Below are 67,368 nucleotides of genomic sequence, written 5' to 3'. Positions count from 1 at the left end.
AGTTAAAAATTAAAAAAACTAAGTTTCCATTGTAAGCAGTAAGTTAAAGAATGAGTAAACCCAAAGAAATGAAAAGAAAATAGATAATCAAAATAAGAGCAAAAATCAAGAGATTAGATAAGTTACTATAGGGAATTACATCAAAGCTAAGAAATTGATTCTTAAAATGATTAAAATATGGGCAAATTTCTGGTAGTGAGATCAAGAAAAAGAAAGCACAAATAAATATTGCAAAGAAGGGCACAATTACAAAGGAAGCAAAGATGAAAATGATAATAGGAACATTTTATCAACAACTCTATGGCAATACCTTTGAAAGCTTAGAAAAAGTAAACATATTCTTAGAAAAATATAATTTATTAGAACTGACTCAAAAAGAAATCAAAAGCCTAAAATAGTCCTGTTAAAGAAACAAAAACAGTGGTAAAACAAAACAAAAACTTCCCATAAGGAAAACACCAGTTCCAGATGGCATTACAGATGTTTACTAAGCTTACAAGTATCAAAGTATTCCAATCTTATACCAACTTTTACAGAGAAAGGAAAATGATAATACTTACCCAACTTATTCTATGAAGTAGAATAACTTAGATGCCAAATCCAGGAAAATACCAGGCTTGCTTTATTTATCAATATAGATGAAAAATCTAAAACAAAATATTAGCAGATTAAATCCAATGGTATCTGTAAAATAAATCATAAATCTCCTTGAGTGAGTTGGATTTATCTCAGGAAAGTAAAATTTTAACAAGAAACTCTCTCAATGTAATTGATCAAAACAGATTAAAAGAGAAAATCATATGATCATGTCAAAAGATGCACAAAAAGTCATTGATAAAATTCAACACACATTTGATTAAAACTTCTAGTTAGTGAGATATAAAATATAACTCTCTACAGCTGATCAAAACAGAGGTCTACAGAAATCTTGTAAGTATCATCCTAGAGAGGGAATGTCAGAGCATTAAAGTTATGAACAAGACAAACGTATCCATCCTCACCACTTCTATCTAACGTTCTTTTCTTGGACCTGGCCAGAGACCAGGATAATAAGCCAAAGGCAAAAGGATTATTTTATTTCTCTAACTGTGTGTGTGTGTGTGTGTGTGTGTGTGTTGTGTATATATACACACAGTTATATTATAGTACCTCATAATTCTAACAGTTGAATTCTTGCAGGTGTGTTTCTGCTATTTGTTGTTTTTGCCATTTTTTTCCTTGGTGCTATGTTTCCTTGTGCACTTGATGATATTTGACTATGTGTTGTTCATTATCTTTGGAACTTTATCTGTGGAAATTATTTGAGGCCTGAGATGAAAGTGAATTGTTCTAACAAAGATTTACATTTCCTTCTGCCAGGCATGTGGGGCACTATTAGCCTGGGACCACTTTATACTAAATTCTTGATTTGAGTTTTTTCATATCAGATAGAGTGAATTTGATTGCCTGTGGTGTGAAGTCTACCTTGTAGTTATGGATTCTCAGGGGGGAGTTGCTTCCTCCCTACACTCATTGCTATTGTCGAGGTTTAAAACAGGTAACTTTCTTTTTTTAAAAAAAATTTATTTTAATCATTGTTCAAATACAGTTTTCTCCTTTTTACTCCCAATCCCGCCCCCCTCCCAACCCTCCCCACTTCCCTCCCATTACCACCCTCCCCTTAGTTTTTGACCATGTGTCCTTTAAGTTTGTTCCCATGAACCCTTCCCAATGTCCCCTGAAATTCCCTCTACTCTCCCCTATGGGCACTGTCAGCCTGTCCTCTATTTCAGTGCCTTTGGTTATATTTTGCTTGTTTCTTTGTTTTGTTGTTTAGGTTCCTGTTAAAGGTGAGATCATATGGTATTTGTCTTTCACTGCCTGGCTTGTTTTGCTTAACATAATGTTTTCCAGCTCCATCCATGCTGTTGCAAAGGGTAGGAGCTCCTTCTTTCTTTCTGCTGCATAGAATTCCATTGTGTAAATGTACCATAGTTTTTTGATCCATTCATTTACTGATGGGCATCTTGGTTGCTTCCAGGATCTAGCTATTGTAAATTGTACTGCTATGAACATTGGGATGCATAGGTTCTTTTGGATTGGTGTTTTAGTATTCTTAGGATAGAGTCCCAGCAGTGGAATTGCTGGGTCAAAAGGCAGATCCATTTTTAGTTTTCTGAGGAAGTTCCATACTGCTTTCCATAGTGGTTGTACCAGTCTGCAGTCCCACCAACAGTGCACTAGGGTCCCCTTTTCTCCACAACCTCGCCAACACTTGTTGTTTGTTGCTTTGTTCATGATGGCCATTCTGACTGGTGTGAAGTGGTATCTCATTGTGGTTTTAATCTGCATCTCTCTGATAGCTAGCTATATTGAGCATCTTTTTATGTGTTTCTGGATCCTCTGTATTCCCCTCTTGGAGAAGTGTCTGTCCAAGTCCTTTGCCCATTTTTTAATTGGGTTGCTTGTCTTCTTAGAGTGGAGTCATGTAAGTTCTTTACATATTTTGGAGATTAAACCCTTGTCTGAGGTATCATTGGCAAATATGTTTTCTCATACAGTTGGTTCTCTTTTAATTTTGATACTGTTTTCTTTAGCTGTGCAGAAGCTTTTAATTTTGATGAGGTCCCATTTGTTTATTCTTTCCTTTATGTCCCTTGCTCTAGGGGACAAGTCAGTAAAAAAGTTTCTTCGTGAAATATCTGAGATTTTCCTGCCTACGTTCTCCTCTAGGACTTTAATGGTGTCACGTTTTATATTTAAGTCTTTCATCCACCTTGAATTTATTTTTGTATATGGTGTAAGTTGGTGCTCAAGTTTCATTTTTTTGCATATGGCTGTCCAGTTCTCCCAACACCATTTGTTGAAGAGGCTATTTTTACTCCATTTTATGTTGCTGCCTCCTTTGTCAAATATTAATTGACCATAGAGACTTGGGTTTATTTCTGGGCTCTCTGTTCTGTTCCATTGGTCTATGTGCCTGTTTTTATGCCAGTAACAGGCTGTTTTGATTACAGTGGTCTTGTAGTATAGTTTAGTGTCGGGTATTGTGATCCCTCCTACTTTACTCTTCTTTCTCAAAATTGCAGCAGTATTTGGGGTCGTTTGTGATTCCATATAAATTTTTGAAGTGTTTGTTCTATGTCTGTGAAATATGCCATTGGTACTTTAATAGGAATTGCATTGAATGTGTAAATTGCTTTGGGTAGTATGGACATTTTGATGATATTAATTCTTCCAATCCATGAACACGGTATATGTTTCCATTTGTTTGTGTCTTCCTTGATTTCTTTCCTGAGTGTTATGTAGTTTTCTAAATACAGGCCTTTTACCTCTTTGGTTAGGTTTATTCCTAGATATTTTATTTTTCTTTTTGCTATTTCAAATGGGATTTTTTTCCTTGATCTCTGCTTCTGCTGTTTATTGTTGGTGTACAGAAATGCCTTTGATTTCTGGATATTGACTTTGTATCCCGCTGTTTTGCCAAATTCATTTATTAGGTCAAGCAGTTTTTTGGTGGAGTCTATAGGATTTTCTATGTATACTATCATATCATCTGCAAACAGTGACAGTTTTGTTTCCTCCTTTCCGATTTGGATGCCTTTTATTTCTTTTTCTTGTCTAATTGCTGTGGCTAAAACTTCCAGTACTATATTGAATAGAAGTGGTGAAAGTGGACAGCCTTGTCTTGTTCCTGATCTTAGTGGAAAAGATTTTAATTTTTGCCCATTGAGTATGATGTTGGCTGTAAGTCTCTCATATATGGCCTTTATTATGTTGAGGAATGCTCCCTCTATTCCCACTTTGCTGAGTGTTTTTATCATGAATGGGTCCTGTGCCTTATCAAATGCTTTTTCTGCATCAATTGATATGATCATGTGGTTTTTGTCTTTGCTTTTGCTTATGTGATGTATTACATTTACTGATTTGCGAATATTGAACCATCCTTGCATCCCTGGAATGAATGCCACTTGGTCATGGTGTATGATCTTTTTAATGTATTGTTGGATGTGGTTTGCCAGTATTTTGTTGAGGATTTTAGCATCAATGTTCATCAGTGATATTGGCCTGAAGTTTTCTTTCTTTGTTGTGTCTTTATTTGGTTTTGGAATTAGGATGATTTTGGCCTCATAAAAAGAGTTTGGGAGACTCCCATCTTTTTTGGATTTTTTGGAATAGTCTGTGGAGGATAGGGGTTAGCTCTTCCTTAAATGCTTTGTAGAATTCTCCTGTGAAACCATCTGGTCCAGGGCTTTTGTGTGTTGGGAGTTTTTTGATTACTGCTTCAATTTCTTTTGTTGTTATTGGTCTGTTCAGGCTTCTGCTTCTTTTTTCATTGAGTTTGGAAGATTATGTTTTTCTAGAATTTGTCCATTTCACCTAGGTTTTCAAATTTCTTGGCATACAGTTCTTTGTAGTAATTTCTTACAATCCTTTGTATTTCTGTGGTATCTGTTGTAATCTCTCCTCTTTCATTTCTGATTGTGTTTATTTGGGTCTTCTCTCTTTTTTTCTTGATGAGTCTGCTTAAAGGCTTGTCGATTTTGTTTATCTTTTCAAAGAACCAGCTCTTGGATTCATTGATCCTTAGAATTGTGCTTTTAGTCTCTATGTCATTTAATTCTGCTCCGATCTTGGTTATTTCCTTCCTTCTGCTTGCTCTGGGCTGTCTTTATTGTTGTACCTCGAGTTCTTGTAGACATAGGGTTAGGTTGTTTGTTTGGAATGTTTCTAACTTTTTTAGGTGGGCCAAAACAGGTAATTTTCCTTGCAACTTTCTAGGTATGGGGATGGATGAGTTTTGTTTTTTTTTTTTTTTTGGTTTACCTGTACATTAGAGTACAGAGATCCTATTAGGCTTCTCAATTTTTGCAGGGAGTATTTTCTCAACTTGTGCAGACCCAGTGCTTTATCTTCTTTTCCACATGCCCTGAGAGATCATGAAAACCAAAGTTCAATTTCATCTGTTAGCAAATATACTTGTATCATTTACTTACATTGTGACACGACACACCATTCAAAAATTCAGTAGTTTAAGTTAATAAGCATTTATTATTGCTCAAGAGTCCTCAAATTTGCTGGATGGTTCTCATTCAGCTGGTCTTACTTAGGTGTCTATAGTCAGCCATGGTCAGGTAGACAAGGTCTGTCCAGAAAAAGTCCAATCATTGTTAATATAAGAGACTGGTTTGCGTGATTTAGATGCTTCCTGGCAGCCAAGGAGAGTGGACTGGAATGCGCATGTGTGAACAATGATGACTTCACTGTACCAGTCAGTGGGGGCAGTAGACACCATCGAATGAGCATGTATACTGTGTGGCTGTCTCATTAAAATGACTAAGTGAATAGAGTGACAAATCTGCATGAAATTTTGTGTTAAGCTTGAGCATTCCTCTATGGACACTATTTGGATGATTCAGAAGGCTGCAGCTATGGGCAACTGGTGATTGGCAGCTTCATCACAACAACTTGCCTGCTCATGTATCACATCCTGTGTTGTTTTTTGGTGAAATATCAAATCACCCAGGTGACTCAGTGCCCCTACAGCCCAGATTTGGTGCCCTCTGACTTCTGGCTTTTCCCAAAACTAAAATCTCCTTTGAAAGGGAAGAGATTTCAGATCGTTGATGAGATTCAGGAAAATATGACAGGGCAGCTGATGGCAATTGGGAGAACTGTGTGAGGTCCCAAGGTGCCCACTTTGAAGGGGACTGAGGTGTCATTATCCTATGTACAATGTTTCTTATATATTGTATCTTTAATAAATGTCTCTATTTTTCATATTACATAGCTGGATACCTACTGGACAGACCTGCTATATCTCTGTTGCTCTTGGCTGGGCTCTATTACATGTTTGGGGGTCAGATATAGGATGGTCTAAGATGGTCTTGGGAATAGCATGACTCTCTTGCACCTTGTCTCTCATCCTCTAGCAAGCTATTCCAGGCTTGTTCCCACAGTGGAAGTGGAAGACCAAGAGAAGGAATGGAAGTATACAAGCCTCTTACAGTTTAGGCTTAGGACTGGCACACCATGACTTCTTCCATATTCTATTGGCCAAAGCAAGTCACAGTTCATTCAGATTCAAGCGGAGGAGGATATAGAGTCTACCTTTTGATAAAAGGAGTCGCACAGCCCGGGCTGGTGTACCTCAGTGTATTGAGCGTGGGCCTGCGAACCAAAGCATCACCAGTTCATTTCCCAATCAGGGCACATATCTGGGTTGTGGGCCAGGTCCTGAGTAGGGGGGCATGAGAGGCAACCACACATTGATGTTTCATTCCCTCTCTTTCTCCTTCCCTCCCCCCCTCTCTAAAAACAAATAAAACCTTTAAATAAATAAATAAGTAAATAAATAAAAGACTATTAAAAAAGGAGTTGCAAAGTCATGTGATAAAGGACATGGGTTCAAGGAGAAGTCAATTGGTGCCATTTTTGCAATCAATGTACCACGGCCCCCAGGCTACATACAGTTGGTTTCAGTGCTCTGCTTACCTCTCTAGTTCTGCCTTCACTTAAATTTTGGCTGGAATAATTTTTTTCCAGCTCATTGATGCATTTAAGAAGATTTTAAAATATATTTTATCATTTAAAAATTATTTATCGTGTTTTCAGTGAGAGGATCAACCAAGCACCTAGTCTGCTATACTGCTTGATTGACATTTTGATGAGTTTCTGTATCTGCACATGTATGGCTCTCCACTCTTAATTCTCTCTCCAATCTTTGAGGCTCTAGTCAAATGTCTCTTTAATGCTTCTTTACCTCTTTGATTTCCCCTCTTCATCTAGACAGAGCTGTTGTTGACTGTAGACTCTAAAAGTATTTTGTGCTCATCTCTATTAAGTCATAGAATTCCTAATATAGCTATCATAGTTTGTGGAGAGTAGGGATCTTTGCTAAAAAAATTATTAGGAACTTCAAGACAGTGACAGCAGAGCGTTAAACTGAGAGTGAGGACCTTTTCAAGTGTGGGCTCTGTGTGACTGCACAGCACACACTCCCATGAAGCCAGCTCTGATAGTGATTATTGTTTTGCGTCTCCATCTCCCTTATACATCCCTAGGTGGGTGTGAGACAACACTTTCCGAGGTAAACCTGTCTGTTGAATGGTTATGCCCCAACACACTAGCAGAGTGCCAGGTACAATCAGTGAATGACTGTTGAATGAACAAATAAAAACTACACTATGATCTCAAACACATCAACTCTTTGATAACAGCTTTATGAAAAAAGTAGGAAATCATATTAAATGTCCCTCTCCAGTTTAAGATGCTTCCCAATTTCAGTTAACAAAATTTACATCTTAGAACAGAGAAAGCATGGGGGTGACTTTAGCACCCTTTATGATAGCTGTTCTTATGCTTCGTGGAAGTGAGATGCTTCTTTCAGCTCTCAAGTGGGGTCCTGGGACCAACTTTTTGTCTTATTTTCTCCTATTTCTGCTCTTGGCTGATCCCTGGGTTGGGAATTATCTGTGACCTTAGCTCATGATCGAAAAGTCTTGGTTGAACTGGTCTGGTAGGCAGCGAGATAGGTGGATGACCAGTTTGCCAGACTCGCACCAGACTGCTAGGTTTCCTTGGGTAAGGGCTCTGCAAACTCCATTATGTCATTTATGGCATGTGTGATCTTTAAACATCTCCCGGGGGGGAAAGAAGAGAGGGCTTGGCACCCAGTTTTAACTCTTTTGGGCCTGCAACTTCTACTTTCTGTGCCTCGATCTCCCCCTTTAATACCAGGAGGAGAGCCAGTGACCACAAAGTGGTACACGGAGAAAGGAACTGCTGGGTGAATGTTAAATCAGAACTACTTCAAGGTCTGTTTCTGGAGAGGAAGACAGTCTCCCAAACCCACACTTCACCACCCCAAAGCTTTCAAGATCAGAAAAGGTGAAGGAAAGGAGAGAGGAACCGGGCTTCAAGGACGCACGCTATTCTCCACCCCAACTTTGGGTGCATGAGGTAGTGTTCCCTCACACCCACCGTGGGAAATCAGAATCCGGAACCAAACCCTTCCTCACATCTTCAGCCCCTCCCCCTGCGGCTTCCCCAGTGCGGCCCCCTCCCCCCCATTACAGCATCGCTCTGGGCGCCAAGACGGATTCCAGCCAGGGACTGCTGCAGTCAGCTTTCCTCCTCCTCTCCTGGCTCCCGCAGCCTGTGTCCAGGCTCTGCAGCCTCCGCCTGTGCTTCGGACAGTCCCCTTTCCCTCGTCCACCCCGCCCCCGCCTTGACACAACCCCTGGCTCAGGGCCTAGAGGTGGGTGGACACCGTGGGCACAGGTGGGGGCCCCAGCAAACTCGGCAGGTATAGCGGGTTCTCCCTCCACACCCGGGATGCCTCGGCGGTGCGGGCTGTGGGTGGGGGGACGCCCATCCGCGGCGCGGAGGCCAGGCACAGCGCCCCACACTGGCAGGGGCTGGGGCAGAGGAAGGGGCTCCTTGAACCGAGGCCAGCAACTGGAGTCGGGCGGCTGACCGGGAAACGCTGAGGGAGAGACTCCTAGGGGATGTGCGTGGGGGGCTGTGCGTGACATTCAGGGTGTGACTGCCTCCATGGGGCGCGAGACCGTGTCTGTGAGACTGGGCGACCGTCTCCTCGGCAGCCCTGCCACTGGGCTTCAGTCCCTGAGCCTAGGTCGACGGTGCATGGCCGTGGCACTGTGCACCTGGTCCTGGGCCCCCGGCAGACACAAACCCGGCGGCGCCCCGGCTGGGCCTCCCAGTGCTGTCGCTGAGCGAGGCGTGCACTCCGCGGAGACCTCGGCGGCCACCGGCTGCGACCTCGTCCCTCCTGGGTCCGGTGCGGGGGCGGGGAGCTCGGTACCCCTCCTTCTCCCGGCTCCGGGCTCCGGGCTCCGCTGCCCTGCGTGGGGGCGGGGCGGGGGCGGAGGCGCGCGGGCGGATCCCCCCGCCTCCCCTTCCTGGTCCCCGGGAAATCCAGCCTCCGTGGCTTTGGCCGCCTCCCGCTCCCGCGCCCGCTGCCGCTCGGCGCTCGCTCGGGGCTCCGCAGTGCCGGGCCCCGTCCCTGACCGCCTGCCCACCGCCGCAGCGCCCCCAGCCCGGGCCGCCGGCACCATGTAACCCGGCCGGAGCCCGAGCCGGGCCAGGTAAGCCGCGGGGAGGGGTGGGGACCGGCCGCGCTCGCCGCGCCCTCTGCAGCGCCCCCCATCCTTGGCCTGGCTGCCGCCCCGGCACCGCCCACGCCCCGGGCTCCGTCGGCCTCAGTTCGCAGCCCAGAGAGGGGCGCGGGCTGGGCCTCCTCCGCTGCCCCTGTCCCCGCCCTCGCCACGGCCTGTCGACCCGCGGGCCTGACCCGAGGGTCGGGCGGAGGGACCACGCGGAGCGAGGACCGGCTCTCCCAGGTAGCGCCGCGGGGTTGGCCAGACCCGGCGCGGCCCGGCCGGGCGAGAGGCTTGGGTCTGGGAGCAAGTAGCCAGCTGGGTTGTAGGGGGAAGTGGTGGTGTTGGGGAGATCCGGAGAGAAGTTTCCTCTGCAGGTGTGTGAGTGTGAGTGCGTGTCACTATGTGTCTGTGGTGAGTGTGTGTGTCACCGTGTGGGGCTGTGGGTGCTTGTGTGTGCCAGTGAGTGCATGCAGTGAGTGTGTGTGTCATCGTGGGCGAGTGTGTGTGCATGCCAGTGGGTGTATGCAATGTGAGTGTGGAGGGTGTTACTGTGTATGTATCGTGGACATGTGTGTGAGTGTGTGAATGTGTGTATGTATGTGTGTGCCGGTGTGACTGTGTCTCTGAGTGGATACAGGTATCTGTGGCCTGCATGAGTGTGTGTGTGTGTGCGTGTGTGTGTGTGTGTGTGTGTGTGTTGGGTGTACGAGAATATATCTGAGCAGGGTTCACTCTGAGTCACCCACATCTGGCCTTCATTCCCTCCCCACTCCCCCAGGGGATTCGTGGTGGTTGGGGCACATGGGACAGGGAGATCAGACTTTTCAGAGGTCAGATCATCCCCTCTCACCAAGGACTCTCCCCCTCCCCACTGCCCCCTCCCCCCTCCCCCCTCAGGCAAGAGCGGCATTGCACTCCCCACCTTGGTCCCCACCTTCACCTACCTCAGGGGGTACTTTCTGCGAAGCTCTGGTGGTGTCCTTGCTGCATGCTGGGGCCCCTGGTGGTGGCGAGGCTTCAGGTGAGCTATAGAGCGTGTGCTTCTTGGGGCCTGGGAACTTGTGTCACCTCAGTAATGTTTCACCGAGGACCTTCAGAACCAGGAACTGAGGAGACCAGGTGGAAGCTTCTGCCCTGTTCTTAGTCACCAGAGCAGGTGGATGTCCCCCAGACTTTCAAGCCCTAAATTTCCAAGTTCTGGGTCATTGGTTCAGCCTACTGGCTTTAGGCGGGTCTGTACTGAAGCTTTTTGAAATAATAATAATAATAATAACACTGCCTTTTTAGCAGTCCAAGGCTTTTGAAAAATGCCCCCCTTTCAACTCTTTCTTCTTATTTCCCAACAGCTCTGGGAAGCAGGCAGGCCAGGTTAAGCCATATGAAATTGCCAATATTCAACTGTTTCTGTTTTTTTTTTTTTTACCTACAAAAACAGCAATTTCATGTGGTTCAGCCTATTATAATGCCAATGTATAGATGAGGATGTAGAGGCTCAGAGTTGAATTGCATTTGCCATAATCCCACACTGCTAGTCAGTAGTACAGAAGAGGTCCAGCTGAGGTCTTTTGGTGACTCAAGGAGCTGTTTTGGGCCATGGTTAGAGGTTGGTACTCCCTGCTGTGCTCTCTCCCACCCTGGGGGCATTGCCCTCCACCTCTGCCCAGCATTCCCTGAGTGCTGGGGCTACTTCTGCACCCAGCTACCGAGGCCTAAAAGGAAGAGAGGGGGAGAAGAGAGGAGGGAGGGGAGAGAGAGGCTTCGTGAGTTGGCAGTGAATCAGGGTCTAAAAAGGGAGCTGGGAGGGCTAGGGTGGCAGGTGTTTCTAAAAGGAACATGAACATAGGATGAACATCCTCAGATACCCTCCCCACAAGCCTGGCACCTATGGCCCCACTGATCTGACAGGCAGTGCCCACTGCATTTTATGCCAGGGGGCTCATGTCCAAGAAGTGAGCTTGTATGTGGTTGTAAAATGATTGTTAGGGGAGGAACCTTAGAATTAACTTGGTCCAACCTCTTAATTATAAAGCGAAGACACTGAAGCCCAGAGAAGGGTGGGGACTTGCCCAAGGTCACAGAGCAAGTTTGTGGGTTCCTGGTTAGTCCCAGCCCAGGAACTTTACAAACCGCCATGTTGCTTTCTATTCCTGGAAACCCGTCCCCCCTCCCTATGCCCATCAGAAGTGAGCAGAGATTTGGGGAGAAAAGTTAAAGACTCAATAAACACAAGACTATAGATCCGTCAAGTTGGGACCCCTTTCCAAAGGGAGGGAGCTACAGATGTTTCTGGAGGTAGGGAGTCCTAGCCATGTCCACCACCAATGTAGGCCATGGGCTTGTCTTGATTCCTGCTGGCGAGGGGCTGGAGCTGCTGCAAGCAAGACTCCCAGACTTTCTTCCGTGACAGCGTCTGCTTTCTGCTGCTTTCAGCTCTCCAGCTGATGTTGGGGCTTGAGCTGGCTGAGTTCCATTTTCTTTCATCCCACCAGTTTCTGATACATTTTGCCTCTAGTTGGGCTGACAATTCCTTACTTTATGGGTTCTTGTTGGGTAAAGAAACTTCTGGGGCTTGTCTTATTTTGGAAAGGTCTATAGTTACCTTTAAACCCTTTCTAATTAAACCTTCCAGGAGTCTAGAATGAGTGATAATGATAATCATTCCCACTTTACAGATGGGAAGACTGAAATTTAGAGAGGGGCCTCTTGTTCGGTTGGTTTTCTCTTAATCTACTAAGATCAGTTAGGAGAGGTTCTTGGAGTGAGGGGACAAAGGGAGCAAGTGACAGCAGAAGCTTTAGAGGAACTTGTGCAGACCCCTTCTAGCTTCTTTCCATCTCCATGATCAGGAAACCTTTCCAGAGTCTGACTTCATTCCCACCTGGTGGGTTCAAAGCTTTGTTTTTCAGTGGGGGTTGGAAGAACAGCTGTGTACCCTCCACTACACAAGCATTTGTCTTGATTCCCTCTTTACTCACCCTCCTTCCAGTCTGAAGGCTGCTGGCTCAGCGGGCCTCCTGCTGTCTGGGGAGTCTGGGTTTGAGCTGGGGTGAGGCAGTGGCACCATCGTTATGGTAACGGGTTGCCAGCTCATTGTTGCTAATAACTTGTCAAGTCCCTGGGCTCAAATGCTGCATGCCTTCCCACCAGCCCTTCTCCCCATGTCACAGAAAGAAAAAGTGAGGCTGTGCTGGAGGGGCTTTTGAATAAGGGAGTCTGGGGAGATGGGTGGCCTTACCCTTGGGGTCATAGCTGCAGATCTAAGGAAAATCACTTGGGGGCTGGTTTACACATTTGATTACATAATTTGCGTATGATTGTCTGGGCTGTTCCATGTCAATACACTCAGAACATGCTTGATTAAACCCGTACATGATAGATGACACCTGCATGTGCTTTTACACAGCAGCCCACATGCACACGTGCTTTCAAGCATCAGAACATGCTTGTGTATGAACATTGCCTCTACCATCTGCACATAAGGCACTCAAGAAATCTGGGTTTGTGGGGGTGTCCAGGTATGTGGGTTGGGATCTGATCTTTTTCTGATGCAGCTTCAAAGTGTCTTGTTAACAAAGGGACAGAATAGTCCCAGGGTTCCTTCTTCCTTCCTTCCAGTCAAGAGCTCATAATGGGAGTGTGCTGGGGATGGTGTGGGGTCCCCAAGCTCCCAGATCCCAAAGGCCCCAGCCTTTATGCCCTTTGAACTCAGGTATCCTCTGCCCCCCCTCACTTTATTCTTTCTCATCCTCTCCTCTTCCTGTGTGTAAATATTAAAGAGCTGAGCCTGCAGGGCTGATGTAGGCATGGGAAGAGAATGAAATTAAAAAGGATTCCCTCACCCCCATCCCAACACCCCCACCCTTCGGTCCCCTGCTTCTGCCTCCTTCCCTCTCCTTTCTCCCCTCCCCATCACTCAGTGCTTCCACATGTCTCTCCCCCACCACCCCAGTTCAGATGGGAGCTGGTTCCTTCAGAAAAGGGGCTCGCAACAGGGTGTGGGGAGCCACCTCTCTCTGCCTCCCCTCACTACATCTGCCTACAGGGCTGGGAGCCCCCACGTGAGTATTTCTTTTATTTTGGGGCTGGTGGTTAGGAAGGCAAGTGGTGTTTAGAACCAGCTGTGAGTGGCGTTGAGAGGCTTAGGGCTGAAAGGAGGTGGGTGGGGTCCTGTCTCTAGGCTCCCTCCGGGAAGCCTCCTGTCTGGGTTTCTTTTCTCTCTTCGGGCAGAGACTAAAGGGAGGGGTACCAGATGCCTCCGGTGGATGGGAACGAGTATGGGAGGAGCAGGGGAGAGGGGCTTCTGTCATAAAAAGGGCTGTGGTAGGGTAAGCCTGCTCCTTTCTGGCGGTCTTCTGGGTTTCTGGCAACGCAGCCCGCAATCCCTGGGAGCTGTCCCGAGTGCTGAAAGGGACTCAGAGCGGATTTGGTCCTTTGGAACTGTCCTGGGTCCTGAACGGGACTGCCTTGGGGCCGATGATGGAAAGGTAGTTGGACAGTGCTGAGGGCTCGCTAGAAAAATTCTCCCAGATAACCCACTTTCCAAGGACAGAATCCCTGGATGGAAACATAGATTTGGGGGTCCTCCCTCTGGCTTTAGGCCTCACAGTTATTCATGGTATTTGAAAAAGGACTTCTCTCTCCCTGTTTTAGTTCCCCCTCCCCTTTTGAAAACCATCTTTTGTATGAAGGGTGATGTTGTGACTGTGAGCTCTCTTCTCACATAGTCTTTAGTACAATGAGCTTGGGGGCACTAGCACCAGCCTTTCTCCTACTGGGTTCTGGAAGTTCAGGCTTCAGGCAGTTCTGGATTTGGAGAGCTTAGGTTTTGCTGGTTAGGCCTCGATGGTTAGAGTTTGAAAGTTCAAGGTAATTTCATTGACTGTGTGCATTCCCCTACCTACCATACTTTGGAATTTTGGACAGGATACAGTGAAATAGCCTGCAAACCTGTCTTATGCTCTGCCCACCCCAAGCACAGTTCAGAGCAACATTTGGGAGAGGCTTTTATTGGGAAGGAAGATTTCCAAGCAAAGGATGTGAGGAGTGGGTGGGGTTGTTCACTGCCATAGAGCAGAGAAGGAGGAGGCTACTGGAGATGGGGCAATGGGAAAAGATGAAGAGCTGGTAGAGGAAAAAATTAAAATCGGGGGATAGGGTCTGGGCTTTGATTCTCAGTTCCCTCGGCAATATTTTCCCCACCAACCTAGGGTCAGGGTCATCTCATTTTTCTGAGTTTATACTGTTTTTTGTAACTCTGAAGGGAATAGAGCAAGGCGTTATTTCTCTAGGCCCCTTCCCTTGTCATCCCAGGGGGACAAGAGCCAAATGTCAGGACATGCAGATGAGACTGGGGGGGGAACAACAGGCAGGAGGGGTTGATGGCAGCTTTGCCTCCCATCCTCAAGAGCACAATCAAATATTCAAATGGGATCCTTCTTTAGGGGAGAGAAAGGAGAGGGTTTCTAGATGATCCTGGGCAAAATCAGGTGTGGTAGGAAGTTCAGGAACAGAGAGTGGGTATCTAGGGACCCCAAACTGTACCAGTTCATGCCTTCCCAGATGTGACTCCTAGTTAATAAGGAACCCCTCACCCATCATGTTTTTGATGTAACTCAAGTTGATTCCTCCCATTCCCTAGCAGCTTGGGAGGAGCTGAGTTTTCCTGTGCTGTGGGTGCTGGGTGTGGGTGTAGGTGCCTGTTTGGGGAGGGGAGGTGTTTGTGCTCCACTCAGCTCCCTTGGTTACATAACAGCTTTGATAAGACTTTACTTTGGAGCTACTGCCACTGCCTGAAGCAGTCACCCCTCCACCCCCATGTGCAATGCTGGGTGTCCACCCCCTTCTCCCTGGCCTCTTGGAGAGCCCTGCTATTCATGATCCAGTGTTCCAGCGGCAGCTTTCCTGCTGGGAGGTGTCTTCAGTTTGTCTCTGCTCTCTACCCAGCTGCTGTATTTTAAATACTTGCTTCTTTTATTGTATTGAGCCCGGGTCACCCCCTTTACATTTTTAAGCCTCCAGATCTACCGTCTCCTTGTCAGGGCCTTTGGACTGGAATAGGAGGGGTTCACTGAACATCATGAAGCTGCTCTCTAGGGAAGAAAAAAATCATCTTAGGAGGTTTTGGGGTCTAGAGATAATTTTCTTATTGTTTCTTCCTTTGCTCCAATAACTGTTTTGGAGCCTGAGAACAATGGACAATACCCAGAGGTATTGTGAGAAAGAACTCCGGTCTTGATATTTTCTCTTTGTTTTCCCTTTTAGAATTAAAGAGTTGTATATATAGGGGGTGGGGACTGCCTCTTTGTCATATTGTATTGATATTAGAAAGAACTTTCTAAATGGAGAAGTAGGAGACTGGGAAGCGTAGAGAGCAAATGCGAACTTGTGATGCCCCTTGGAGAGAATATGGACTTCTGACTTTGTGCACAGGATAGAAGCCAGAGGTGGGGCTGGATATCTCTGCTATTGCAGTGCATGTGCATGTGTATTTCTGTCTGTGTGTAAGGATGCTCTGTGAATATGTGCAGACATATTTATGTGTTTGTGTATAACTGTGGGCTCATACACATCTACATATGTATGCATCCATGTATATATGTGACTGTGAAGGCAATTAGTTAAACATATGTGTGTGTATGTGTGTGGTGCCCACCCAGTGATGCATATGTGTGAGTGTAAGTGTGCATGTGAACATATATGTAGGAGCACATATATGGGAGTACCAATACTCATAATAGCGTATGAATATCTATACATAACTTTTGTCTTGCATATGAATAAATGTGGCAGAGACACAGAATGAAAGAGTGATTGATTCTGACTAAACATTGAGGTTGTCCAAAAGTTGTTTCCCCACAAGCTTAAACTTGCTCCACTCTGATGCCTGTGGTTCTTCAGAAAGCAGGTTCCTTAAGTTCTCTCAGATTCTCATGTCATGGAGACCCAATTGTTCCCTGCCACCATTCCTATGAAGGGAGTTTGCTGAGGAGGAACTTACTGCCTTGGGGACAGTTGGTTAAGGGAGCCAAGACTAAGGCTGATTAGATGCTATGGAGCTCAGGGGTGTATGTAGGGAAAGAATTTGAGAGCTTGAGCAGTCACATTACTACAGAGTCAAGACCCAAGCAGAACTAGTTGGGCTTAGTGGATGAAAGGGGCAGGGGTAGTAGGTAGGCCCAAGTGTATGCATAATCCTCACATGTATGGGGCATTGGCAATATGTGTGTAGATGTATATGTGTATATTACTTTTCTATGCCTTAATATGCAAATCTTAAGATAAATGCACTTTCTAACATGCACAGACATGAAAAATCTATGGGAATGATATCAACATAGGGATTTGCCAACATGAACATACATGCTAATGCATATATATTTTACATATATGAACAGAGTATGCAGAAATATGTGGGCATATGCTAACACTGGCCTGATCGCAACCCATGACTGCATCCAGGAGCATCTCACTCACCTGGGTTACTCCTGTTTCCATCACATGTGGCTCACCCAGTGCATCCATTCAGTCAACCAATGTTTACTTTATGCCTGTGATGTGCCACATTCTGTGCTGGACACTGGGGATGGTTCTTGACCTCAGGTAGCTTACAATCTAGAGAAGGTAAAAACCTGGAACCAAGTAGCGAAAGTGTTAAGGAAGGTGGAAGAACACAGGTGTTCATTAGGGGGAGTGGGGACCCAAGAGGAGTTGGTCAGTTCTGGAGTAAGGAAGGGATGGGTTTGGCAAAGGATCTAGAGGAGAGGAAGCCTTCAAACCAAGGCTTGATTGAACAGTCCTTGTGTTAAACAGGTGAGCATCTGGAGGAAAAGGTATTTCAGTGACAGGAAATATCCCAACTGGTATCCCTACTTCTACCCTTGCCAGCCCCTTTTCCAGAGATTCTACCCCAAAAAGCAGCCACAGAAAGATGAGTCCGTGCCTTTCCAGTGGGTTTCCATCTCACTCAGAGTGAAATGCAAAGTGCCTTGTGGGGCCTGAATGGCTTAAGTGCTGCGTGTAAAAGCCCCCAGTGACCTCCCTGGTCTCAGGCACCATCCTTACACAGGTTTCCTTTTGGTTCCACAAAGATGCTGAGCACAGTCCCACCTTGAGGCCCTTGTACTGTCTTTCCCCTCAGCCTGAAATGCTCTTCCCCCAGATACCCACGTGACTTGCTCCCTTACCTCATTCAAATTTTTGCTCAAAAGTCACTTTTTTGGAGAGGCCAAAATCTATCTTAAATAGTCCCTTGCCATTCTATTCCCTCACCCCACTTTTTTTTTAGTTTTAGCACCTACCACCTCCATTATTTCACATATACATTTATCATCTCTCTTTTTCCACCAGAACATAAACTTGATGAGAATGGAAGCTTCATTTGTTTTGCGTACTGCTGTATCCACTGTGTCCAGAGGAGTTCTTGTCTTAGAGTAGGTACTTGGCACATAATTGTTAAATAAATACTTTTTAGGTGGATCACACTGGTAGCCAGTGAGGAGACTGGATGGAGCTGGACCAAGATGTGAATCAGGGGGACCAGTTAGGGACCTGTTGTAGTAGCTTTGATAAGACCTTAGGACAAGAGTGGCCTGCTGTAAAACACTGGCAGTGGAGGTGGACAGAAGCAGATGCAGTGGACAAAAGCAGATGCAACGTACAAGCACACACACATGCACACACGTACACACCGCCGGATCTGTCTTAGTCAGTAGGGGAAGGGTTAGGAAGAAAGCAGAAGTGTCTTTATGCGTATATGTGGTATATATATCACGTATGACACCCTCCAGCTAGCCCTGGCTGCGGTCCTTCCTTTCTTTTAGATCTTGTCACCACCACCCCACATATACTTCCCCCTGTCAGCCAGGTTCAGAAGGCTGCCATAGACAGGTCCTCCTGGTTCTATTCAGTTAACAACACAGGTTTCCCACTTAGGGAACAGGGAAAGGTAGGAAGCAGGGTCCTGAACAGTGGGAAAGGTCATGGGAATTCAGAGCCACAGAGGCTTACAGATACGCGGAGAGAGGCATGCGGACCCTGAGAAGAGTGCTCAGAGTCAAGGGAGCTCAGGCCTGGCCCAGGCTTCCTGCGGCCAGATGGGGTGGGAGGCAGGACAGCATCCTCAGACAGCATCTGCAGTGGAGCCCGCAACTCCTCCCCTCCTCTCTTCCTCTCCTGCTCCTCTCTCCTCATGGGGTGGGTGCCTTGACTAAGTATGGGCTTAGTAGGGAGTGAGTGTTCCCCCAGTCTGTGATGTGATTTCAAGTATGGGCGACACTCAGGGAAAGGGGACCCAATTTCTAGAGGACAGGCTGGGGCGGCAGGAAGCTCTCTAAGTCTCAACTTTGGCTGTTTTCCTCTCTCTCAAGAGAGCTTGGAGAATTAAGCTTCTGTTTCAGAAACGAGGAACTGAGTTTAGAATCAGCTGCTAGCGTGAAGGGACTGAGACTTAGAACAGGGGGGAAGCTGGGAGGAAGGTTGATAAGATATGAACGTAGAAAGGGGAGTTGAGGCTCAGCCCCTCCCCTCTGTTCGCTGACCTCTGGGAGGAAAGAGGGGTGTTGAAACGTAAGATCCTTTTTGAGAGTTCCTTTCCCAGACTTCCAGCACCTGGGTTGTCTCATTCCCAAGAGGATGGTGCTAGAGCCCCTTGCAGATTCTGGGGTGAATGGGGGTCTTGTGCCAATCTCCTCTCTCATCTAGACTAGGGGCGGGGGCGCTGCAGCCGCTCCCCTCCCACCTGGGCTGTGAGCGTGGGGGTTGGGACTAAACAGCTGCCAGAGCCGCCCACCTGCCCGCAGTGTCATGGCAACGACTCTGCTCACGTGGACGATGAGGAAAGGGAGGAGAAGAGAGGAGAGAAGACATCACGACAGACGTGAGGATGGGAGGGGGCTCCTCAGGGTCCTGCGTGCTGGAGCCCCCACCCCTCCAGCTTGGCCTGGCCCTAGCTGCTTTTACTCCAGGCCCCCCAACGCATGGTGGGGCTTGTGCTCCAGTCCTAGCCTCCGAGTGTGCATGTCCTTGGGTGTCCTGAGTGTGATGACCTTGGCCTCCTGTGCCGGTGGCCCGCAGGGTTCTGGGGGAGATGGGGCTTTGGCATGTGAAGAACTCTCTCCTTCTCTCCCCGCCCTGCAAGTCCGGGACGGTGCCTGGGGCTGAGGGGATGAGAGCCCGACCTACTTCTCCATTTTCTCACTATTTTCAAAAGGAAAATGACCCACTTTTCAGCCAATCGGACTGGAGCCTGTTCCCAGGCTGATTGCCTTAGCCCCCCTGCCCAGGCCTCTACCCCATCCTCAGCCTATAAGCCACGTGCTGGACGCACTTCCTGAGGGAAGCAGGTGCACTTGTGTGGAGGGGTCCTTTTCTGCCATCTGCACCAGGCTGGGGAGGGGTCCGTTCTCACTGGGATGGGGTGGGCCAGGACCTGACTGATCCAACCTTCAGCTCCACTTTGGGCAGACCCTTTGATGGCCACAGTCCTGGGCACTTTGAGTATCATGTCCACCATCTCCATACTCCCCCAGGACTGACCTTGTGGAGGGGCAGGTTGGGCTCTGGGTGGGGTAGGAGGACGGTACCCCTCCTCTCACTCTGTATTAGTGGATAGTGGTGGGCTGTCATCTCAAGCTGCTCCATTGCCACGTGGAAAAGCAGAGCCTGGGGCATTGAAGACCCATGTCTGTCTGTCTGTGCCAAAGAACCTCCTAGAGGTTTCGGTCTGTGTCTTTCTTTCCAAGCCCCTCCCCCGTCTCTAGGATATTGGTATGGGCCTCAGAGCCCCCTCCCTCCCTCGGCTATATTGGCCTGGCTGGCTTGGGGGGTGATTAGGGATTTAATTATTTAGTTTCTCCAGCTCAGTAGATTAATTCCATCCATCACAGGCAGGCTGAGTCTTCTACCCCTCTCAGGGCTGCCTGGCCAATCCCAGAGGGAGGGAGAATCATTGCTCACCTGGGCCTAGTATTGGATCGGGGAACAATGGATAAAGTTCTTGTTGGGGGAGGGTTTGGTGTATGCTTGAGATGTGAGTGCCTGAGTGATGTGAAGTGAAAATGTCTACCTGTTGTATGAGTGGACATGCATGTAAAGTTCTATGCATGTGGACATGCATGTAAGGTTCTGTGTATGTGCAGCTTCTGTGTACACAAGTATCAGTGTCCGTTGGATAAAAATGCACATGCATGTGAACCCTGTAGGAACATCTGTGCACAATACATGACGATGACTGTGTATGTGGGAACAAATGCCCTGTGAGTCATGTTGGATGACTCTACATGGCTGTGTGATCTGCCTCTGGATGAACATGTATGTTCAATTGTGAATAAGAAGTCTTGGGAATACGTATGCCCAAGGGTGAGGAAGGGGTGGCAGGGGAGGAGGTTCCCGGAGGCTGAGTGATGAGTCAAGGCTCACTGGGGGGCCACCTGGCCTCATCACACCAGTTTGGTCAGAGAGATACACTACTTTAGACGTGCCAGCACTTGGTCTCTTAGTGGTCGGGAGTGTCAGGTCTGGACTGAGACCGACATTAAAATCTCTCTTGGGAAATTTTCTTTACATTTCTAAGCCTCAATTTTCTCATCTATAAAGTGGGGTATCTAATGATAGTTGCAAGGACTACAGGAAAGAAGTATATCTAAAGCATTGAACATAATGTCTGCTCAGTTGTAGCCATTCTGAGCCTTAGATGTCAGAGGCTGTTTGGTCCAAAATGTGTTCAGTGCCTGAGTCCATCCTTTACCAGCTTCCAAACTGGCCCTCCCACCTTTGCTTTCATGCCTCCCTGGGCAGGACGCTTCCCCTCCTCAGGAAACCCACATCACCCTGGACCAGCTCTGCCTGCTGAGTCCTGGTTCAGCTGCAGCAAGTCATTTCCCTCCTGCCTTCCCCTGTTTCTCCCCTTCTCCCTGTGCCCCAGCTGGGGGTGCTGCTTCTTCATGGCTCAATCCTGATCCAGGATCCATGACTGATCCTGAACTTACTGAGCACCTACTGTATGCCAGGTCTTATCCATACAGAGATAGATCAGATGAAAACTACGTTCAAAGAGCTCACAGCCTGCCAATATTTACCCTACTGTGTTGAAGTATGGGCCCCCAGATGAGGTAGCAATGGCTGTGCCCTGGGGTTGATGGGGAGGGCACTCTTAGGGAAGCTTTCTTAGAACACAGGCTCCCTGAACTGCATCAGAAGGCAAAGTTGGGAAGACAGGCCTATCATATGGAAGGATCTCTCAGTTTGTGCTGCCTCTTCTCCCCATGCTCTCTCCCACTGTGGTCCTGACTACTGCTAAGCCCAGAGTCCAGAGATGAGAGCAGGGACTAAGATACCTTGGAGACTGGGGCAGGATCAGGCAGAGTCGAGGGGTAGAAGGTGCCACCACGTGAACCTGGCAGTCAGCTAACTAACTAGGTGTGAGGGGCTCAGTCCTGTGCTTATCTCCTCTATGAGAGAGGCCCAGAGGAGGAGACAGGCCCTGGTGTAGGCAGCCCCTGTTCCTGCTCACAGAGAGAGGGCTTATAGGACAGTGTGGTAACCCCGGAGGCAATCCCTAAGCTCTGGACTCCATAGGGAAACCAGACACTTGGGCCAGAAGCTAGGAAAGGCCAGGGGCCTAGTCTACATGAGAAGCTGCTGCCCAGTGGACCTTGACATTGGCTCAGGATCCCACCTGTTACTTCCTGATGGCCCTGGCTGGCTCAAGTCTGGCAGCATTTTGGAAGCCAGGGCAGCGCCCACCCAAATCTCATCAAATACCGTACACACAAATAAAAAGCACTAGGGCACTCAAGTCAGGAGAAGCAAATATGTGGAGATACGTGTGCCAGTGACCTTGGGTAGATCAGTTTCTTTACCCATTGCCACAACTTTAGGAGGTAGGTGTTGTTGTCTCTATTTTACAGATATGAAAATTGAGGTTAGGACAGGTTACACCTCATGTTCGTGGTCATGCAGGTAAGCTGCAATATGGAGGCAGATGATTGTCTTCCCAACACCCAGCAGTAAGGTTGCTGAGCCTTGCGTTCCAGATTTCTGGAGTTGCAAGAGGGACCCTCAGCCCTGGCTGAAGGGGTCTACAAATCAAGGGCCTCTCATTCTCTCAGATGCCACTGTCTTTGGCCACCAGGGCTGCTGGGCTGTCTCCGGCATGCTTGATGTGTGTGTGTGTGTGTGTGTGTGTGTGTGTGTGTGTGTGGTGGGGGGTCTTCCACAGAAGTCCAGGCAAGCAGAAATCCAGGTTGGATTTCTAATACTGAATCCTCCAGGGACTCCCTGAAGCCTCTGGAGGAGAAGGAGTGGAGGCCCCTTTCTATGGGCTGTTGGGCACAGGGTTAGAGTGGCTGAGGACAGCAAGCGAAGACTTTCCTTCAGGCAATAGATATTTTTTGAGCATCTGTTAGTGCCAGGCATTGCTTTAGATACCGAGAACACGGCAGCACACGAGGCAGACATAGTGCCTCCCCTCCTGGGGCTTATATTCTGCTATAGGGAGACGTACTATAAACATGTGATAGATCATGAAAATACTTGCAAAGAGCAGAAAGAGTTACGAAGGCAATGAAACAGGTGAGGTAGAGCATATGTGGAGGATAGGGCTCGACTTCAGTGAGTGGTCAGGGAAGGCCTCTCTGAGCCGAGACCCAGAAGATGAGACAGACAAAGCCATGGGAGTATCTGGGGCAGAGCGTTCCAGCAGAGAGAACATCAAGTGCAAAGCCCCCTGAAGTGGGATTTTCAAAGAGATTACCGGCACAGTGGGTTAGTCACAGGCTGAGCACTGTCCAGTGGGTTCAGGAGATGGATTTACATTGGGGTCTGCCTAAATGTCTTGAGTGTTTGGTTGCAGTAAGTCGATTTTCTGTGAAATTCTTACCTTAACCCCCAGGAAGAATTGATCAAATAAGGTAATAAAGGTGTATGAAAAAGACTCTCAGCCTCCCTCCTCCTATTTTGTTTCTCCTTCCTTCTCCATTTTCTGGGGCAGTGAGAGTAGGAGAAGGAGGTTTCCCCCCAGGTCCTAAGGGCTGGGTTTGGGTGCAAGGCATATTGAGTCTTCAACAACAGGGCTGGGTAGGTGGGTTGAGAGAGGCCAGGGTCAAGGTCACTAGCCCAGTGACAGAGATCCTGCAAAAGGCAGCTGGGCAAAGCCAGTGTTGAAATGGTCAAGGGGGCTCAGGCAAAGCCAGATGCAGGAGGAAGTGGGGGGCTAGGGGCGGAGTACTTCCCCATGGGCTCGGGAGTGTGGGCTACAGGTCAGAGGCTCTGTGTTAAGGCCCCCCAGTGCTACCCCTTTCACAGTGGGCACACAGTCCCAGCCACCCAAATTGCTGTCAGGACAGGGGTGGGGGGGGGGGGGGGAGGGCTGGACAGAGAAACTGAGGCAGAATCCTGACCATTTTGATTAAGTCAACACAGGAAAAGGGGATGTCTAGGCAAAACCTGAAACTTGGGGGTCCCAAGGGCATACACGGTACATCCACAGGTATGGAAGAGCCCAGGTCTACAGCAGCCAAGTGAGTTCCAGGCCTCACCCGCTGTAAGTTCTGCTGTGTTGGAACTGGTATGGGGATGACCTCATAGGCTCCAGTGTGGAGGGACTAGATGGGCTGATCCCCAGCAAGGGAGCAACTGTACCCCTTTGCTGCCATCTGGACCATCATGTCCAGCTTACAGCTCTCTCTTCCCAGACAGTTTTGTGAGGAAGGAGTGAATCGGTTACTACTGGATGTTTGAAATCTTTATCTGTGCCCAAGGCATTGCTTTGTGTTAGCCTCTGGAACACTGTCAAACACTCCTGGATCCCTGGCACCTGGGTGTGGATAATCTTGAGGAAGAACTATTTTTTCTCAGCAGAGTACCTTTGGTCTCAGATGGCTGCCCCACAGAGATTAAGTGACCTACCCAAGGACACGCTATAAACCAATGAAAGTCATGAGAATGAAAGTACATGTAATGAGCCCTACCTTTATTGCGTATTCAGCCTGATACAGGACTAAGGGATTTATGTGCTTTACCTCGTTAAGCATCATATCATTAGTACCTTTCTGATGGCTCTATTATCATCCCCATTTTACAGATGAGAAAATAAGCTAAGGGAGTGAATCACCTGCCCAAGTACACCGAGCTAGTAAGTGAGGGGAAAGGGACGTGAACCCAGAGAGTCTTTACCGATAACTGCTTTGATCCAGGGAGTTTGAGAGCCGCCTAGGTCGCAAGAAAGGAAAGTCAACCGATCTGGCTGGACAGGGCCCTGGGGGAGAGGAAAACGCCCGGACTCCTTCCTTGCAGTCCTTTCTTTCCCTATTTTCCATTCTTTTTCTGGAAGGTAATTGCTTGGGGCAGTGACAACCTCCTGGTGAATTACACAGCTGGTTTCCCAGTGAGATTTGTAACAACAACCCCGCCAGCCTGGCAGCCCCCAGCAAGTTCCGGTTTAAGAAACTAATTGCTGGATTGTGTAGCTGGTGCTAAATTGGGTAATTTCTTGGTGACGGCATGTGTGCCACTGCTTCCATTTCCAGATAGATTTGAGCTGCATCAGAGAATTCGTCACACACACCACTCTCCCAGACTCCTTCACTCCCCCCTTGCCAGCCAGCCACAGGCAATTACAAAAGTGACCACTTCCCTGGGTCCAGAGGTTCACCATGTGGGCAGCTCTCTGTGTCCTGGGATTGCAGAAAGATGACTTGGAGCAGGAAAATGGAGAACGTAACACCAGCACCCAGAGTTGTCACAGGGCTGCAGGGAGCTTCCTTTATTCTCTACTAGTCTGACCTTGGACTTGCAACAAACTCGGTACTCAGCACACAGGGGAAAAGGCTAAACCGCACTCTAGTTAGCCATAGAGTATGTGGTATGTGTGAGGCTGCTTTATTTGTTTCCTCTTTTAAAAATTTCATTTTCATTACTGTGTTTACTTCAGAATGGCGTTGAATAAGTTTGGCTTCTCCGGACTGGCTTCACAGGTAGGAGGACGGCTAAGGCATCGGAGTGAGGCCACGCTGGGTTTGACTCCTGGCTCTGCCACCAACTCTGTGACCTTAGGCAGGTCAGTTAGCCTCTTCAAGCCTTAGTTTCCTCTTCTGTGCATTGGGAAGGGGGATAATATCTATCCTTTGGAATAGTTGTGGGGATTAAATAAAATGTCATCAGTGAAAGGATCTTGTTCTTTGTAGGCTCACATTCACTCAGCAAACACCTGTCATTTGCCAAGCATTGTTCCGAAGGTTGGGGATAATGCAGCGGGTAAGATGGATGAAATTCCTGCACTTACATGGAGTTTACATTCTAGTGGGAGAGACAGCCAGTCTCTGAGTCACTCGAATTGAGAATGGTAATGATTTAAGAGCTATCCAGGTTCACAGTGCCTTGAGAGCAAACAGCAGGGGGATCTGACCTAGTCAGGGAGGCCAGAGAAAGCTTCCCCCAGCAAGCAACAACTGGGCTGAGATCTGAAGGGTGTGTAGGAGTTAGCAAGGCAGGGGTGGGCAGGCAAAGCTTTCTGGACAGGGGCATTAGGCCCCGTGATGGGAGGGATCCTGGGACTGCAAAAAGACTGGCCTGGCTGGAGCAGAGGAAGTAAGGGGAGCATGTTGTGAGAGGAGGTAGGAAAACTGGGAAGGGCCAGACCCTGCAGGCCTTGTTGGACAGGTTAAAGTGTTTTATCTTAAGAACATCAGTAAGCCAATGAAGAGTTTTAAGCAGACAAGCGACATCATCAGATTTATGTTTTCAAATGACCATTTGGATTGCATTAGGGTAAGAACAGAAGCAGGGAGAGCCGTTTGGAGCTTTTGCAGATGTCTAGGCAGGAGGTGATGTTTTTGAGGTAGTTGGATTAGTTAACAGTGCTTTCTGCTGCAAATACAGAAAATCTGGCCAACAGTGATTTAAATACAGAGTCTATTTCTTACCACATTTAGGCCTGGAGGAAGGCAACTGCTTGTGCTAGTTCCATGGCTCACTGGCTCCAGGATGAGCATTTCTGCAATTCTCCAGGCTTTTCTCTCATGGTGGCAAGACAGCTGCCCTAGCTCCAGCATCGTGGTTGCATTCAAGCCGAGAAGAAAGGTGGGGGTGGGGGTGGGGAGAAGGATGGTATTAGCAAGCCTAACTCCTTTTTATCACAAAGATACAATCTTCCCTAAGAACCCTTACCCAATTTTTATGTATGTATCATTAGCCAAAAGTGCATGATGTGTCCTCTAGTACCAAGGGAGGCTGGGAAGGGGGAAAGGAGGATGACAATGAGTTTCAGCCAGTCAGCTAACAATGATTTGGTGGATATGGAAATAAGTGGGCAGATCTGTTGTTAGGAAGCAAAATCCAGAGGGCTTGGTGATGAACCAAATTGTTAGTCTCCTCTTGTTTTTCCTTCTTATTAATTATGTTTAGTACTAAGATGGCATCAGGAGGAATGTGATCATAAAACATAATACAAAGGAGAAAGCCTACATAATTACATCAATATCAATTAAATCTTTTCTTTAGTAAATCCGTAAATTGGGTATCTTCTTCCTCCAGTAATTGGGATTTGATTGTCTTGCTTACTATTTGGACATTGGAAATTTTGGAAATCCAAAATAAAGGCTTTTATATAGGGATTACACTGTATAATCCTTTAGAGTTTATAAAGAGGTTTCACATACCTAATATAATTTGCGATTAAAAATGCTGGGAGCTAGGTAAGCGGTAGCATTAGGCTTAAGAGGGTAGGTCACTTGGCTAGTGTCACACATCTGGTCTCAGAGCTTGTGACTTTTCCACTAGACAGTGCTGCCCTATCAGACATGAATAAGGGAGTTGGGGCTGGATTTTCTGGAGAGGAGAAATTATAGGGACCCATCTGCCCTGAGGCTAGAGCTGGGAGAATGTGGATTGATGCTAAAGAGGCTGACCTTTGATAAGATGTTGATGAGGGTTCAGTGACTGGACAGCAGCACCTGTGAGGGGTAGGAGTGAGGTGAGGGGGGTTCTGGGAATGTCCACCACTGGGAAGCTCAGCATGAGGCTTCAGCTGGATGTGACTACAAGCAAAGCAAATAAGATAACCTTGGTGTTTGCCAAAGTGGCCTTTCCTGCTGTGAGTCTCAGACATGGGTCCTGCCTGGGGCAGGAAGGGGAGGACCATGCCATGGATGAAGGACCAGGCTCTCCAAGCTTCTTTCTAATGCAGAGAGATGCTGCCAGGTGCTTTCTGGATACTGGCTTGCAAGACTGTCTTGGTCTAAAGTCACCTCTGCTTTCCCAGAGATGAGCAATGGAGGAGAATTGTCACCTAGAGTCAGGCAGTTGATATCTTCGAGGTCACCCAGTTTCCCTCCAGGCAAGAAAAACAATGGCTTCTCCAGCCCAGGCCACAGGGTGGACTGGGGGTTGAGTGTGCTCACCCTCTCCTTCATGGAAGTTTCCCAGGAGACTCCACAATCTTCTTCACTGTCTCATCCCTTGGGGCCAGGAAGTTCTTCCTGATGTCTGACTGCGTCTTTTCCACTACTATTAATCATGCCTGTGAAGCTAGCTCTTCTTCCTGATATTCCCGTGTCTAATAATGGCATCATTAGTCTTCCAGTCACGGCTGTTGCAAATGTTAGAGTCGTCTTCCTTTCTGACTCTCTCTCTCCCACGTCTTGACAGCATTTGCCAAACCCTAAATGTCCGCTGGGACTCTCCTACCCCACCCCTCAGAATTCCTTCTTTGCTCACCTTTCCTGCCTTTGTGCCTCCTGTCTCCACCACTGGGAATTCTGTCTCCCCTACCTCCTTTGTCCGCGGAACACACAGCCATCTTGTGCCCATCTCAAACATACTCTTGTTTGGGAAGACTTCCTCAGTTTCCCTCTGTTGCATCTGGTCTTGCTCTCATCTGCACTAGCCTAATGTCTTGGTACCTCTTTCCAACATAGTCACTTAATCATCTGCTTAGTGAACATTTGTAAAGGAGCTGCTCTGGGAAAATCCCTGAGTTAGGTGCTGGAGGTCCAGAGATAAATAGGATTTGGTTCCTACCCTGCAGAAGACCACATTCTAGTTGGGGAGACAGAAACTGAAGCAGACAATTTCAATGCAGTATGATAGCTACTTTCATGGGGAACCCAGGGTGTTATAAAAGCCCAATAGAGAGGCATAACCCAGAATAAGAGTACAGAAAGTCTTTGAGGGAAGGTGGGGCTCAATATGAGCAAGTGGGAAAGGGAAAGGGTTGGGGGAGGGAGGTGGATGAAAGGAGATTCTAGGAGGAGGGACCAGTTTGTGTAAAAATACAGGGACCTAAAATAACCCTGTTATGTAAGAGGTTGTTCCCTGTTAGACTATAAGCCCCTCAATGACGGGGATCACACTTATAGCACCTCTATACACTTCTCACACAGAGTCTTGTTTATGGTAGCTGCTGAACAAATTTTTGTGGAATGGAATCATATTTGAGGGCAATGAAAATACAGTGGCTCAGCACCATGGGCAGATCTCTAAGACACCTGCAGTTGGAGGTAGTCCAACCTGTAAGCTCATTTCCATGTATTTGCATAATGAAGCCCAACCTCATTTCCCTGGGGGTCCAAAGGCTCTGCATCATGGGGGATACAATCAATCCTGGTTTAGGGGGTTGGGAAGGGAACTGGTCAAGGCCAGGGGCCTGTTCTCTGAGGACCCTGGGAGGACCTTTCCCCTTTGCTCTCTTCACCATCCTTTTCTCTTTTCCATCAGGAGCCAGTGGTCCTGAGCCTTCTGAAGTTAGGATTCTGCCTGGTGGTGGCGATCCTGATACCAAGGATGGGACGCCCAGGATGGTGAGTGATAGGAGAGTCTGGGAAATGGGATTAGATTGAGGTTCTGAAATCAGAGTAATTTGGGTTTGAATCTTGATTTAAAGTGACTCATCCACTTATTGGCTTTGTGACTGTGCCTTCTGAGCTCATTTTTCTCATGGGTAAGTGGGAATAATATCGACACACAGGATTTCAGTGGGATTAGTTATGCACAGTACCTGGTACGCATAGCAAGTGCTCAAGAAATAGGAGATGGGCTGTGAGTAGGATTTGGAGGAAGCCTGAAACGTGGTGGGCATTAGGAGGTGGTGGTGGGGAGCAAGGCAGGATGAGTCTTGGAGGGGCTGTTGTCTGGAGTCTTTGAGGCTGTTATCCCCTCCTAGTCAGCAGATGGCCCAGGAGCCTGGTCTGGGATGAGGGAGGGCGCCGTCTGCCAGCATCTCAGTCCCTGTTCCTCCTGCTGTCACCCCCTCCTGCCACAGCTCCTGTCCTGGCAGCGCTGGAGTCCTGATTGGAGGCAGTTCTTGCTGAGAGCTGACCTCTCTGTCCTGTAGCCTTGGCAAGCCTGGGATGGGGGCCAGGGACACTGCTTCCAACGTTTTCTCTCCATCACCTCTCTGCCCTGCGAACCCACTGCTCCTGGGAGGGGGGACTCCTGGGTTCCAGTCCCAGTTTAGGATTCAGATACTGCCTTGTACATTCCTCCCGTTTGTGATTTCTCCTCCCTTCATGATTCCCCTCTAGTGGAATGGGGGTGGCAGGCGGGGGCGAAAGGCAAAAGGGGACATTTCATTGGAGAATAATTGAAACCCGGAAGAGGAAAGGAATCATCTCAGGTTATTGCTTCCTATCTCAGTCCTGGTGGGGAGAGAGAATGAACCTGCAGCCGGATGGAAGGAACAGGGTGTGGAAGGAAGGGGAGGGGTTTTTCTGCATAATCAAGTTGGATATATAGACTTGGGTCAGTGTTCCTTTTGGTTATTGCCGCTGGGAGCTGTGACCCTGAGGCCTGGCTCTTCACCGCAGTGCCAGAGGGTAGGGATGGGTCAGACGTGTGGCTCTGGATCAATTTGCCTAAAGTCAGCTTGTTAAAAGCCAGTTCACCTAATGACTGGTTTCTCTGAATATGTTGTCCATCAGTTTGTGTATGCATTTATTTTTGACAACCCCGGGATTTAAAAAAACTCATTTGGCTGAGGGCATTTCCTCTTGTGAATAAGCATCAAATTTGCAGCACTTGATGAATGATGGTATTATTTTGTGCCCTTGTGAGTGTCTTTGTCTAGTATGACTCTTTTAAGGACTTTAAGCCCATTGGTGGAAAGACAGTACAATTAATCACCATAAATTGATAGGCGTTACCTGAAAGGATACCAGAATACCTAATAAAAGGTAGTTTTAGGTAAAGTGGCCTATTGTTCAAATCTGAATCCCTTTTCTCCCTGTTTCCCCAGGAGGTTCCTGGGGCCTGGCCCCCAACACTATGAAGAGCCCTTGCTGAGGCCATGAGGGGTTACCATGGCGACCGAGGCAGCCATCCCCGCCCAGCCCGCTTTGCTGACCAGCAGCATATGGACGTGGGCCCAGCTGCCAGGGCCCCGTACCTGCTGGGCTCCGGGGAGGCCTTCTCCACCGAGCCCCGCTTCTGTGCCCCGAGAGGTGGCCTGGGACACCTTTCTCCTGAAGGGCCCCTGAGCCTGAGTGAGGGGCCATCGGTAGGCCCCGAGGGAGGGCCAGGGGGGACTGGAGTTGGCGGGGGTAGCAGCACCTTCCCCAGGATGTACCCCGGCCAGGGCCCCTTCGACACCTGTGAAGACTGCGTGGGCCACCCACAGGGCAAGGGTGCCCCCCGCCTGCCTCCCACACTCCTGGACCAGTTTGAAAAGCAGTTGCCGGTTCAGCAGGATGGCTTCCACACGCTACCATACCAGCGAGGTCCGGCAGGCGCTGGGCCTGGGCCCGGGCCCGGGCCGGGGTCGGGCTCTGCCCCTGAGGCCCGCAGCGAGAGCCCCAGCCGCATCCGGCATCTGGTTCACTCCGTGCAGAAGCTCTTTGCCAAGTCCCACTCTCTGGAGGCCCCGGGAAAGCGGGACTATAATGGGCCCAAGGCTGACGGAAGAGGTGGCTCTGGGGGAGACAGCTACTCTGGCCCAGGCTCTGGAGGCCCCCACACCTCCCACCACCACCATCACCATCACCACCACCACCACCACCAGTCCCGGCATGGCAAGAGGAGCAAGAGCAAGGACCGCAAGGGGGATGGGCGGCACCCGGCCAAGGCCGCGGGCTGGTGGAGCTCGGATGACAACTTGGACAGTGATAGTGGCTTTCTGGCGGGTGGGCGGCCTCCTGGGGAGCCAGGTGGCCCCTTCTGCTTGGAGGCTCCAGATGGGTCCTACCGGGACTTGAGCTTCAAGGGGCGCTCGGGTGGGTCAGAAGGCCGCTGTCTTGCCTGCACTGGCATGTCCATGTCTCTGGATGGACAATCGGTCAAGCGAAGTGCCTGGCATACCATGATGGTCGGCCAGGGCCGGGATGGATACCCAGGGGCCGGGCCAGGCAAGGGGCTCCTGGGTCCAGAGGCCAAGGCCAAAACCAGGACTTATCACTATCTGCAGGTGAGGCTTCGGTGGGGGTGGGGAACAGGGTCATCCGCCCTCATGGTGTGGTCGCCCGGTAAGCAATGGTAAGCAAAGGGTCAGATGGGAGCCAGCTGCATGATAGAGGGTGTGGATGCAGGGAGGTTCTGCCCTGCTTTACTCTGTAAGACCTTGAGCCCCCTGTGGGACCTCACTTGTGCGATGAAAGGGCCCTCCCATTCTGATGCTGGGTTTCAGTGCCACGGAGACTTCCCCTTGACTGGCGGTTTTGGACATGCTGTGCTGGCCTCTGTCTTGTGAGGGTGGAGGCAGAATGGGGCTGAGGGTGGGCTGTGGACAGGACAGCGTGGTACTCTCTAGCTGTAGCTTCCCTTGAGACTGGGGGGCAGCAGTTAGAAAGCAGCTCTCCTGCCCTTCACGCCTCCCCCCCCCCCCCCCCGCAACCTTCTCCAGGCCTCTCTTCTCAAATCTGGGTGATCCAGCTGTTGTTTGAATATGAAGGTCAGGGCAGAGTGTGCCTCTGCTGAGGTTTGTCATTCTGGGTGCTTGTGGTAGGACGTCCATGAGGCTGTGGAAGAGCCCTGGAGCCTGTCCCCTGGGTTTTCCTAGGCTGGGGGTCACACTGAAGTCTGAGCAAGGCCTCCTGGGATTGGATGGTGCTGCGGAGAGCTGGCATGCTGTCCCCATGCTGTCTCACATTGTCCGTGGTCTCTGGAAAAGAGGCTAGAATCTCTGACTCCTTCTTTGGGAGCCTTTCTTCACTCATCCTACCTGTCCACTCTCCACCTTTTTACTGAGATGGGCTCAGGGGCTCACCTCACCTTTAGCCTTCCTCTTCTCTGTCTCAGGCACCCCTCCCATACTGCCTGAGATGTTGTTTTCTTGAGCCCTCGCATAGTTTTAGGAGGACAACTCAATACAAACTCTAGCAGTCCGGCAGACTTAGGGTTATCCCCCCAACCCAAAGTCCACAGAGTTAATCCACAGTTGTTCACTCAGTGAGTGTTTCCTGGGTGTTGTAGATACAAAGATGCAGACACAGATGCTGCTTGTGAGGAGCTCAGTTTAGAGGTGGGACAAGTGAGGAAGCAGGTAGAATTCAGCGTGATAAGGCTGGGATAGGAGAGAGTGGTGGGCACCATGGGCGCAGACAGGAGGCATCTCACCTACCCTGGAGTGATGGTGGCCAGAGTAGCTTCTGGGAAGAATGTCCCCTGAACTAAATCTCAGTGCAGATGTGGATTCAGGAATAAGAGCACCAGGAAGTGGATTAAGGATTAGAGCACCAGGAAGGAGCCACAGCGTGTTCAAATGGGTGGGAATCGAGCTTGCATGTGTCTTTTGGGTGTCAGTGGTTTTACTGGTAAGTCGTTCACACGTGAGGGCTCTCCTGGTGGGGAGCTCATGAAAGCTCAAGGGAACAGGTGGGTCACAGTGGCAGCAGGAAGGGGTGGGAGGCGGAAGGGGAGGTTGGAGACTGCTAGGATTCAGGATGTCTGGGTTGGCCTTGGATTGCCCCTCCCTGGATACAGAGGTTGTCTAAGCTGGCAATTGAAGGGTCTAACAAAAAGGGCTGAGGCGGGAGTACTGACCCTTCTCCCATAACCGAGCCCTTGTCATTTCTGGAGCCTCACTGCCACTCCACTGCTTCCCGCTGCTACTCCAGGGCTGCCCTGACCTCCCTGGGGGCTTCCTTGTTAATATGCACCTCACAGTGTCCTGCAGAGGAGCCAGGAGCTCCGCAGTGGCTACGGAGTGGGAAGCCTGCAGTGTGGTGGAGCGTGCCCTGGCTGTCCCGTCTGCTAGCCTGCCTCTCTCCACCTGCCTGTGGCTCCTCTCTGTGCAGTACGGGAAAGGGGAATGATCCGTCAGAGTCTGGGGCTCTAGGGCATCTTAAGCCCGGGAGGTCTGAACCCATTTGGGGGAGAACAAAGGGCTGCAGGGACCTTCCAGACAGCCTCATGTCCCTCTGGCACAAAAGCAGGGGAGGCTGACCCCTTCAGACGAGGTGTCATCGTTGGTCCCCAAACCTTTTATGGAGACTGCTCCTCTCACTGGACCCCAACTCCCCCTCAGCCCTGTCCCTCCCTGTGGGTTCCTTCAGGGCACCCCATCCCATCCCTGGGTCCCTGTGTGCACACTCATCTCTGTCCCCTCACCCAGTCTCATCCCCAGAGTCTCTTGCCCTCTCCCGACCCCTGACCCCTCTCAGACCTCCAGTCTGACCCCCCAATTTAACTTGTTTTTTTTAATAACAGGTGTTTTAAATCTTCCCTCCCTACCCCAGCCCCCTCTCCTGCACCTTCATTTATAGTGTTAGCTAACCATCCTGGGCTCCCTCACTTTTCTGTCAGCCCACCAATAGACTCATGTAGAGCCCCGGCCACCCTCATCCCCCTCCTTCTTGGCTCAGGAGATGCCGGGACCACCAGCCCCAGGCTGATGCCTCTAGCAGGGCTTCAGCCCACCTCTGCAGGGTCCTCTCTGCCCATGAACGGCCTGCACTCCTCCCTCCCATCTGAAGACTATTTTTACTGGCTCTCTTCCTCATCCTGAAAACATGCCCAAGTCTCTCATCCTGAAAAAAAAAAACCTTGCCTCAAACCCATTCCCCCTTCCATCTCCTATCTTCCCTTCATAACCAAATTCTTAGACCAGAGACCCCAATTCTTCCCTTCCTTTCACTCCCCCCTTTGCTACAGCCTGACTTCCACACCCCATCCTCTGACATGCCCTGGCAGTGGTATCTTGAGAGCCTGCCTTCAAAGGTACCCTTCAAAGTCAATACTAATAATAGTTAGCATTTATTGAGCACTTACTATGTGCTGGCACTCTATATTGGCACATTTATCCTTCCCACCAACTCTGGAATGTAGGCATAATTATCATTACTGATTCACAGATGAGGAAACTGAGGCTTGGAGATCAATTAATCTATTTTGCTCTAGTTTACCTTATCAGCAAGTGATGGGGCCAGAATTTGAACTTAGATCTGCCTAACTCCTGAGCTTGAATTACTAAACTCTGGATGCACTTGACATTTGACTTTATCAACTCCTTTTATTCTTGAAATGTCTCCTGTTTCCATGACATGTCATTCTCCCGACTTCCCTCCTACCCCTCGGCCCACTCCTTCTCAGGTGACCTCATAGGCTCCTCTTCCTTTCTTTGCAGTCCCTTTTTAAATGTCAGTAGATCCTTCCCCATCTCTTTCTTCCCCCCACCCCCCCGGGCTCTTTCATTCAGTCCTATGGATTCAGCTGCCGCCCATGACTCCCACGTGTCTGCCTCCAGCCCAGATCTCTCCACTGAACTGCAGAACCAGGCATCTAACCACCTGCTCGGCAGTCCTCTGCCAAACTGAAGATGCTCAACCCTGAGCCCACCACCTTCCCCCAAACCTGTTTCCCTGGAATCCTGTAGCTCAGTGAGCGACAGCACCATCCCCCAGGTCCTCAGCCAGCAGCCTCCCAGTCATCCTCCACTCTCCCCGCCCCCTCACCCCCCACATCTAATCAGGCTCACTGATGCTCCTTAACACCTCTCATTTCCATCTTCTCTTCCTCCTCATTGTCATTGTCTTAATTTAGGCCTCATCATCTCTTGCCTGGATAACAGCATCTGCCTCCTAATTGGTTTCTCTCCTGCCACTTGAGCCTTGCCCTCCTCCTGGTCCTCCACAATCCATCCAGTGTTTGGACTGTTGGGACGCTCTTTCTGAGACACATACCTGCTTAAAACCCTCTATGGCTCCTCACAGCAGAAAGGCAGGAGAGATGGAGGTTTGGGGGTAGAAGCAGGTTATGAGGATGTAGGACAAGGAAAAGTGACAGGTGACTGAGGTTGGGTGATACTGCTGGGGGTGGGTTGACAGGTCACTTTGGCCTCTGATCTTCAACCTTTTGGCACCTAGCATGTCACTGCCCACCCAGACTCTCTAGGTGGCCCTGAATTGAGTGGCAGAAGGTTCCTGCAGGATGGTGAGGCATCTCACATAAGGGAGGGGATGGCCCGAGATGTGTCTCCTGCTCTGAGTCTGTAGGCTTCTGAGTGTGGCCAGCCCAGGTTGGGGGGCGGAGCACTTCTCACTGGCAGTGGGGGAAGAGGGTCCTGGCCTGCAGATGCAGCAGGGCTGTGTCTGAGAGACAGAGGCCCCTGTCCCTGCAGGTGCCGCAAGATGACTGGGGGGGTTACCCAACCGGGGGCAAGGATGGGGAGATCCCCTGTCGCAGGATGCGGAGCGGCAGCTACATCAAAGCCATGGGGGATGAGGAGAGTGGAGACTCAGATGGCAGCCCCAAGACATCTCCCAAAGCGGTGGCTCGGCGCTTCGCTTCCCGCCGCTCCTCCAGTGTGGACCAGGCCCGGATCAAGTAAGGACTGGGAGGGCCTGGTGGGGTGGGGGTGCAGAGGGAGTGGGCAGCAGATACTGGGTCCCTGCAGAAGACGTGTGTAGAGTGAGTACCGGTCTGTTCCCTGCCTGTTTAACTGGGGAGTTGGGATAGCTTCTGAGTGCCTCTTTGGGAGAGTCCCTTTACCCAGGAGTCTTCTGTGGCATCTCTGGGGGTTCCTGAGGGATGGGACCTGCCCAGGGGCCCTGGTGCTCTCCTTCCCCTCCCCTGCCTCCTCACTGACCCCCATGCTGAATCTGAAATTTTGACCTTTCGCAGCTGCTGCGTGCCACCCCGGATCCATCCCCGGAGCTCCATCCCTGGCTACAGCCGGTCCCTCACCACCGGACAGGTAGGGAGAGCCCCAGCATGCCTGAAGGAGAGGGCGGGAAGGGGATTCAGTCTTGTGCTCGGCCTAGGCCTTAAAATCAAAGGTCTGGCCAGGCAGAGAGCATAGGTCTGATTCTGGGGAGCTGGAAAGCCTGCCTTGGGACTCCTGGGCCTGATTTGGATTGGGGATCTCGGAGTCGTGTCCTTAAAAACCAAGTGTCCTCGAAGTGATGAGTGTGTAAGGGCAGCCTTAGTTCTCTCAGGTTCCCCAGCCTGTCCTGGCCTGGTTGCTCTGGGCCCTCCAGATGCAAATGGCAGGATTGGTTGCACAGACGGGGCAGGCAGAGCTTCAGTCTCAGATGATCTGCACCTGAGTTCTTTCCCCACCACCTGCACCTGTGGGGCCACCAGCAAGACATCTCTCAATGCCTCTGTTTTCCCATCTTTAAAATGACAGTGGTAGTGGTATTTATCTCACGGGGGTTTTGTGATCGTTCAGTGAGAAATGTACCAACACAAGGTACCTGGCCCCAAATGCGTACTTGACCATTGTGAGTTCCATATCGAAGTGCAGACTTTCCCTTAACCAAAAGGAAGCAGGCAGTTTGGTAATTAAATGCATGAGATGGGTTTGAATTCCAGCTCAGCTCCTTACCAGCTGAGTGACCAGGGGCGAGTTACTTGACTTTTTGAGCCCCACTTTTCCTATGTAAAAATAGGCTTCATAATAGTGTTCTTGGTACATAGCCAGCAGTCCATAAAGGTTGGCTATTTTTACTGTTTGCTGGGGGCGGGGGGGGGGGAAGCAATGCGAAAACCAATGCAAAAGGCTGTCTGCATTGGCTCCTACTGTTTGCTGCCGCAGTCTCTCAGCATTTCTCTGTTACATTTCCTGAGTCAGGGAATCTGATCGGCAGAGCTATCTTTCACGTCAGATAAGCCTACTAGTTAATACGCAGTCCTTGTTTTACCTGACCCGTCGGCAACACCTCACACAGGTGGTGAAACTTTCTTTCCTGAAACACCTTGCTCAGTTGGCTTTGAGGACACCATCCCTTTTAGGTTCTTCCAGATTCTGTCTCTGGCTCTTGACTCTCAGTCCGTGCCTGCAACACTGACGTTTTTCAGGGCTTAGTTCCCTGGACTCCTGTCCACCCTTACTTCTTTGGTGAGCTCATCTCATCCAGGCTCGTGACTTTGACAGTTCTGAGAACCCGATGAGTCCTGAATATATATATTTCTGGCCCAAGCCCCCCCATAAATGCCAGGCATACTTATCTAATGGCAAATATCACTTAGATGTTTAGTAGACACCTCGAACTTAAGATGTCTAAAACTAAACTGCTGGTACCCTTTGCCCCCAAATTCCCTGCTCCATCAATGTCTTCTCCATATCAGGTAGCAGTGACTTTATCCTTCAGAGAGCTCTGGTCTGAAAGCCTGTGTCAGCCTTGGCTTCCTTGTCTCTCCTCATCCCACATCCGGTGCTTCAGCAAATCCTGTTCAGTCTCCTGCACTCATTCTCTCTGTATAGTCAGAGTGACCATTTACAAATAGAATTACATTAGCTCAAAACCCTCCACTTACTTAGAAGAAAAGTCAAGGGCTTTACTGTGACACATAAGACCCTGCATAGTGTGGCTCTTGCTGCCCCGAGTTCCTCTCCTCACACTGTTCCCTCCCATCACCCACTCCAGCCACGCTGGCCCCCTTGCTGCCCCAGGGACCCCACAGCTGTGCTCCAGTCTTGGGCCTTTGCGTTTGTTGCTCCCTCCACCTGGACTACTCCTTCCCAGACACTCCCATGGATCACTCCTTCAGTTCTTTTGAGTCTTTCCCCAAATATTGTAAAATGTGAATTTTAGTCCTCCCCCATCCCAACATTCCCTATTCCTCTTTTCTGTTTTCTTCTTTTCCTTCTTCTTAGCACTTTGTGAACACATTACCTATTTCTCCTCAGGGGTGTAGCTTATCATCTTTGCTTTACAGAAGGGGAAGCAGCTTTAACACACTTGAGATGTCATTCTGTTGTCCACAGTAATGTTTTGTGTGCCTAAGTCTATGCTCTGGTTTAGTATTTCCCCAGAACATCTTTTTCCATCTTTCAAAAGAATTTTGTCTCCTTATGTTTTATGTATATCTTTTGTAAATAGTTTATAGGTAGATTTTTAAATATGCATTCCAACAGTTGTTTGAGAGTTTAGTACATTTATAGTCATTGTGATTTACTGATATGCTTAGATTTCTTTCTGTCATCTTGCCTTGTGCCTTTTATATGTCCTGCTTCTTGGGTGATGCTTCTTTACTTCTTTGCTGCCTTCTTTTGGGTCAGTCGAGGTTTCTTCCTTTTTTTCTCCCCACCAAATATCATGCTGGCTTGGCAGTTAGTATTCTGTTTTCATTCTTTATGGTTACTTTTATAATTTTAATGTGCATATTTGAGTTAACAAAGTCTAAAGTTGACAATTTCTTCTACCCATCTCCTGAACAATGGAAGAACCTTATTATGCTTTAATTTTGATCTCCTCAAAATTCCCTTACGCTGCTTGCTGCCCAGTGTTTTAGTTCCATCTTATTGTTACCACTCCAAATTAGCCTTTATTGTCATTGTTATACTAGCCGCTTGACTGTGTATACTTACATCTTTACCTCCCACCACTATATCTTCTTACACTTCACTCCTTCCTTTATAATTGGTCAGTGAATATTAAGTAGCAAACTAAACATAATCTAGTTTGTTATATTCTAGATCTACATTCATTTTTCTCTCAGTGCTTTGATGACATTCTTTTGTCAGCTGTCTTCCGTTGTTACTGTTGAGAAGTCTGTTATTCATAACATTGCCTTCGTAGGTGATTTTTATTTCTCTCTGATTGCTGTTGAAGTCTTGTCTTTGATTTTGGCATTCTGAAGTTTCCTTATGTGTGTATGTATGTTCACTGAGTCTGAGGATTCACGTCTTTCATCAAATCTGGAAAATTCTCTCATGGTTACTGTTTGCTGGTACATCTTTCTCCATCCTTTTATTTGCAACCTACTTGCTGTTATATTCAGTCTCACAGTCACTGCCTTTTAAATAGGCATATCTTGTCCATTCACATTTAATGTGCTTATGGATGGAACTGAATTGTGTGGTGTAATTGCTGTTTGTCTGTTCTTCTTTTACTATATTCTTTGGCATTAAATAAAAATACTTTTAGTGTAACACTTTAATTTCTTTCTTGTGAATTCCTTTTACAATATTATTCAGATTGTTAAGTGGTTGTGCTGGGAATTACAATGTGTATCTTGACTTATTAATATCTAATTTTTCTGGTAAAATACAGAAACACTGTTCCAATATATCTTCTTCTCTCCTCTCTTTGTGTTGTTATTATTATATACATTATTTTATATATGTTTACTTGCAATTATTGTAAACAAATATTGTAAACCAATGATGACATGGTAAATTGCCTTCTACAATCTTATTTCTTTTAAAGAAGTGAGAAAAATATATTTATGGAGCCTTTTATATTTATTTACATATATACAATTTCTGGTGCTCTTCATTTCTTCCTGTGATTTTGAGTTGCCCTTTGGGTGTTGCTTCTGTTTAGTCTGAAGAACTTCCACTGGCATTTCTTATAAGATAGGTCTGCTGCCAATAAATTCTTCAGTCTATATTTATTTGAAAATGTGTTTTTACTTAACTTTTTAATTATTTAAACAAGTTTTAAAGATTTTATTTGTTTTTTTTAGAGAGAAGGGAAGAGATGGAGAAAGAGGGAGAGAAACATCAATTAGTTGCCTCTCACATGTTCCCAACTGGGGACCTGGTCCACAACCTAGACATGTGCCCTGACTGGGAATTGAACCCATGACCTTTTAGTTCACAGGCCTGTGCTCAATTCACTGAGCCACACCAGCCAAGGCTATTGTTATTTCATTTTTGAAAGAAAAATGGTCTGCTGGGTATAGAATTTCTGTTTGACACTTTTTTCGCTCAGCATTTTGTATGATTCTAGTGCCTTTAGAGGTCATTGTTTCTGATAAAAAGCCAGTTGTTAATCGTATTGTTGTTTTTCTGTATGTGATAGATTGTTTATTCTCTTCTTGCTATTCTCTTGCTTCAACTTGAGACATTTTGAATGTAATGTGTGTGGATATAGATCTCTTTATTTTTAATCAACTTGGGTTCGTTGAGCCTCTTTATCTGTAGATTAATGTTTTTCATCAAATTTGGAAAGTTTTGGGCCATTATTTCTTCAAATATCTTTCCTTCCCCTTCCTTTCCTTCTGAAATTCCCATTACATGTACACCGGTATACTTGATATTGTCCCATAGGTCTCTGAGGCTCTGTTCATTTCTAGTCTTTTTTCCTTCCATTCTTCAGATTGGATAATTTGTACTGATCTAACTTCAAGTTTACTGGTCATTTCTTATTCTGAGCCCTTCTAGTGAATTGTTTTATTTCAGTTACTGTACTCTTCAGTATCTGAATTTTCATTTGTTTCTTTTTTAAAAATATAATCTATATCTTTTTGTTATGATTTTCTATTAAGTCATTGTTGCAATGCTTTTCTTTAAATTTTCAAACATGATTTCCTTTACTTTTTTTAAACATATTTATAATAACTGCTTTGTAGCCTTTGGTAAATCAGACATTTGGGAATATTTGCATTTTCTTATTTATTTGACTGTATCATACTTTTTTGTTAAATACTGAACATTTTTAGCTAATATATTGTAGCAACTTCGGATTCTTACTTTACCTCTTGAAAGTTGCTATTGTTTTGTTTATTTGTTACTCTCAGGGCTGTATCTGTAAAATCCAACTTTCCTGCCAAATGCAAATTCTTGCTTTTATTTTTAAGCCTGGTTTTCTAGGGGTTGCTGTTATGTCTGCATAGCTTACTGTTCAGCCAAAGATTGGTGAGAGAGAGGTTGTGCTCAAAATCCACAAGTCAGTAAGACTTTTTCCTCTCTGTTTCTGCTTCTGTATGTGGGCTAGGGAGTACAGCCTTCAGGGTGTTTTCAGGCCTGCCCTGGCTTTTACTTTTCACCAGGCTTCCTCTTCTATACATGTGCACAGACTTCATTGGCTCAGGGCCTCTCTGGCTTCTCTCGTGCATGCACCCAGACTCTAGTTAACTTGGGATATGTGGAGAGCTTATAAAACTGCTTATGGCTGTCTCACTCCCCTGTACCTCCCCATTCAATCCTTGCTTAGTCTGCCAGTCCATAGCTTTTCCCAAACAGTGCCAAAACCTCAGCCCCTCAGTGCTGCTGGCTCTTCCTGTTCTTGACACTGTAACTGATGATACTCTAAACTAAGTGAGCCCCCCCACTTTTTAAAGATTATATTTATTTATTTTTAGATAGAGGGGGAGGGAGGGAGAAAGAGAAGGAGAGAAACATCACTGTGTAGTTACCTACTGGATCCAGTAGGAGGTATGTGAGAGGTAATTACACAGTTACTACATGTGAGAGGTAACTACACAATCTACTGGCCTACAATCCAGGCATGTGCCCTGACTAGGAATCGAACCTGTGACCTTTTGGTTTGCAGGCCAGCACTCAGTCCACTGAGTCACACCAGCCAGGTCATAACTGAGGACCCCCTACTATTGGCAGTGAAGCAGCTGTTTTTCACAGCCTGCCTCACCCTTTTTGAACTATTGGGAGCTCAGGTAATGAGAGTAGCCCCAGGCAAAAATACCACAGACTCATGTAGTTCTTACCCAAAGTCCAGTAGTTTTCATTAATAAATGTTTTGATCGATTTTCAGAGTGATGATGTGGTTGCTTTTGACAGTTTTGTCCAGCTGTATAGTTGTCTTGGTGAATTAGGATTTCGTGTCCTCCTTTCTTTGTGATGCCCGAAGCTGAAAGTACAGGAATTTCTCAGCCACCCTCATTATGTTTTCAAGTATTGCCCCTTCCACATTCTATCTAGTCTCCACTCTGAAGCTCCTATTAGTTGTATGTAGGACCTTCTTATTCTTTTGTACATGTGTCTTAACCTCTCCTTCGTGCTTTCCATCTCTTTGTCTCACTGCTCCCTTCTGGTTAGTTTCTCAGACGTATCTACTGGTTCACCTATTTTTTCTTCAACTGTGTCTCATCTACAATGTAACTGATTGTGTTTTTAACTTTATTGGCTTTTTTTATTTCTAGAAATCTGATTTTGTGCCTTTTCAAATCTTTGTAGTCTTTTTCAAAACCTTTATTCTCTTCTTATATTTTCAGTTTTATCTGTTAAATTTTAGAAACTTTAAACACAGTAGTTTGAAAGCTAATCTGTTTTAGCTAAGGTAACATTAGCTGCTGTTACAGGTGAAACTTAAATTCTCAATGGCTCAACTCCATAACAGTTTAGGTCTGGTTTATGTCATAGTTTGTATTGGTTATATATTGCTACAGAATAAATTACCCCAAACATAGTGTCTTAGAACGACAAATGGTTATTGTCTCACAGTTTCTGTGGGTCAGAAATCTGAGCATAACATAGCTGGGTGCCACCTGGACCAGTGTCTTACAAGACTTCAGTCAAGGTGTCAGCCAGGGCTGCAGTCCTCTCCAGGCTGAACTGGAGGGAACTCTGCTTCCCTGCTCACTCACAGGGCAGCCCACAGGCCTCAGATCCTTGCTGGCTGTTGGCCAGAGGCATCAGTTTCTTGACATGTGGGACTTTCCATAGGGCTCCTCAAACATAACAGCCTAGTTCCCCCAGAGCAAAGGCTCTGAGAGAGAGAGAGTAAGAGTAGATATCCAACATGAAAGCCACAGCCTTTTGGTAATCAGATATCAAAAGTGATAGTCCATTGTATCCGTCATATTCCATTAATTAGAAGTGGACTGGTAAGTCTAGTCCACACTCAGTGGGAGCGGACTGCACAAAGGTGGGAATGCCACTTCGAAATCATTAGGGGCCATGTCAGAGATTGTCTGTCTGTCAGTTTAAAATGAGCTGATCTTCGATGGAGCTTTATCTGTGAGAATTCTGGGCAGCCAGGGTTAGGAGTAGGTTTGCAGAAAACATTTCGCAATCACTTCTATTAGACTATTCTTGGTCTGGGACCATTTTATGTTAATTTTTAATTTCAGTGGTTCTGGCCCATGCAGGCCCATGCAGACACAGAATCCTGTGTTTGTGTGAAGATTAGCTTGTGGGTACAAATTCCTAGAAGACTTGTTCCCTTTTTATTTCCCACAGTGCCTAGACTATAGGATAGCTTCCTTATCATCAGCTTGTCTACTAATATTTTTTCCTAGTCTCCACGTTTTCACCAAAGGTTTCCCTTTTCCTGCTTTTATGCAGGTTCTCATTCCAATACCATGCTTCTTGTGGGCACAAAACCTTATGGCTGCCCCCAAGTGAGTGTTAAAACCTAAGCCCTTTGGTTACTGAGACCAGCCACCCCTCCCCTCCCCTTGTACCTCCACTGGGCTGTTCGAAGCATCTGCTCACACAGTTAATATTCTGATTTCCCAGCTCCTCTTTGCTTTTGTCCTCTGGGGACTTATCTTGCTTTCTTGTGAGCTCAGCTATGCATATAAAATAACGTTTGTTATATTTCATCCAGTGTTTTAGAGCGTTCTGAAATGGGAAGGTTTTTTAAGGATATCTAAACTGAATGACATACATAAGGTATATGGCCTGATGCCTGGCCCCCATCTGGACCCACCAACTCTACCATGGACAATTTCCAATTAGTCCCAAACAAAGTATTTTTTTCTAGATATCCCATACCCTAGGAAATATTATGGATTCTGAGTCTGGTTTGGAAAAAGGCTAAGGTTTTTATTTCCCAAGAGGATTCTTTTGACTTTGCCTCTCTTGAAGGTGGGAGCTGGGGGAGCAGGGTGGAAGGCAATCCAGGATTGATAGAAGAATCCTCAGTATACTGTTACTGTGTCATAATCATAATCCAGTAAAAATCAACTCCAGTGCAATGTTCCTCCGAGAGACTCTATGATTCTGTATTTCCCTTGGGTCCTGGTCTCTTGTTGGAACTCCAGAACCTTCTCTTGGCCTATAGAGATGGGAGGTGTGTGGCCCCAGGGAACTTCTCACCCACCTTCACCTCACCCCCACCTCATATGGAGTTAACTGTGGGAATAGCATGTGGTTGGGACTTCAAGAGCTTCAGAACCCCTGAGAGGGAGAGGTCTCTCGGAGGCATTTTCACTGTGACTTAAGAACCTCCTGCTACTAATAATAGTAGCTGATGTTCACTTAGCGCATCTGCTACATGCCAGATAGTCTGCCTCATGCTTTACACACAGAAGAGGGCTGGAGGTATGGAGATAAGCTGCAGAGTGAGAGTCCTTCCATCCCTGGTATCCTATCTCGAGACCAGAATGCTGCTGCTAGGGTTAGGTCAGCTCTTCTGGGTCTCACAAGGGACCCTCTGGGTCAGACTGGTTCCAGTGGAGGAGTACCCTAAGCCCAGGCTAGAAGTAGTAGGAGTTAGAGCAGCTCCTGAGCTTTAGCAAATACCCTGCCGCTGCTGGTCCTTGGTGCCCCAGAGGTCCACAGATAGGAAACTGAGAGGGAGACTCGCAAGAGCCATGGTGGAGCTGCAGCTGCCGTAGGAATGTGGCTTATGCCAGTCAAATGCGGGCAAACTTAACTTCCACAGGATCTTGGATTGATTTTTCCATGGCCTATGACTTCTGCACACCTATAATAAAGTTCCTTTAGAAAAAGCTGCCAAGAGAAATCCAGACAGTCCTTTTTTAAATTACTGGCTCCATATTGGAACCACTGAGTCTGATTCTCCAGCAAATTTGGCTCTGAGCTTCAAAGGAGCCAAAGCAAAGGCAGGCATATAGTTAAATAGCCCTGGGTTCAGATCCTCGAGGTGGGGCTTTAGTTAATGTTGTTTGAACAAGCTCCCTGGGAGATTCTGATGGTCAGTCAGCCTGGCATGAGAGCCAGGAAACCTGCATTTAACTGGTTTACCACTTACAAGCTGGGCATCCTTAGGTAATTCATCTGCCCTCTCTGGGCCTTAGTTTGCCCACTGGTAGAATGGGTTGGAGGTTCCTTTTCATATTGATGTAGAATCTCATGATACCATATTATGCTTTGGGGGGGCTCAGGTATGGAGACATTGAATTGCATTTCACCCACAAATCAAGCTGCTCCTTTGGGCCTCTGTGGGCTGCACATAAATATGATGCCATGAGTCTCTCCTGGGAGATGACACAGGATGCAGCCATGGCAGACTTGCTGTCATACCATGTGGATGCTACTGTGGCTCTTGTCCATGACTTCATTCCGTGGCTGCTGTAAATCACTCATGGGAGAGTTTCTCCTGGGCTCAGTGACGGGAGTGCTGGCCTGTGTTTCCCAGGTGGACCCCGGGACCCTCAGATGACACTGACTGAGCACTCACTATGTGCCAGCATCTGTACCAAGTGTCTCACGGGGTTCTTTTTTTTTTTGAGTCCTTCAAATAGACCATGAAGAGGGCACCATTATCATTCCCATTTGACAGGTGATTAAACTGAGACCCCCAAACTTTAAGTAACTTTCTCAGGTCCCTCTCCAAGGAAGTAGCAGAGCCAGCGCTTGAGTTTAGGTCAGTCTCATTTCATAACCATGCAGGCAACCCAGAGGCTGTACTCCTGGATGCTTTGGCTGCTCTGAGTCTCAGGGTCAAATGTGCATCCATCTTGTGCTCTGGGTGTAGAGCTTACCACTGGACCACCTTCTTTTCCTACCTTAATATTTTTCTTTGCACAGTTTTCTCATACAACACAAATATACAACACAAAAAGGAGCTGCAGCTTCTGTGGTATATTTAGTCTCAGGGCAGTGTTGTGTGACATGGTTCTGTGAATAAAATTTCTGTTTTTTTCTGAGTTGCTTTAATTTAAAAAATATATATAATGGATTCTGCACCACAAAATATCAGAAACAAAAATGAGAAGCTCATCCAACAATGGCTGGGCTTTCCTTAGAGGTGGAGGGCAGGGAAGGAACCAGTGTGGGCAGAAGGTGGGGGTGGGGGCGGTGGCTGAAACACTTGAAGGTTAATAATTTTTGCTCCATCACTTGCCTGTTTATGTCTGCCCTGTTGTGTGTGTGTGTGTGTGTGTGTGTGTGTGTGTGTGTTGCCTTCAATCAGCAATGTAGTGGATCATGAATAATAAAAGGTAGCCTTCCCTGCAGCCCCCCACTGCCATATGGGGCAGGAGGGTGGTTCTTGGGTCCCTGGCCCTGTCTCTCAGGATCAGGTTAGAGAAATGGGGGGTGGGGCTGGGACTAGGGGGAGAGGAAGATGGGGTGGTCTGGAGGCTAAGGTACAGCCACACATCTAGGCGAGGCATAGATGGAGTGAAAGGAGGAGTATTTACAGGAAAGATTGGACCCCTAAGTCTGGCTTCAAGGCATTTTGGGGAGCAGCACAGGGCAAAGGTACCTCCATCTTTCTTTGCAGAGTGAGGGTTTCTTATAGTCCAAAGGCAAAAGAGTCCACCCAGAGACAGCGTCTGCAGATCTAGACTACTCTTGTGGTAGAGTGCCTCAGAGACATCCTCCACCCCATCCTAGCTCCCCAATAACTATCCTCTTGGCCCCTGTCCCCCAGCTCAGCGAGGAGCTGAACCAGCAACTGGAGGCTGTGTGCGGGTCTGTGTTTGGGGAGCTTGAATCCCAAGCCGTGGACGCCCTGGACCTGCCCGGCTGTTTCCGCATGCGGAGCCACAGCTACCTCCGGGCCATCCAGGCTGGCTGCTCTCAAGACGACGACTGCCTGCCCCTCCTTGCTGCCCCTGCCTCTGTCTCAGGGAGGCCCGGCTCCTGTGAGTAGGCCGAGTTTGCCCTCAGGCAGGCCCAAGGTTGGAGAGGGCCTTGGGTTCTGGTTCGGGCCCCTGCCACAGCTGTGCTGTGTGACCTTGGGCAGATCGCTTGCCCCTCTGGAGTGGATGATGGGGAGGGCAACCCTCCGCTCTGTACGTGGCAGCACGTGGAGACCTGGGCACGGGGTTGGTGTGGGGGGCGGTGGTCGGACCCAGACACTGGCCAGGAAGCGTTTCTCATCCTCTGCATCTCTGCGTTCCGGCTGCAGCCTTCAACTTCAGAAAGGCCCCGCCCCCCATCCCACCGGGAAGCCAGGCCCCGCCCCGCATCTCCATCACAGCCCAGAGCAGCACCGACTCCGCCCACGAGAGCTTCACCGCGGCCGAGGGCCCCGCCCGGCGCTGCAGCTCCGCCGACGGGCTGGATGGCCCCGCCATGGGTGCGCGCACTCTGGAGTTGGCGCCGGTGCCACCTCGGGCCAGCCCCAAGCCCCCCACGCTTATCATCAAGACCATTCCTGGCAGGGAGGAGCTGCGGAGCCTGGCGCGGCAGCGGAAGTGGCGGCCGTCCATTGGGGTGCAGGTGCGGCAGGAGGCGGGTGGACGAAAACTCGGGCCCTGGCCTGTTGGGGACCCGTCGAGTGGGTCATTGGGGCCCTCTGGGTACATAGGCCTTCTTCTTCTGAGCTGCAGGTAGCCCCTGTGCCTGGTCAAAATCAAGGCTGCTTCAAGTAGCCCTAGCCCTCTCCCAGGCACTGTCATCCCTCCTGGCGAGTGGTAGTGCCCAGAGGTTGCCACCTGGATGCCACTAACTTCCTGGGTCGCTCATCTTGTTCAGGCCGCTTGTCTTGACAGAATCTGCTAGCTGGCTTGGGGCTCAAACATTGCTGGCCTTTCTCCTTGGGAAGGGCTCAAATCCCTGGTCTAGCCCCCACCACTGACTCCCCAAACTTGCCACCAGGTGGAGACTATCTCAGACTCAGACACGGAGAACAGGAGTCGAAGAGAGTTCCATTCCATAGGCGTACAGGTGGAAGAGGACAAGAGGTAGGTCTGAGGGGGGCCATGTCAAGTTCCTTGGGGGAGAAGAAGAAAGAGGGCTGCATATCGACTTCGGTGGCCTGGTCTCCCTGGGCACCCTCTCCTCCTGGATGAGACCAAGCCCTTTTAATTTGGAGGAGTCAGAGCAGCCACAGGAGTTATCCACAGAGATGGGCAGGCACCAAATCTGAAGTGAGTTCTTGTACCCCTGCCTGTCCCAGGTGCTCTGAGGTGGACCAGAGATACACAGTGGTTGAGGGAAGGGAGGGGTAACAGGTAGGTGTTGAGTAGGCCTCCAGCAATCTGCTTTGTCCTTTAAAGCAGATGACAGGATTTTGCTGTTGTCTTGTTACTGTGGTGTACAAAGTATGTGGGCTCAAAGAGAAATAAACAAAAATGAAGACTGCCTCTCAGGGGCCCCTGGCAGATATTAACCTCCTCCTCACTTGGCTCACAGTGTTTAACCAGTTGGGGGTATTATATGCTTGAGTCTGTGGTGTGCCCATGATGGTCGAATTACCAGCAGCCAGCATTCGGGCATTAGGTGGCCTCAGAAACTTTGCTTCCTTACTTTCCAATGGAAGCATTAGCCTTGTGAGCTCTGGAGGTCAGACTGGGAAAAGTCCCTGTGTTGTTGAGTTCCCATGGGAAGATCTTCCCTGATGACCATGTGGCAGTGCTGCTGTGGCCCATCTGCCCTCTGGGCTGTAGTGCCACCAGGCCAGTGGCCCTAAGTGTGGTGTCTGGGAACCTGCCTAGGGCTGGTTGTAGGACCTACATGGTAATCTGCATCGCCCAGGCCAAACCCCCTGGAGGAATAGAACCAGAGTCCCAGTAGCAGTCCCTTGCAGCTCTGTTCCCAGTTGCCATTTTTCAGCCTCCTCTAAAGTTCCCCCAACTATTCCTGGGAACCCCTAGGGTGTCTTGTATGTGTGTGCCTGATCAAATCTTCTTGGGGTTCCTGTGGGAGTCACCATTTTCTCCGGCCTTACTCCAGCTCTGTGCAGCTCTGCGTACTCCTGAGCTTGTAAGTGCCCCCATCAAGGGTGGCAAAAGTTTGCTCTTGTTGCTTCTACCACTCTTGAGAGCTACTGTCTTGCAAACTCTTATTATTCCATAAAGATCCCAGCAAAGCAGCACTTTATGACCAACCCAATTCCTCCAGTCCATGACTTGAGTTTCTTGAGAGGTGGGTTAAGAGTTATGGGTGGATGTAGCTCTGCGTTCAGAACCTGCAGCCCTCCCCACCCCCCAACACATACATATTCTAATGCTGCCCCGTAGATCATAAACTAAGCCCATGTGCTCCCACTCACTCGCTCCCACACGAGGCCTTGTGGTCCCTCATCCAGATACACTTCTGGCATCCCTCTATGCCTGCTAACAAGCCTGAGTCCTGGGAAGAGTGCAGTACGCATTCAACTGAGACTTCTGCTAAATCAGCAAACTCTGTCCTTCATTCACTGAGTCATTCATTCATAAAATAGTTATTAAGCATCTTTTGTATGACAGTTCCTGTTAAATGCTCAGAGAAACATCAAAGACATGACTCTTGCCCTCATAGAAGTTATGGTCTAGAGGTGAATCATGGCAATGAATAAATCATCCATGAATAAAAATGTGATTACTCATTATAGTATATCATATAATGGGATATTATTACATATTATAGTGGGAATATGAAAGGAAAAAGCAGGAGCTAAGAGAGAAGGGACCTTATTTAGGTTAAGCAGGTGACATTTAAGCTGAGACTTGAGGATTGACTAGAAACACTCAGGTGATGATTGCCGTGGGGGGTGGGGGGTGTAATCTTTCCAGGAAAAGGAAAGAGCATATGGAAGGTGCTGGGGCAGGAAAAAGTTTGACCTGCATGGGGAACTGAAGGAAGGTCCTGCGTCTGGTGTGGATTGGGATGGGGTGGTGGCAGGGGCCAGGTCATGCTGAGCATGGGTGTGATGAAGGAGAATTTATAACTAATGAGTAGTCATTAAAAGGTTAAGGCAGTGTGACATGATCCAATTCACTTTTACAAAAGATCACTAGCTGCTGAGTGGAGAATGAATTTGAGGGAAATGAGAGTGGATATGGGGAAGAAAGGTGATGGTCTTTTGCATTTTGGAAGATCTTGTGTGGGGGATCCTTTTTGTCCATTGTATTTTATAATTGGGCACTGCTGGTGTATGGGGACACTCAAGTTTTATGTATTGCTTTTATATTCAGCAACTTTGCTGCTCTCTCTTATTAGGGCTCCTAGTTTATCTGAAAATCATAATGGGCATTCTATTTAGTCAGTTACTTTTTTCTACAAATGAGGATATTTTCTTTAAATCTGTTTTCTTATAATTTTTCTTTTTTTTTTTTTGTAACAATGCATTGAATAGGACTTCGAGTTTGCTGTTGAGTGTACCATGCTTGTCCCAGTGCTGATATTAGTGGGTGTCTTCTGACTTCCCACTCATAAGTATGATGATGCTTGCTACAGATTTTGATGAATACTATTTATCAGGTTGAGGAAATTCCCTTTTATTTCTAGTTGGCTAAGAATTCTTATTTTAATTTTCCAAAACAGAAAATCAGAGTGGAGTTTTACTGAACTTTTTTCAGAATCTACTTGGATGACGATAGATTTTTCCCCTTTCATTTGTAATGTGGTGAATTATACAATATTAATGGATTTTCTACATTCACCCATTCTTTCATTCCTGGGATAAACCATGATTGATACTGTTATCAATTGGGATTAAGTTTGACTGTGAGTAGTAGGGCCTCAATAGTGTCTTACTGTTTTTCTCTCTCATTAAAAATCAAAATTAAAAAAAAAGCCTGGTTATAGAAATGAAGTGTCAGGAACTGAGGCTCCTTCTGTCTTGCTGCATTTCCACCCTGTGTGTGTCATTTTATATCCAAGGAGCTGAAGGTCAAGCTACAGGCGTCCTGTGCATTCTCAGCAGTAGAAGGGAAGAAGAGAGAAGGAGAGATGCAGCCTTTCCTTTGAAAAAAGATTTTCACCTACATCACATTGGCTGAAACCTCCTCACGTGGTGGTATCTAGCTGCAAGGGAGGCTGTGGAATAGACAAAGAAAAGAATGGACATATTGAACTCTAGCAGTTTTAGTCGCCAACTTGCTGTATAATTTTTATATGCCTTGCTGGATTTTTGAACAGCTGTTACTTTATTTAAGATTTTTATATTTATGTTCCTAGGTGATATTGGCTTACTATTTTGTTTTTATTGTTGTTATTCAGTTCAGATGTTAAGGTTATACAATACTCCTAAGATGAGTTTGATAACATTCTCTGTGTTTTGTTCTCTGGAACAATTTGTATAAAGTAGGAATTATCTATTTCTTAAAGGTTTGGTAAAGGTTGCCTATAAAACTATCTCAGCCTGATGCCTTTTGGGGATAGGAGAAACTTTCTGAACTACAGCTTCGATTTTTTTTTTAGTGGTTATTGATCTATTCTGGTTTTGTTTTCCTTCTTGAGTTAATTTTGGTGATATACATTCTTCTAAAAAATAGAGCAGTTTACAAAAATTGGCAATTTTCAAAAATGTTGGTACAAATATTTTGTTATGGTATTATAATTTTATAAACTTTTATCGTATCTATTGGTTATATCTCTTTTCATTCCTTCCTCCTTTTGTTGATCAGTCTTGCCTGAGGTTTGTATATTTTATCACTGAAATATATTTTTAAATTAGATTTTATCAATCTTTAAAAAACCAGCTTTTGGTTTCAGTGAGCATCTCTATTCTTTATTTCTTTTTTATCATTAATATTTTCTTCCATCTACTACTTTTGTGTTATCATAGTCTTTTTCTCTACCATATTTGCCCATGTTTTCAGCCTCTTGAACACAATTTCTTGTTTTCTAACATGCGCTTTTAAGGCTATAAATTTCCTTCTAACTAAATTGCTATAGCTGCATCTCATTTTGATGCTCCATTTTATTGTTTAGTTTGAAATGATTTTTACCTTTCATCATAACTTCCTTTTTAACTCATGGATTATTAAATTTTTTTTTTTAGTTTTCAAATATATTTTGGGGGATCTACCTTTTCACCACTGAATCTAAATTTGCTACCTTGTGGTCATAGTGTGCCGTCCGAATGATAGTCACTCCTTAGAGTCTGTCAGCCTTCCTTCCTCATATGCACACGTGTACGATCAGGCATACCAATTAGATATTTCAAATGGTTATCTTTGACGTGTTGGATGTTTGGTCTACCATTTTTGAGAATGGTGTGTTAAAATGTCTCACCATGTTTGTGGATGTGTCGTTTTTCCTGGTAATTTTATTATTATTATTAGTTTTAGTTTGAGAAGGCACTATTTAGAAGGATTCAGGCTTATGATTGCTGTTATCTTCTCAGTAGATTGGCTGTTTTATCATTAAAGAGGCTGCTTTCAGTCTTTACTGATGGTTTTTGCCCAGTAGTCTGTTTTGTCTAATTTTATTACTATGGCTGCTTTCTTTAGGTTAATTTTCCAATTTATCTTTTTCCATTTTTTATTTTCAATCTTTCTATGTCCTCCTGTTTAGATGTGTTGCTTATAAGTGGTATGGGGCTAGAGTTTAGTAGACATATTTCATCCACTAATAATGTATTTTGATTACTGACTTATTTGGATTTATTTCTATCATCTCTAAACATTTTCCATTTGATATGCTTTTCTTTGCTGTACTCCTCCCCTACTTTTCTGCCTTCTATCGAACTGATCAAATTTACTTTATATTTCTTTTTTTTCCTCCCCTGGTTTGGAAGTTTACATTTTAGTAATGATTTTTCTCAAGTTTTTAACAAATATACTTAGTTTTATATTTTTCATTTTTAAAGTTTATTTATTGACTTGAGAGAGACAGACAGACAGACAAACATTGATTTGATGTTCCAATCACTTACGCAATGATTGATTGATTCTTGTATGTGCCTCTGCCTGGGGATCGAACCTGCAACCTTGGTGTATCAGGAGACTATGCTCTAACTGAGCTACTAGGCCAGGGGTTAGTTTTATATTCTTCTAGTGAGGTCCAAAATTAATCTCTTTTAGGCACAAAACAAGTACCTTGGAACACTTTAATTTCCTTCTTAACTCCCTCCTCCCATCTTCCATGTTGTATTTATCTAATAGTATTTCGATTATACCTCTTTAAAAAACTCTTCTGAATCGGTTGTTGTTATATCTTTTATGGTTTCCCAGTTCAGTTTTACAAACAGTTTGAACAATTTATGTGTTCACTATTGTTTGTTACTGCCCACACCTTCCTCATGGGCTCAATTTCCTTTATGCCGAAGTACTTCTTGAGCTTGGGACCAGTTTTAGAGTTAATATCTTAGCTTGAGATTTCTGTGTTTCACTGGTAGTACTCATGTGAACCCCACACCCACACACAGAGCAGCCTTAATGTTTTGTTTTCTCAGCGTCTTGCTTCCTGGCCACTTTCCTGAATCATGATGTGTGTTTTCTAGTCCAGGGTTGTAAATGAAACGACCCTTCTTGGCTGCTGGCTCTATGCATGGGCTCTCCTTCCAGCTCCCCCGTACGCACAGGTTTGGGTCTCTTCTCCTGTTCTCTCTGGCTGTTATCATCTAGCCTCTAGTGTGTGTCTAGCCTGATATTCCTCTGGTTCATTTGGCTTAGATTCCTTCTCACTACTCGTGCTTTGAACTTCTTTTTTTTTTTGTTTCTGGTTACCTGAAGATTTTTCTTTTTTATTTCAAGCTTGCCATTATAGCCCATCTATCCTTTTCACTTCATTTTAGCCAGCATTTCTATATGTTTAAGGGGTGGGTGGGAGCTTGCTAAGTTGGGTCAGTCTACAATATTGATCAGTTGTCTGGACTAGGCTGATAGCAGAAGAATCGGAGAGAAGAGGACCAATTTGGGAAGCATTTGGAGTGAAGTCAGGAAGGGTGGGGACAGGCAGAGAGTGAGGTCTTCCTCGCTCTTGTATAGGTGCTCAGGGGGGTGCTGGTGGGTCGGGCCAGTGAGATGCTGTTGAGTAAATGTCTAAAGAACTGAATTACTTGGGACAGGTGATCACACTGGAAATCCAGAGGGGGGTGACAGGTGGGGAGAGAAGAAATCTGGCACATCTTTTTGGCTGGGCTCCCTTGCTTGTCTGCTGAAGGCGTCCTTACTGATACACCTGCACTGTCCTTTCTGTCCCTTATGTCCCTGGCGCTTTCAGTCTGACTGACCACACACCATGCCCCAACTGGTACATAAACACGAGCCATAAATACCAGCAGCCTTTCCAGGCAAATGTCCAGGACTGCCCCCCTCCCGCTGTCACCCCATTTTCTTGGACTCTCTTGTCCTTGTTCCTGTCTCACTGGTCCCAGTATTTGTCTTTTTCTCTATACTTTGGTTTTGAAACTTGCCAGGGAGGAAGGGTCTGTCTCTCCTTTCTGCCTTTCAGGGTGTTCCTTGCTCACCTATTAGGTGAGGTGTTCAGATTTATTGCCTTTGATACCTGGAAGTCATCCCTGGGTCCTTCCAGTTGTTCATCTCTAGTGGTGACTTGGCTTAGAAATACCCAGGGGTGGTAGCTGGTGCCCCTGCCGTTCCATCTCCGCTGCACCCCCACCCAAGGTTTGTCGGTCCACAGATACCTATTGCATCCCTATTATTTGTCAATTGCTCTGCTGGGCACTGAGGATACAAAGGAGAGCAGAACCGGATGTAGCCTCTGCCCTGTGAAGCTTATGGCCCCATTCCTCTAAGAACCTCAGATGTGTGAAGTAGAAGTTATGGCGGTGAAAGGTGCTGCAGAGGAGAGGTCTGTAGTTGAGGAGCGTGTACAATAGGGGGCTTAGCCAGAGGGGTCGGGCGTGGCTGCCCTGAGGAAGTGACATTTGAGTGGAGATCTGAAAGATGAACAAAAATTAACTGTGAAAATGGGGGATAAGAGTGTTCTGGACAGAAGGACCAGCATGCACTAAGGCCCTGTGGTGAGAGGGAGCGTGGTTAAGAAACAGTTTCCAGCCCTGTATCGGGGCACCCTACCCTCTTCCCAGACCCAGCACACCCTGGGCCGTGGTAAAAGAATGCATCCAATGTCCTTGCTGAATGTCGTAGAATGTCCCTGAGGCCCTTTGAGAATGCAGAAACCATGTGAGTTTTGCCTCTAACTCTCTCTAACTGGGGGGATCCCCTATATATTCCATTTTTAGATCCCTCCTCACCAAGACCTCATCTTAAATTCCAGGTTCAGCAGAAAGGAAATAAAACAAAGTAAACAAACAAACAAAAAAACCCCCAGAACATCTAAGTGTGATTATCTGATAAATTATGAATAATGTTTAGTGTGTTTCCCAAACAGTACATGAGGCATACTTACACTTAAAATTTCTGTTATTTACTTGAAGTTAGAATTTAACTGGAGTCCCGTATTTTATCCGACAACTGTACGTTAGCCCACTCGTGCTCAGTGAGGGCCACCTGGAGAACCCTGTGGAAGAAGGCCATCCTACTCCCAATCCTCCTTCCTCAGCATGGCCATCATATCTGGCTTTGGGAACTTGGGGAGGGAGTGTGCTGAAAGAACAGAGCCCCCTGAGCCCTGGAGGAGGAGGGCGCTTCCCTCCTCGTGAAGCTATATGCCAAGAACAGTCCTGCAAAAGCAATGAGTTGCTGTCTGACCACAACCCTGGGCACGGACACCGCCTCCATTCGTCAGCTGTTGACTCCAAGATGGCTCCTGCCTGACCGTCACTTCTCTGCTTAAATCTCCCACCCCACCCCCACCTCGGCGTCATTGTCATAGCCCCCAGGCTGGGGTGCTAGACTCGGGGACCCTGACTGGTTACATACTTAAGATGCTTTCTCAAGGTGGGAGCCAGCACAGTGGCTGAGCATTGCAGAAGTGCCCCTGCCCTTACTCCTCCCTGCCTGCTCCCCCTCACACCCCCTGCCAGCCGGCTGCCAGGTACTCCTGGCACAACCTCTTGACAACTCCTAGATGGCGAGTATTCCTTGGACACTGTGTCTCTTGGGATGAGCCAGTTTTTTACTTCCCAGAGCCTCTTGTGTTATCCCTTAGAGAATCACGGTAGAAATGTCTCTGTAAAGACACCATATAACAACTTCCAGAATCCTCAGAAATGTCATCATTGTCACCCTAAAGACCTCCAGGGGAAGAGGCCTCTTCAACCTTATCAAAAGGCTCAGGGAAAAAATATTGTAAAATGCACTGTTATGAATTAGTGCCAGTTTGTAACTGAAGCCAGTTTCTATCCTGTGTTTATAGCTATGGGTGAAGACCACAACAAATACTGCCAAATGCAAAACTAAATAGGAACATAAGCCCTGGACTTCAGTACCCTGAAAATGCGCCTGTTATAGTGAGGATTAGATTTGGCTGTGCATTACAGAAAACCGCCAAGTGACAGTGGCTTAAGTATGATAGAAGTTTATTTCTCTCTAGCTTGGAAGCCCAGAGAGAGTCAGCTGAGGGCTGGTGGGTGCTCTAAGGTGTCAGGAACCAGGTCCTGCTGTCTTCTTGCTCCTTATTCCTTAGCATTTGGTTTCTATCTCATGTCCCAAGGTGGCTGCTTGAGGTCCAGCCATCACATGCATTCTGGCCAGCAGGGAGAAGGAAGGAACAAAGAAAGGCATCTGTCCTTTTAAGAACACTTCCTGGAAGTTGCACAGACCACTTCTGCTTATATCCTGTGAGCTAGAACTTAGCCCCATGGCTATATCTAGCTGTAAGGGAGATTGGGAAACGAATGTTTATTTGAAGTAGACACGTGTCCAGCTCAGAATTGTGGGATTCTGTTCCTAAGGAAGAAGGGATGTTGGGGATGATTAGTAGTCTCTACCATCCTTTCTTCCAAGCCAACCATTCAACTAACATTTAAGGATAAGCAACTGCCCTATTTAGTAAGAGAGATAGATAACATGCAAATAACTAACCACACAACAATGTGGTATGGAGTACAAAAGAGGGTTTATTCAGAGTGCTGTGGGGGAACAGATGGAAACAATCAACAGCAATCACAATAATTAATAACTACAATGCCCTAGCTGGGTTCTCAGTACTACATCCCCTTCTTTTATTTGTCCAGCTTCCTTTCTTTTCAGCAAGAGCTACGGTCCTTCCTGCCTCTCCCTGTAACAGCTGACATTTACAACCAGCAGACCAGGCGCTCTTCTAAGTTTCTTACATTTATTATCTCATCACAATCCTGTGAGCAGGTACTATTGCCATTCTCCTTTGTAGATGAGGAAACTGAGGCACAAGCTGTAGTGCTGGGTGTTGAACCCGGGAAGCCTGGCTCCAGAGTACATGTGCTTTACCACTCTGCGAGGCCGCCTCGTTTTCATTTCTTCCCCTGCAAATATCCACCCCCCAAGTACCCAGCAGACAACCTCCCCCCCTGTTCACTTCATTCTAATGGCTGGGGTTATCTGGTGGGTCCTCTCTCCACGTGTGGACCAAGCCCTAAGTTACTTGCATCTCTTCCCTTGCCTCCTTCAGCAGTCCTGCCTTAGGGGTGAGGCATCTGTTCCTGATTAAAACCGCTCCTCTCCGGCAATCCTTGGGGGCCAGTGGACTGTAGAGGCTTAAGAGCTGGCCTCTGCAACCAGACTGCACTAATTTATAACTGTCTGATTTTGGGAAGTCACTTAACCTCTCTAAGCCTCAGTTTTCTCATCTTTAAGTGGGACTGTTTGTAGGGATCGGCATGTTTATTCTTGTACAGTGCTTGGCACATGCTAGTGCTCAGAGGGTGTTAGTCGTTATTTATCTGGTTCCTTGGACCACTGGCTCTCTCTCTCTTTTCTATCTTCAATTGACTTCTCTTTACAGGTTATATCGATTCCCTATTGCTGCTGTAATAAATTGCCACAAACTTAGTGGCATCCAATAGAACATATTTATTATTTTATATTTCTAGAGATTGGAAGTCTGAACTGAGTTTCACGGGGCTAAAATCAAGGACTGATCCCTGCTGAGGGCACAGGGAAGAATCCACTTTGTCACTTTTTCCAGTTTACAGGCTGTTTGCATTCTTTGGCCTGTAGCCCACTCCTGTCTTCAAAGCCAGCGATGGCAGGTTGAGTCCTCACATGGCATCACTCCAACCTTGAGCCCATCGTCCCAACCTTTTCTGTGGCTTTCCTCTCCCCCACCCCTTTCACTTATAAAGACCTTTGTGATGAATTTAGATACCCCTGGATGATCCAGGCTCTTCTCAAGATCCTTAAAGTAATCATACCTGCAATGTCCTTTCTGGCATGGAAGGTAACATTCACCAGTCCTGGGGATTAGGACATGGACCTCCTTGGGCAGCCATTATTCTGCTCACCTCCCAGACTCTCCCCCACCTGGGGGTATGGCTTGTGAGAAGAACCATCCTAAACAAAATACTCCCTTCCCCCAGATTTATTGAGATGTAATTGACAAATCATCAAATATCTCTCCCTTGAAGGTACACTGTCTTCTCTCTTCCCTCTCAACAAGCTTCCCTCTTTTCAAGAGTTGTCTTACCTAGTCTTCTCTACCTCCTGACAACCCCTCCCTTCTTCCACATTGCCAGATCAATGGCCACCTTTCCTTATCTGGCTGCGTTTTCCATGTTGACTGCTCATCCCTCCTTGAGACCATATGTCCCCTATCTGCCTTTAGGTGTCTTGTCCTGGTTTTCTTCCTTATCCTCTCTGGCTTAGGCATGTTGGGGGCTACAGTATCTCCACCCCCTGAGATGTCTGTGTTCCCTGGGACTTTGGATCTTTGTTCCATTGCTCTTTGCTTGGGTGACCTTGTCCCACACTCCTGATTGTAAATGCCATTTGCACAAGGATGACCGACCCCAGCTTGTGTTGGGCAAATCTCTGGTCGAGTGAGAGTGCTGGTGAAGATTGTGCTTTCAGTAATCCCATAAACTCAACTTCTTTGGTCTTCCTTGAAGTAGACCCATTGAGAGAGCTCCTTGAGGTACTAACTTGTTCCCCCACTATAATCTACTTGTGGAACAAGGAGAATGCATTGGGTAGATGCTAGCAGAGGAAGCTTGACTTATATCTGGTTGGCAGTGGGAAGCTATGAAAGAGGTTTGAGCAGGGGAATGAATTGAGCAGAGGTCAACTTGAGGAAGACTACTCCCGTCCTGGGTGGATTAGTGAGGGACTGTTGGGTCCCAGGTCTATGCCAGGTATAATTTTAGAGATAGGAGGGACCTTGGCAATTCTGGTACATTCATATTATTTTATATATAATGTGCAATCATATGTTTTATACACACACACACACACACACACACACACACATAATTAGATGGCTTAGCTGGAGGGTGTGACTTCCTTAAAGTATACGGCAACAAGATCAGCCTTTGTACTCAGGTCAGACTCCTAATCCAGTGCTCTTCTGTGCTCTACTGAGAGATGTCTGAAAAGGTGTTGATCTGATGATCAAGACAGAGGGTGATGCAAGTCTGGACCAGGGCAGGACAGGGCAGACACCAAGGTGAAGACCATGTAGAAGGCAAAGTGATATATTCTCGCTTTCTCTTTCTCTGAGTGGGGGTTGGGACATAGGGCTTGTTGGAGACTGCATATGAGTGCATCTCTTTTTCCTGGGTCCTGCAGCATCCTTCTGGGCCTGGTTTCTATGGCAACAGGCTCCCAGCAGGCAGCCCGCCAGCTGGAGGGAACCAGGCAGGCAAGACAGGCAGGCAGGGAGGGAGGGAGAGAAGGCCTGGGCAGCAAGAGGAAGGCTGGAGTTGTGGGGGTTGGGGGATCTTCCTGGGAAGCTGGAGGGGCCCCTAGAGCTGCCCCCCAAGTCCCTTTCTCCTGATCATACGAGGGTGGAGGTTGCTTAGGACACATGAGACTTTCTCTTATGATCCTTGAATCTCCAGACTTCAAACTTCTGTTCACCTCTCCACTCACCCCTGCATCTCCTGACTCCCACTTCAAGTACTGTCCGACATCCCCAGTCTTATGTTCCTCAGGGGGCCACTGACTTCTTCACAGAACCCAGGGGTCGGGGGAAGAACAAGGCCTACTGACTTTCTGTTTTGCATATGATTTGCATATTATTAACTCAAAGACCAAGAAATTTCCAGGCCTCGTGTCATTCCTGCCAACAACTTAATTCAACTCCACTGGCATCAGCTCACTGTGTCTGGCCAGGCTCTGGGCTGAGCCTGGGGGTCCCTAGAGAAGTCTTCCCAGCTGCTGCCACTTCCCTTCCCCCCCGCTATTCCAAGGCAGTTCTTCCTGATGTCCTCGCAGCTGGTGCCTTGGGAAGTGCTTGGGCTGTGGACTGAGCAGAAGCCCTGGGTCCAAATCCTGGCTCTGCTATTAATACTTTGTACCCAGGGGCCCGTGGGCCTCTCTGGGCCTTAATTTATTCATCTCTCTGCAGGGCCAAGGACATACCTGTACAGCTGATGTAAATTAGCAAAGACATAGCATTTGTTAAAATGCTGAAATACTTCTGTATTCATTGGTAAAGAGCCACAACCCTGGCCTCTCCCTAGCCCCTCTGTTACTGCCCCACCCCCATCCCCCGGAATTCAGATTCTAAGGGCATTGCTCTAGCACTAGAGCTGTGTCTGTTCTCATTGGGGTATGCCAGCAGCCTGTTCTGTACAGGTTAGATATTTTATGTATCACCCTGTCCAGAGGTGGTACAACAGGTAAGTATAATATATACCCACCTGTTGCAAAGATTAATATAACTAAAGGTCGTGGGTCAGTTTGTAGGTTTCTTTTCTCATTCCTTTTCCTTTTAGTCTGGGGTGGGTGTGAAGGCTGAGATGATACTCTGCAAGGGCAGAGATGACAGCCACCTCTCTCACCAGGCGGGCGAGGTTCAAGCGCTCCAACAGTGTGACAGCTGGCGTGCAGGCAGACCTGGAGCTGGAGGGCCTGGCCGGTCTGGCCACGGTGGCCACAGAAGACAAGGCCCTACAGTTCGGACGCTCCTTCCAGAGGCACGCCTCTGAACCCCAGCCCGGGCCCCGGGCCCCCACCTACTCAGTCTTCCGCACGGTCCACACGCAGGGCCAGTGGGCCTACCGCGAGGGCTACCCACTGCCGTATGAGCCGCCGGCCACCGATGGGTCGCCAGGCCCTGCCCCTGCCCCCACCCCAGGCCCCGGGGCCGGCCGCCGTGACTCCTGGATGGAGCGTGGCTCACGTAGCCTCCCCGACTCAGGCCGCACGTCCCCCTGCCCGCGGGACGGAGAGTGGTTCATCAAGATGCTGAGGGCAGAAGTGGAGAAGCTGGAGCATTGGTGCCAACAAATGGAGCGCGAGGCGGAGGACTACGAGCTGCCCGAGGAGAGTGAGTGAGAGGACTCTGCACGGAGGGATTATGGCTGGGGGCAGCGGGGCAGTAGGGGGGCTGCCCCATCGGATGTGAGGTTGCCATCCTACCAGGTGATTCTCCAGGCACCAGACCCTAATGGGTCCCTATTGGCTCCAGGGCATTCTGGGAGCTCTTGGAAGGAAGCAGGGAGCAGCTTCGGAGTTTAGGTCCCGGACTCGGGAAAGTGACTTGGTTATACTGCCAGAGCCCCAGGGTGGCGGGAGCCACCTTGACCTTGGGCTAACTGTAGTTTGAGGGAACAGGCCTTCTAGGAGATGGTTCCCAGTGCGAGTCATTAAGTCCATGGGGACCAAGGAAACTTCCGATCTGCGCTGGTGTGGGCATCTGGGCCAGACCCAGGTGGGACCAGGACTTAAGGCAGAGGGGCAGGCAGTGCACAATGTCAGATCGTGTTTGAGGCATAGGTGAAGATGAAGCCAGGAAGATGGGCCCCTTCCCTGCCAGTTCAATCCGAGGGGACACATGGTCTTACCCCAGAGTCTCCAATTGATGGGATAGTGACTCGGAAGACAGGATTCATATACATGAAATTATTTAGTAATTCTTAACGAGTTGAGGAGCTCTACACCAGTGAGTGACACAGTTCAGCCAGTGGGTGGCCATGGAGGTAGTGCCTGCTTAGCCATGGGGCCAGGCTGGGGCTGGCGTCTTCTGTTCTCTGACAGGAGAGGGTAAGCACTCAAGAAATGTAGGCTGTATGAAGGAAGGAAGGTCAGTGTCTGAGGATGCAGTCTCCTTGGTGAAGTGGAGTGGGAGCTGCTTGTTAGGAAGCTGAGGATGGGATGGGGAGGGGGCAGGAGGAGACACAGAAAGGGTCAGGTAATGGAAGGGTAAGAGTCAGTCGGGGCAGACTTCCGGAGGCTAGGGAAGGAAATGCATCACCCCCCCCCCCCCCCCTTGAATCTGCTTCTGCTCCCCAGTCCTGGAGAAGATCCGCAGTGCTGTGGGCAGCACACAGCTTCTCCTGTCCCAGAAGGTTCAGCAGTTCTTCCGGCTGTGTCAGCAAAGCATGGTGAGTGCCTCTGGGTGAGAAGCCTGTCAGATGTGTATGCCTGCTGTGACCCAGTGTGTGTGTGTGTGCACGCCAGAGGGGAGACCAGGTGTGTGTGTACACGAGGGAGAAGCCTGGGCTTTCTTGAGTCCCTGCTCCAGCTTCCTGACAGTGAGGGCTTTCTCCGGTCCTGGCTGGGGCTCGGACTTCCCCGACTGGATGCCTGTCCTCTGTGCCCTTTCTCTGCAGGACCCCACTGCGTTCCCTGTGCCCACCTTCCAGGACCTGGCGGGTTTCTGGGACCTCCTGCAGCTCTCTATCGAGGATGTGACCCTCAAGTTCCTGGAGCTACAGCAACTCAAGGCCAACAGCTGGAAACTCCTGGAGCCTAAGGTGGGGGGCCCTGACTAGGTCTGCCCTGACTGACTCTTACCCTTCCCTTACCCTTCAAGCCCAGGGTCCAGACGGTGGAAAATGCCCTTCCCCATGGGGTCATTGGGGGTGGGGGTGGGAGGAGACAGGAGAAGAGGCCCATGGGCAGCAAAGGCAGCCCATGCCTTTGAAAGAAGATGGTGACCATCTTCTTCCAAAATGACCACACTCTTGGTCACGGCTGTCTGCTTGGCCCCAGTGTCTGTCACTGCCCAAGCTGCCAGAACCCCAAGGTGGCAGCAGCCTCCTTGACCTTGGGCTAGCTGCAGTTTGAGGGAGTAGACCTAGAGCTTCCCGAAGGGCAAACTGCCCTCAGCTCGGACCTTGAGGCTCCCCTAAGCCGTCATCTCACTAGGCCTTGTCTGGGACGGGGCCCAGAAGCCTGGGGTAGGGCCCCATTCCCTTGCGTGGTCTCGACCTGGAGTGAAAACATTCACTTCCCCGAGGGAGCGCACCCTCCGATTTTAGTTGTCAAGAACAGCGCCCACGGGGCATTCGAATCAATCACTTTTTAAAAGAAAAATGTGGGCTTTGACCTTGTGGGAGCAGGTGCACCTGGGGATTCAGGGGCTTGCACAAAGAGCAGCTTCTAACCGCTGCCCCGTGGCGGAGCGGCGAGAGGTTAATCCTTCCGGGCGCTGCGGGTGTGAATCGCGAAGTCAGGTGGGACCCGCTCCCACGCTGAGCCACCGCCCCTCTCCCGGCAGGAGGAGAAGGTCCCTCCGCCGATACCAAAGAAGCCCTCGCGGGGCCGGGGCGTGCCGGTGAAGGAGCGCTCCCTGGACTCGGTGGACCGGCAGCGGCAGGAAGCGCGCAAGCGGCTCCTGGCGGCCAAGCGCGCCGCCTCCTTCCGCCACAGCTCGGCAACCGAGAGCGCCGACAGCATCGAGATCTACATCCCTGAGGCCCAGACCAGGCTGTGACCCGCCCGGCCCGCCCAGCCCGGGGCCCGGGCCCGCGGTTTTCTACCCGTACTGTACACCCAGCGTCGAGGTCACTGTGAACGCGGGCCGCCCCGTGCGCCCGCTCCGCCGGCACCGCACGCCCCGGCCCCTCCTGCCCATCACACTCTCGTGGGTTTTTTACCTTCCTGACCCCACGCGAAGGCGCCTGGGCTGGGCTGAGGGCCGTGCCTCTCCGCCCTGCACCCCCAACTGGACCCCCCTCCCTCCTGGTCCGACGCTTCGTCCCCACTTCCTACCCATGGGCACCATCTCTGCCATTACACACCCCACGGGCCAGGCCGGGCCGGGTCCCCCATCTGGGCTCTGCGTCACCCTCCACCACCCCGCGGGGCTGGGCTTCGTGGGGATCAGCTTCGTGGCTTTTTATGAAGAATCCCGAACCCCGCCTACGAGCCCGCCCCACCCTTCCAGAGGCTCCACCCTCAGCCCTCAGCCCGCCGGGCCCAGGGACCACAGTGGCTGGACCAACCCAGGACCAGGGCGCCTGGGCCTCTCCCCTTTCCCAGCTGCTGGGGAGGAGAGATGGGGGCTCCCCTTCACCACACCTGTGGCTGTTCCCACATCCCCTTGAGTATCCCAGGAAAAATAAAACGGCAGAACTGCACTCAAGCCAGCTGCTCTCTCCTGAAGAAGCCATCTCTGCACTGTGCACGGGGGGGGGGGGGGGGGGGGGGGGGGGGGAGGGGAGGCAGGGAGCCCAAGCTCCTGTTTCCGGGATTGCGTGAGCCATCTGGGGAAGCGTTCAGCCCTCTGGGTGGCCACAGAAGGACCTGAGCCCTCCCGGAGGGTTTCCCCTCCTCCACTCCTTTCCCGTTCTGCCTCCAGGTCCTCCAGGGTCCTCCCAGAGCGAGCCCAATGCCTTGCACACAGCATGTGCTCAATAAACAGGGAGTGTGGTTGTTATTCGCGACGGACAAATATTGGTTTCCCGTCCCCTGAAGGTCCAGTGTTCCCTCTGCTCTCTAGTCATTCCTGGTCATCAGCAGAAAAATCCTGTTCACCTTGGTGCTACCATATTTTCTGATGCCTCCTATGGCGGGGCACTTTGGTGGGGGCAGAGAACAGAACTTTCCTGGGAAGCTAAATAGCAGTCCAAACATAGTGGTGATGGCTAATATTTTTTTTGGATACTTCCTGTGGGTTAGGCAAAGGGGGAGTGCCTTATGTGAATGTGGCTCATCTTTATGACAGATAAGAAAGCAGAAGCTCAGTGACCTGTCCAAAGTCACAGGGCTAAGAGTGGTGGACTCAGGTCTGACAAACCATGAACTGTTAGCTCTACAGCCTTGTGAGCCCAGAAAGCGTTTGGTGGCAGGTCCACCCAGAAAGCCACCTTTCCTTAAATAGTCCCTGGGGTTGAAGTGTCATCCTGAGGCAAGAGGAAAAGTTTTCGAGGGGGTTGGCTACTCTTCTGAGCCACACTGGACTAGCCAGTTCTCATTTGTTTAGTCAGCAAACATCAAGAATCACTGCTGGCATCCAACACCAGGGAGATGGCCCTGAACAAGTGTAATTTCTACCCTTATGGAGCTTGCAGTCTTAGGGGGAAAACTAGTGAACAAGCAAATAAAATATAAGGCTGAATGCAGGGAAGATGTTAAGGTATTAGTCACTGAAGGAAGGCTGGGGCTAGGAAGAATGGTCCAAGATCAGGCAACAGCTGCCCAAGGGCCTGGAGCAGAAAGGCACTGGGAATGCAGAGCTTGGTCATAGTGGGCAATTGGGGGAGAGTAGGCCTGGGGGAGGGTAGGCCTGGGTCCTGAAGGCCCAGGGACCACAGTGGCTAGACCAATGCATGGAAGGGTTTTGAACAGAAGAGTGGCATGAACAGATATTTTACAGACTGGTTTGGGAGACTGCCCGAAAAGCAAGAGTTTGTACACACTCACGCGGGACTACTGGAGGGTGGAGAGGGCCCCCAGGTGATCCAAATTCCCCCAAATGAATCAGCTTCAGGCTGATCTCAAACAGATTCCTGGACCCTGTTCCAACACTTAGTGAGTAGACTCTCTGCCCTCAAATGAGTTTTTAACAAGTGCTCCAGGTGACCGAGCTGGGCATCTAGGTCTGGGAATGCTTCGGTTGGATGACTGTCCGAAAGTTTCCACCGGAAGGGTTCATCTATTTCCCGGAGGCTTGCCGAGTGAGGCTTTGAGTGGGTCACTTTCCCTCTCTGAGGTTGTTTCTCATCTCTAATATTGGGCCATGGGTGAGTTTTTAAAATATATTTTATTGATTATGCTATTGTCTCATTTTCCCCCTTTATTCCCTTCTACTCTGCACACTCCCTCCCACCCACATTCCCCTCTTTAGTTCATGTCCATGGGTCACACATATAAGTTCTTTGGCTTCTACATTTCCTATACTATTCTTAACCACCCCTGTCTATTTTCTACCTACCATTTATGCTATTTATTCTCTGTACCTTTTCCCCCTCTCTCCTCCTCCCACTCCCCGGTTGCTAATCCTCCATGTGATCTCCATTTCTGTGGTTCTGTTCCTGTTCTAGTTGTTTGCTTAGTTTGTTTTTGTTTTTGTTTTAGGTGTGGTTGTTAATAACTGAGTTTGTTGTCATTTTACTGTTCACATTTTTTACCTTCTTTTTCTTAGATAAGTTCCTTTAACATTTCATATAATAAGGGTTTGGTGATCATGAACTTCTTTAACTTGACCTTATCTGGAAGCACTTCATCTGCCCTTCCATTCTAAATGAAAGCTTTGCTGAATAGCGTAATCTTGGATGTAGATCCTTGCCTTTCATGACCTGGAATACTTCTTTTTAGCCCCTTCTTGCCTGTAAGGTCTCTTTTGAGAAATCAGCTGACAGTATTATGGGCACTCCTTTGTAGGTAACTGTCTCCTTTTCTCTTGCTGCTTTTAAGATTCTCTCCTTCTCTTTAATCTTGGCTAATGTAATTATGATGTGTGTTGGTGTGTTCCTCCTGGGGTCCAACTTCTTTGGGACTCTCTGAGCTTCCTGGACTTCCTGGAAGTCTATTTCCTTTGCCAGAGCGGGGAAGTTCTCCTTCATTATTTGTTCAGATAAGTTTTCAATTTCTTGCTCTTCCTCTTCTCCTTCTGGTACCCTTATAATTTGGATGTTGGAACATTTATAGATGTCCTGGAGGTTCCTGAGCCTCTCCTCATTTTTTTTTTTTTTGAATTCCTGTCTCTTCATTCTGCTCTAGTTGAATGTTTCTTTCTTCCTTCTGGTCCACACCGTTGATCTGAGTCCCAGTTTCCTTCCCGTCACTATTGGTTCCCTGTACATTTTCCCTTATTTCACTTAGCATAGCCTTCATTTTTTTCATCTAATTTGTGACCATATTCAACCAATTCTGTGAGCATCCTGATTACCAGTGTTTTGAACTGAGCATCTGATAGATTGGCTATCTCTTCATTGCTCAGTTGTGTTTGCTCTGGAACTTTGATCTGTTCTTTCATTTGGACCAATTTTTTGGGGGGGGATCTGGGTGCGCCTGTTAGATAGCGAGGGGTGGAGCCTTAGGTGTTCACCAGGGCGGGGCAACCCTTGTGGTTGCGTTGTGATGCTGTGTGGGGGGAGGGGTCTGAGGGAACAATGGTGCTTGCTCCTCC

The 67,368-nt window shown here is 48.2% G+C and overlaps 1 protein-coding gene across 2 annotated transcripts; it reads left to right on the top strand.

Annotated features, from left to right (window-relative positions):
* Positions 1 to 8,164: 8,164 nt before the first annotated feature.
* DLGAP3 (DLG associated protein 3) lies at positions 8,165 to 64,384 on the top strand. Of its 2 annotated transcripts, none has more exons than XM_036025743.1 (12): positions 8,165 to 8,287; positions 28,815 to 28,897; positions 30,331 to 31,494; positions 35,644 to 35,849; positions 36,147 to 36,219; positions 46,781 to 46,994; positions 47,261 to 47,574; positions 47,953 to 48,038; positions 60,854 to 61,338; positions 62,304 to 62,395; positions 62,624 to 62,767; positions 63,514 to 63,729. In XM_036025743.1, the coding sequence occupies exons 3-12, from the start codon at positions 30,382 to 30,384 to the stop codon at positions 63,727 to 63,729; spliced, it is 2,943 nt and encodes a 980-aa protein (XP_035881636.1). In that variant the 5' UTR covers positions 8,165 to 8,287; positions 28,815 to 28,897; positions 30,331 to 30,381. The 2 variants fall into 2 exon arrangements, with proteins under 2 accessions (XP_035881636.1, XP_028368311.1); XM_028512510.2 differs by lacking the exon at positions 8,165 to 8,287 and adding an exon at positions 8,965 to 9,089 and having other exon boundaries at positions 63,514 to 64,384.
* Positions 64,385 to 67,368: the final 2,984 nt, after the last annotated feature.

The sequence above is a fragment of the Phyllostomus discolor genome, chromosome 5 (genome assembly GCF_004126475.2).
Source record: "Phyllostomus discolor isolate MPI-MPIP mPhyDis1 chromosome 5, mPhyDis1.pri.v3, whole genome shotgun sequence".
Classification (NCBI taxonomy): domain Eukaryota; kingdom Metazoa; phylum Chordata; class Mammalia; order Chiroptera; family Phyllostomidae; genus Phyllostomus; species Phyllostomus discolor.
Note: the sequence above shows the minus strand (reverse complement) of the source record. Positions and strands in the feature narration are given on the sequence as shown.

What these genes read in the sequence shown, in the direction of transcription:
- DLGAP3 (XM_028512510.2), top strand. Translation starts at nt 30,382, where the DNA reads ATGAGGGGTTACCATGGCGACCGAGGCAGCCATCCCCGCCCAGCCCGC. An exon ending in GGTCCCTCACCACCGGACAG is followed by an intron (nt 36,220 to 46,780) that starts GTAGGGAGAGCC and finishes CCTGTCCCCCAG; the next exon opens with CTCAGCGAGGAGCTGAACCA. An exon ending in GGCCGTCCATTGGGGTGCAG is followed by an intron (nt 47,575 to 47,952) that starts GTGCGGCAGGAG and finishes ACTTGCCACCAG; the next exon opens with GTGGAGACTATCTCAGACTC.